The following is a 72,089-nucleotide window of genomic DNA, read 5'->3' on the forward strand; positions in this document are numbered from 1 at the left end:
TCTCTTTGTGTGTAGTCAACAACGATATGTGTGGGGCTCTATTCCCAGTGAGCGCTGAACTCTTCGTCATATTATTTCAGTTCGTCGTGTCATTTAATGTTCATACATATTCTCAACTAGCTGCTCGGGAATAACTTTAATTTTTAATGTCATTTTGTGTTAAATAGTTCAAATGGTTCAAATGGCTCTGAGCACTATGGGACTTAACTTCTAAGGTCATCAGTCCCCTAGAACTTAGAACTACTTAAACCTAACTAACCTAAGGACATCACTCACATCCATGCCCGAGGCAGGATTCGAACCTGCGACCGTAGCGGTCACGCGGTTCCAGACTGAAGCGCCTAGAACCGCACGGCCACACCGGCCGGCCCCCACCATCTGGTATCAATGCATTACCCTATCATCCATTATATATAATCATTTTCATAGTACACTTGATATTATAGATGAGTAGGACACAAGACAGGACATAGATAATATCCGTTTGACGTCAACAGTGTGTAACATTTTACTTTTTTTGAATAGGACAATGTTCCTCTCCAATAATTTTTAGATTAGTTACAATAAGCTTACGCTGCAAGAGAATTCGCTTGTATTTTTCAATATGTGGTCTGTTGTCGGTTTGAAGGCCTTCCATAACATCGGCAACGTAGTGCAACTCCACCGAGGGCTGTCTGGAGTAGGGTGGACATAGCAATGTGAAAGTTGCGAGCTGTCGAAGACGATCTTCATATTCCTAATGCGATTAGGACATCGTATACTCTTGACGACGTTTAGCACCTGTGCAGTCAGTCACCCAATTTCAGAATTCATTTTGAGTAATCCTGCTAAATTCCCAAAATATTGTCTTTTTATATTGATGAGTAATATGGATAGTCGTCACGTTCATGTGCCGTCTACAACGCAAATTTAATGTTACTATCCTAGGAACTAACCTGCAATACGTTTTGTATTTCATAATCGGAACTATCTGCATTAACCGTCATCAGAGCAATGTCAGGGAACAGAATGCAGCAGTGCCTTGCTACCTACTTGAGGACCTGCTTGAGTCGTGTTCTAAGGAAAGGGTAGTTGCTGGTTCACATTATATTACACTAGCGAGAAGTACCGACTTTTCCTTTTCTCTGCAAACATCCAGAACTAAATTCAGTAACTAAATGCTAAGAATATATTTGCATTGTGCCAACTCAAAGATCAATAGATATGGATACAGATATAGATACAGATTTTTATATTTAAAGCCATTCTCGTTCTGCGTTGGAATAAACATCATTCATTATTTGCTTGTTCTTGTTACGATTGTTATTGTCATTCTCTCACTCGCAAGAGTTTTCGCATTCCTATTTGGTATCGATGCACATGAAGAGTGGCTATGAAAGAAGGGAATACTGAATGTTACGTCATGCAGAATACACTCATTTACTTCGGCTCCTCGTGATCTACGCTACAGGAGAAGTGAGATACATAAAGGTGACAGTGTGAGGACAGACCTGGTAGCACAACTGTGCAACTACACAGTGTTACCAGATAAAATGGTGCTGCGGAATCGAAAGTGTAGTACGGACTTTGCCACAGTAGCAGACAGCTGGTAATTTAGGACAATGACCGTGGATTACACTTTGGTCAGTGCTGGTTAGAGTGCTGCAACTGTAAATGGAAGGCTTTGTTTGATAGTCTTATGCTGATGCTGTCTGAATAAATTATGCCATTGGATACAAAGCAGTTTAGTTTTGAGACCTAACCCACGAGGGGGGAAGGCACAGTGGTCTGCTTCAGGAATTCCAAGCAATAAAACACAAAAAACAACCCAGGAAGGGAGACATGCATTTGGAATTTGTTCATCGTTACGGGGTCAAACAAGAGTGTAACATTACTGAAACAATGATCGGGCTACTTAATTTACAATAGAGCATACAGATTTCAAGGAAGAAACGTATGAAGACGCAGACTTCCTCGTTATCAATATGTGCGGCATATCTTTCGTGTTAACGAAAGTAAATTCCCGCTTTACCTCTTCTTACGTGTCAAATGAAATGAATGCCATGAGGAATAGAATATTTGTTGACTGCGTCTCTTCTTGCTTCCATCCTTACCAACATATTTCTTCATTCTCGTGGTAATCATCACATTCTATGTGTATGCTGCATAAGATTGCAAGTGGACAAATTCGACATCGAGGTGCAAAGCGTTATATTCAATTCGAATAAGCTTCCGGTGTATTTTTACTTCGTTTGTATTTTTAGATGATTATGAACGTTACGGAAAATTATCTCACATGCTTTATGTTGACTGAGAAACATTGAATGATCCGTTTTGCTTTCCCTACGTTGAAATGATATAATGTCGGCGTCAACAGCCTTCTTCCACGCCGGAAGCTGAAACTTGTATGATTCTGGATTAATGATAATTGAATGTCTCATATGTATACATAGCCCACAAGGCGACGTCAGAAACCATCAGGGGAGAACGCCGCATAAAAACCAAACGTGCGCGCGCGTCTCCACTCTGAAGAACCGTATCGGAGAATCACGGCAAGCATTTCGCTGAAGAGCTGCCTCGTCAGAGAGCCTAGAAATGGCAGCGTCGTAGCAAGTATTTGTCAACACTCTGATAGTGCATTTATTTCCGGGTGTAGGTCGGCGTTACCTCGCTAAATTCACTTGACATTCGTTTTCCACATCGAAGACTCGTACGATATAATCCACTGCAAGATGACACAATTAGAAAGTATATTTAATTTCTGGACTCCAAGAACGGCGTTCTTCACATAAGTAACACCTGTTTGTGTGTGCATTCGGGAGGACGACGGTGCAATCCCGCGCCCGACCATCCTGATTTAGGTTTTCAATGATTTCCCTAAATCGCTTCAGGCAAATGCCGGGATGGTTCCTTAGGAGGGGCACGGCCGCTTTCCCTCCCCATCCTTCCCTAATCCGAGCTTGTGCTCCGTCTCTAATGACATCGTTGTCGACGGGACGTTAAAACAGTAATCTCCACCTCCTCTGTTCGTGTGTTTAAGGTTGCGTTTTGAGCTCAGGCAACATCGCAGTGACTATATTCCGCCTCTGGCCGCCAGTGTGTCGTTAGCTCAGAGGTTCCCTTGTGCGTTGCAGTGCTTGTACTATAAGACATAGCAGTTCGAATCACGGTAGAAGCCGCTGACTACAACCTTTTATTTTCCATTTTAATTAATGGAGTTGCAAACTGCTAGTAAAAATTTCTTATGCGAAATCTGAAGAATGCCTTTAAACATCAATCTTCGTCCGATTTCGACTTAGTAAATTAAGTTAATATCATGGATTTCTGCTTTGCAAATTCCAAGGTGCTTCACTGTAAAATAGACCCTGAAAAGATTCAAACCGACTGTCAACGATATAAATTTGAGCTTTGTTCGTCATATAGGTCTAACATGTCAGAAGGTTGTTTATGAAGTGCACATGTTCATTAATATAGTTCCCTTCTTCTAAATTTTTGCAATAGCATTTAACTGTAGACGTTTTCTAACACCGGCGTTAGCAATTCCTTTCCGTTCTCTGAAACCTTCAAAACGACAAATTTTCTGGTTTAAATCTGATGACCTTAACTATCACTTCCGATCAACAATAAATACTTCATGAACCCATACATGGAACTCCAAATGTGCAGTGTTCCTGCACTGCTACAGAGCATGCATTGCAAGGTATTCACACAGTTTATCGCATAGACTTACCATAAGGAATGAAACAAGAACTGTAATACACTTTACACCACAGACGCTCACTCTGGCTTGACGAAAACATCCAAACATTGACCAAAAGTTGCACAAATAATTGAGTTTGAAAGGAAAAGAAACGAGGTATGAAGCATTTATAAATTCATCGAATGTAGTGAGGTGGTTTAATTTCGTCCCAGTCTATAAAATTAATTTCGGGCCATACTCAGCTCTTGCCGATTAATGTAATATAATACCCGCCTACTAATCAGGGCGTCTGTCTCCGTTGCTTTTGAGCGTGAATGGAAATTGTAGAAATTTTCTGTGGAGCAACATTTAATAATAAAGCGTTTTAAATCATCAAAAGCGATGAGCGGTAGCAGGCGCTTTCGATAAAGAACGGGGGAGTGCAGCGCCGCTGCTGTCGCCACGGCCGCTGCTAGTAGCCAGCAAATGGATCCCGGAGCTTTGCCGCATACGGCGTCCAGAGGAGGACAGTCTGCAGGAAATCTGCCGCAAAATCGTTACTGGATAAAATTTTGATATCGGTGTGTCACAAAGCGAAATAGATTGAATCTGCGCTACCATTACATTCACGTCTTCAGCATTCAGACAGAAGAGGCTATAAAAAATATTTTATGCCAGCTGCTTTCGATCCACTGACATTATGAACAGAAACAGCGCACGCTACCGCTAGACCACAGGCGTAATCAGCCTACAGTTTCTCTATCATGGGACAAGTTTTCCTCCAGGAAGTGCCGCAGTCTACAGTGTTGCCAGATTGTGCAGATAACCGGACTTAGAGAATTAGCGAGTTGGCCAGTTTTTTTGTCCCATGTCGCGATCGGCGCGGACTTAGCCTCTGAAGCGGCCGGCCGCCGGTCAAGTTTTATGTCAAAGAGTGTACGTAGACGACATTCTTATCGCAGAAGCTAACTGGACTGAACACAATCTGATTTTAGAACAACTGTTGCAAACCTTTCATGCACAAGGACTTACAATTAATCTCAGTAAATCGCATTTTGGCAAAACTTCTATAAAATTTCTTGGACACGTAATTTCAGCAGAAGGCATCGCGCCTGATCCAGAAAAACTTCAAGCTTTACGTGACATTACTGTTCCTACAACGAAGAAGCAAATACGCAGTTTTTTGGGCTTAATTAACTTTTTTCGCAAATTTATTCATCACTCTGCACTAGACACACCTAGATTATGCCAATTAACAGGTAAAAACACTATTTGGTCATGGGATAAGCAAGCACATTCTGAATTCGTGAACCTGAAACATGCTTTGTTGAATGCTCCACTTTTATCGCACCCAGATCTTACTCGAAATTTTTCTATTGCCACCGACAGTTCCAACACAGCTTTAGGCGTACACATTTTTCAGGAAATTGAAGAAGATGGCTCAACAGTAATCAAAAACATCACATTTGCAAGCCGCATTTTGTCACCTGCTGAACGAAATTATTCCGTTACTGAACTAGAAACATTATGTGTTGTATGGGCTTTTACGAGATTTCGGCATTTTCTTTATGGAAGACACACCACCGTTTACACAGACCATAGAGCTATCCAATTCTTACTTTCGGCTAAATTCACTCACGACAGATTAAGCAGATGGAAACTGTATTTGCAGGAATTTAATTTTACGATTGTTTACATTCCCGGCACACAAAATGTAATAGCAGACGCATTATCTCGTTCTCTCAGCAACAATCAGCAAGACGTAGCAACCAACTTCTGCAAAGCAAATTTCAGCGTCATGTACATTCAACAAGTTGCATTTGAAAATTTTATTTCATCGTCATTACAAGACATAGCACGAGAGCAAAGCAAAGACAATGTGTGGAAAGAAATTAAACACCTTTGGCAAGATAAGAATAATGTTACGATTAGGAACCACTACACTGTACGCAATGACATTCTGTTTCGCCGCTCTCATCCAGACAGCAACAATTGGTTATTATGCATTCCTGACGAACTGGTTAACAAATTAATCTGGTACACTCATTTAAGCTACGCACATTACGGAGCCAGAAAATGTTTTCTTATATTGAGACAGAACTGTTATTTTTCAAACATGGAAAAATGTATACGACGAGTTTTAGCGTCATGTAAAATTTGCCAGAAAGCTAAGTCTGACACCACTTCACATATTCCTCCATTATACCCCATTGTACCTGTTAAATTAAGACATATGGCCGCAGTAGACATTTTTGGTCCAATTCCGAGAACTAACAGAGGTTTTTGCTACATCTTTGTCGCTGTTGAACTCACTTCAAAATTTGTTACCTTCACTCCGTTACGCAAAGCTACTGCTAAAACTGTTTCGAAAGCATTTGTAAAACATTTTCTATTTCATGTAGGGCATGTGATGAGAGTAATTTCAGATAATGGATCACAATTTCGTTCTGCTATATGGACACGCATGTTACGAGCTAGAAACATTTCTCCGATCTATATATCCAAGTACCACGCTTCTTCGAACCCTTGTGAACGATTAATGAAAGAAATTGGCAAACTGTGTAGAATATACTGCCACAAAAGACATGTTAATTGGGACACACACATACACTCATTCCAAGATGTAATTAACTCCATTCCAAATGAATCCACTATGCTATCTCCGTCTGTTATACTGAAAAACGTTGAACCACCAAACAAAATCAAAGAGTTAGTAAATTTTCCTAGATCACGTCGACTAAGACACCACGAAATAATTGACATTGCGCTGAACAACATCAAACGTGCCGCAGAGCGCCGGAGAAGACAGCAAAAACAGGTTTGTAGACGCCGAGACTTTCACGTTGGACAGAAGATATTAGTACGTACACACTATTTATCCAGCAAAATAAAAGGTAAGTGCAGTAAATTTGAACTTCTATACGCAGGTCCATATCGGATTCGCAGCATTCCTCATCCCAATGTTGTACACGTAGAAACTTTGAGGACCAGAAAATCGAAAGGCAACCACCATTGGTCAAACATAAAACCGTTTATTGAGTGAACATACTTTACAATTTATCACGCTGTAATGCTAATTGCTAATTTTTATGAACATTTCTGTAACTATATTCACGTGATTACTTACTGATGATTGTATTTTTTCTTGGCAAGTGCCCGGCAAGGTAAGGTTAGCAGGTCGCTTTTCTTGTCGTTACACATCAGACCGTGCACATTTTTTCAGATGAACTTACACATTTTATGACCACTTATGCAATTATATTCACATTACTAATTACTGATGATTATCGTATTTTTTCTTGGCAAGTGCCCGGCAAGGTAAGGTTGGCAGGTCGCTTTTCTTGTCGTTACACATCAGACCGTGCACATTTTCCATTTTTTGTATGTATGATTGTTTTTACGTTTTGTTTGTATGCACTGTGAAATAATGAAGGTATAACACACCAGTTGACTATGACATTTTTGCCCTGTGATATCTCAACATCGTGACTGTTTTACATTTTCTTCTTTTTTTTGCTGCTGCATTGTAATATTCTCTGTACATTTTTGCGTTTGAACACTGTCCATGTTTTTGACATATTACGTTTTCTGTCATGTTATGCTGTATGCTTAATTGTGTCACCATTAACCAGTCATTATTTAGTGGGTATATGATTTAAATGCAAAACATTAATCTTTGTTCATCAATTTCAGAAAGACATGATGCGTAAAGGAAATAAATTTAAACAGAAATGGGAATTTCACCTACGGAATAAACGAAAGAACATGCAATAACTTTATGATGAAGAGTAAATGGATTAAGATTAACAAGCATTAACAAGAATATACTATACACATCGCAGAATAGCAGTCTTAACTATTTTTTTTTTACAGAATACAAGGCGATTGATGCAAGCTGTCAGACAGAACTACACATCTTAGTTTTAAGTGATGAAATATGATAGAAATAAGGAATAGTTATGTAATGAGTAATGAAGTGACTTTTTGCAGATGATAATGAATGCTGATGAAGAATAATGATGAAGAATATGCTACTATGAATAATGAAGTTTTTTCTTTACAGGTGATGATGATAATGATGGAGTTATGATGATATGAATAATGAAGTTTTTTCTTTACAGATGAGGATAATGTTGAAGTTTATGAATTTATGCTATGTAGTTATTTAAGTATTTGTTGCAGTTTGCTTTGACAGCAGGTGTTATATTGCATAGTAGGATGACTGAAGATTTTGGAAAGGACAGCTATGGAACACATTTTTTATACACATTTCACTACTTGTTAATTCGAAGTTCACTACTTTTCAGCATAGTCTACGTTTCTTCTTTCAGCTTAATAATCCATTTTGTATTTTCCAGCAGAAGCTTTTCATGATACTTACTAAACCTGTTACTTATTATACCGTTCTAATACTTGCATTTTTATTTTTACCCATTTGTGTCTATAATTTATAAATGTGATCACATATACTGCCTTGTTTCATAACCTTGCTACAGCTGACTCATGACGAATGACGTTACCTATCCTCATTTGCAGCAATAGGTCAAAAGCAAATATTGTTATGCCTGAGCAATTAATTATCGATCCCAACGCAATGCATTGCTAACAAAAATGTATTACCAGTCCCAAATAATGATAGCAGTTTAAGAGAATTCTGTGTAATGCTGATCAGCTATGAATAATGTCACCTGAAAAAAGAATGCTACTGATTACTGTATTAAAATGACCAATGATTAATAATGCTTTGTATTTAGAAAATGAATGCTATTCATTGTTTTGTAAATAGGAAATGAATGCTACTGATTATGTTTTGTAATGCTACTAATTACGCTTTGTAACAAGTAATTGAATGCTACTGATTATGCTTTGTAATTGGGAAAAGAATGCTACCGATTACTGTATTGAAATGACCAATGATTAATTAATAATGCTTTGTAATTAGGAAATGAATGCTACTGATTACGGTATTGAAATGAGCAATGACAATGTTGTCTGTAAAACAATTAATGAACATTTTTCTGTAATACTACATACATGGTACAGAAATGTTCAATAACTGGGCTATGGATACCGCAAACTACTTATGTAATCACTAATCAAGACTTAGTTAATGTCTTTCACCTGACCTAACTACCTGAAATTATTGTAACATCCATTTGTCTTGTCCATCCTCATTATCATGGAGCACTATATTTGGTTTTAGCACTAATTCTACGTTGGTGTGCCTCTTAAGAGCGTGGTGTTGACACGACATGCTGTCCACCACCGTAAGCGACGAAGACGTTATTATGGTCCCACTGTTTGGTGTACCTGGCATACTGCCAAATGATAGCATGGAATATTACTACGACGTTTCAGTGTCTTGATACGCTGATAAATACTTCTGGGAACGGAACTGCAGATTGTATCACTTAGTGTTGTGATTCTGTGGAAAGATATGGACTTTCAGTGCAGCTGTGTGCAAACTAAAGTGCTACAACCATGATGCAATCCTTTCCTTTCCTATCCTAATAGTGAAAATCATTTTAGCTAACATCATTTATGTTCATGGCCTATACATTTTTTTCGATTTGTTGAACTCCAGTGCGAGTACACTTGTCGACATGATTTTTTGCCATTATGTATATTTCGTGTGAAAATACTAAAGACATTTTCGATTTGTTCTGAAGTGCTGTATCTGTGCACTCTTGTCATCTATATTGTATATACTTTTTGTGATTTGATGGTTTTTCTACCCTTGCGTTTATTTGTTATAAAAATGTTCAAAAGTTTTCAGTGCATGTGCACTTATGTGAATATGTTTTCAACTGAACTCCAGTGCCTGTGCACTCTTCTCAATTTTCGATATGATTTGTGTTCATTCTGTATACTTTTTATGATTTATGTCATTTGTTACTCATTGTATATACATTTCGTCTTTTGCTGATATGTTCTCCACTGCAGTGCATGTGCACTCATGTCCCTTGCCAACATGATTTTGTTCAAAAAAAAAAAAAAAAAAATGCTATAGAATTTTACAGTGCGTGTGCACTTTGTTATCTGTCAAATAATTTGTATATACATTTTTCTGATTTACTAATATGTTTTGTACTTATATTTTGTCTTGTCTGAAGTGTTTTGTACTAGGTGCATGTGCACAACATTTAATTCATGTACTACATCTGAATTTTTTTTTTGTAACATGTAAAAGTTAATTAATTACAGAAAAATTTTGCCGCGATTGGCAAGTCCACATGACTCACCATCGCTGCCAAATTTTTGCCCCCCCAGTGGAGGGTTATGAAACACGTATGTTGTGCGGCGGCGATGGCGAGGCATTGTAGAATCTCTGACCAGAGCTGTTGCGCTCGAGGCACAGTAGTGCTGTTGCAGTAGTAGCGAGCAGTAGTCTGTCGGCAGTTGTAGCCGAGTAGAGTTGCGGTCTAGTTGCAAGAGAGTTCAGTAGTGGTAGGCCAGAGCAGTCGGCGGGCGTCGGCACCGCAATGGTCGAGATTCAGGATGAGGTATATTTTTATTAAATAAGTATTCATGCAGCTCTGCGCTCATCGGATAATCTAATGTACATTCATTGTAATTGACTTTAAAGAATCGCCCCAATAATAATTTTGATTTCAAAACAATTTTTTAACAAAGAAAAAAATCATTTGATTCCCTTGCATTTCCTTAAAGAAAATTTTCAGATAACTTTAAAAAAAAATAATAATTATTGCGATGCATTTCGTGCAAGCTGTGGCGCAGAATAAGAGCAGATATTTCTCATGCAGACATACTGAGGTAAGAGATTAATTCTGATTTTTGCACAGGGCCAAAGACTGACATTCCGGTCTATTTGCATTTTCATTGTCACTGAGATTTTATTATCACTGAATTGACTTTCATTTTGTGAGAAACTTATACTTGGGTCAGATAGCTAATTTTTGTTTAATTGTCTTTGTCATTAATATTTTTGCGGGAAGGTTACGCTTGGCTCCATTTCTATTAAATGTAGTCATTAGAAATTATTGCGGGGAGGTTACAGTGTTAGGTAAGTTGCCTTTAGCAAATTTCCGTTGAGAAGTTGCGAACGGTTGCCATTATTATGCACGAAGCATTAAGTACTTAAAGGTTCATTTCACGTCAGTTGTGAACTGTCTAACATTTGATATGCAAATATATATATAAGTAATAAGAATATGTGTACCACTCTACTCCTACCTATCCACAACCCTAATAGTGTCTAAGCTACACATATCTTCACTGTTGACTACACACAGTGGGACATCAAGAATGAAATATTTTTTCACCTGTGCTATGTTTCAACCTAAAATGGTGTGACGTAATGTCTTACGTCCGAATGGTATTAGAAACTGGCACCAGTTGTTACTATTGACAACGTACAGAGAAACATTAGAAATAAGCATTTCCACCTTTATCGTGGTGTGTGCATGCTGCAGTTTGAGATGACATGACGAAAAGTTTTGCTCAGGATCAGTATTCAGACTCAGACATGTCCCTGAGGAGTTCTATATCTTGGAAAAACAATGTAACAATGGAACTGTATCGTATGTATCGTCTTTAAGGGGCCAAATCGTGCTAAATGGAGGATCTCAGTTTATCTTCAAAATCTCAACTTCCATTACAATAAGAAATCAGTTCCGCGTAGCCTCTCATGACGATTGATTCACTAATAAAATATAATTTCTGCTGAGAAACTTGTTGCTGACAAAGTTTCTAATTGCCTTGACTTTCGCCTGTGTCATAGCCAAACATACACTGACTGTCCTCCAATCAGTAGCAAAGGGACGATTTGTTTAATGTGGATTTTGTATCTCAGTGCAACCCTATGTTGTTCAGCTGCCATTATCAGAGGTGAAGAGTGTGTATTTGCGCTTATTAAAAATGGCTATCTGAAGTGTGAATCACAGTCAGACCGTAAGTGCGAAGATACAGTCATTGAAACAAACTACCAAATTATACATACGGATAGTTCATGATTTTGTCATAATTATAGATGCTCCACACTTGATGACCACTCTCACTCTCTGGACGCTATTTGCAGCCTTTAAAAACATTTATTTCCTTATTCGCCCACATCGTCATTCATCAGCTGCCTCGGTTATCCTAATCAGTGAAAATAAATCACATAAAGGCCATTTCCACGAAATAGCAATGTGGACCGACGTGAAAATATCTGCAAAATGTTTTGCTTTCCTCTTGACCTTCCGTGGTGTTTTAGTGTTCATGTTCTAGTGACATGACTGGCGAAATGTAAACGCAAATCGGATATGCCTTGCACTCTCTCCACTGTATTTATTAAACCTCGTTGCGCCTCACGTAGCTGTGTAAACAGCGGCGCTGTCACCTTTTCTCATGAAACATAGGGAGTGTTGAAGTGCAGCATCTACCAGGGCAAAATTTGTCTGAGAAAAGTAGGTTAGGTCATACGTTATTGGAGGTTTTGCTACAGCAGGTAGCTGTAAGTATATTTATCATTCGATGTTTTTTTTTAATTGAGATTCTAGAATTACTCATGCAGTGACTTATTCAAACGCTGTAAAAGTGTGCACTGCTCTAATACAAATGAATTACACCTTACCACGATAACCAGACGCTGAAAATATACCTTAATAAATAAGATGTATCCCTAATGGAAGCCTGCCCAAATTTCGTGCATAAGATATTTCGTAGTTTTGACCTCGATTTGGTTTCTCTGTATCTGAAATCGTGTGCCGTACCCAGGAAGTAGTTTTGAAGTACCACAAAAGTGTGTAAATCTGAGAGTAAGAGCAGACCAAAGAGTAGCCCAGTTAAATTGTTCAGTGCCACACATAAATTAAGCAAACTGTAGATCCACAACAAACCGAAAATTATGACGGTATAAGGAAAACATATAAGGGGACATTTTGAAATTTCTTACATTTTTCTACTTTAAAAGTAGGGGGTACTAAATTTAGTTTACGAGAAGATTTAAGAAATGGAAGTTGTGATTTCTTTACTGATTTTAGATCTAGAATCTTGTAGCTGAATAAGAGAAGAGGTAAAGTTGTGGCAAAGTTATTGAGGGTATTTTTTGTTCTGTCGTTGCAACTACAAAAATGCGTGGTTTTTTTTACCAGACGTGTTTCGCTTTATTGAGGTAAAGCAACATCAGTGCTCTGTAACTCAGTTATTTACATTTTGATTTGCTTTTAGATCGAAAAACTGTTCGTTAAGAATAAGTTGTTTTGTGCTTACATTGGTAAATGCCGAAAAACTGTCCGTTAAGAGTAATTTAAATGTACGTAGGGTGATTTTCGGTTGATTTCTCACTTACATCGGCAAATGTCGTCCCGATATAACGGAGAAATCGACCAAAAATCACCATGCGTACAAAACAACTTATTCTTAACTAACTGTTTTTCGTTCTAAAAGCAAATGAAAATGTAAATAACTTAATTACAGAGCATAGATGTTGCTTTACCTCAATAAAGCGAAACGCATCTGGTGAAAAAAAATCAGGCATTTTCGTAGTTGCAACGACAGAACAAAAACTTACGCTCAAGAATTATAGAGCAACTACGGACACTATGACCACACAAATGAAAAATTTAATGTGTCAAAGCGTCTATGCTTCCAGCATGATAGGAACCAATAGCTAATGCACTTTCTGCTTCACAAAGGAGCCACATTTCCTCATAGCTAGTGAGCCAGTACAACTACCTGTACACTCTCATAGACTTACTGATTGAGAGCATCGTTAATCTGTAACATATATTATGGGAACAGGTGTAGGTTTTGTGTGGAATTATTTTCCTGGAATCATATCTTAGTTTTTGTGAACCAGTGTTACATCTTAAGTGGAAATCATTAAAATTGTTAGTCGGAAATAATAAGAAAATATGAAGCGAGTTGATCAGGTTATAAGTTAGGGTAACCGGAGGAGTTGGTTTCTGATTATATACAGTACGGTTTAACGTACCGTGCACAGAGCAGTCATTAAAGATGAATCACAAGCTCTCGTTATGACAGGATAGGGAAGGAAATTCGACATTCTCTTTTCAGATGAATCATCCTGGCATTTGCCTGGAGCGATTTAAGGAAATCATGGAAACCCTAAATTTGGATTGCCAGACAGGAATTTGAACCGACGTCCTCCTGATTACGAGTCCAGTGTGCTCACCACTGCGCCATCTCGCTCGTATACACTATACAGGAATTTCTAAATATAAATAAATGATGAATTAAAAATTTACCACTGGACTGCATGTAGCAACATATATTTTTAATCGTGTGTGAAAGAGGGTCTCCATTTGACAAATGTTTCACACCAGAACGTTCATTCTGAATACAGGTATGTATGTATCTAACAATAACGGTGTGCTGGCAGCATGACTCCCCATACCACATCGGATGGCACAATTGGCGGAGGATGCCACGACGGTGACGGCTCTTTAGAACTTCCACAAGCTGCGACATGATCGCGAATAAAACAGTGACCCGAATAGAGAATAAATTTCCTTACTTTACGCCTATGGACACAAATTTTTGCCGTCAGACTATCGGTTTCGGTCTATAATGACCATATTCAGGTATATTTTTTAAAATGTGCTGGGGACAAGATGACTCTTGCATATCCTGTTATATATATATATATATATATATATATATATATATATATATATATATATATATATATATATATATATATATACGAGGGCTATTCCGAAAGTAAGGTCCGATCGGTCACGAAATGGAAACGACTATGAAAATCCGATAAAGCTTTGCACAGATGTGTTGGGTAGTGTCTCTAGTATAACCCCAGTTAGCATCACGTCGCTCTTCTCATTTCTGAGCTCGCAGTGAGTGCGTAAAGATGTCTAGAAAATAGTGTCTGCCGCCAAGTACGGGGGCCTGGTGAGAAATTTCCCCTGAAGCTATGCAGCTAACATTACATAACTGTCGTGCTGTTTCGTCTTCAAGACAATTCTCAGCCGCATTCTGCAGGGGCAATGAAGATGCTCCTGCATCGTTTTCAAATGGAAATGTGAGATTACCCACAATACAGCCCGTAATTGTCTCCCTCTGAGTTTCAGCTCAGGTCACATGAACCGCTGGTTATGAAGACAACATTTCGGCACAAGACAACGAGCCGTAGGCCAGCGTAGAGAATTGGCGGAGAGCACTGGCGGCTGCCTTCTATAGCGAGGGTATGGGAAAGTTGGTACAACGCTACGATACACGTCTAAGTCGGGTCGGCGACTATGGAGATAAGTAGCTGCAGGGTGTATCTAACTGTTGCAAATAAAACATTTTTGATTTTTACCGTGGTTTCCATTTCGCGACCTATCGGACCTTACTTTCGGAATAGCCCTCGTATATGACGATGTTGGTGCTAATTTTGTGTTTAACATTTGACGATCCCACTATGGCTGCAGAACATTAGAAAGTGTTTTTATAAAACAGATCTGAAGATGGTCGTTATAGATCGAAACCGGTAGTCTAATGACAAAAATTTTGTGTCCGTAGACGTAAAGTAACGGCAATTTATTCTTTAGAACTTTGTCACGAAGCCAGTTTTAATCTTCGCTAGAATGAAATACACTCCTGGAAATGGAAAAAAGAACACATTGACACCGGTGTGTCAGACCCACCATACTTGCTCCGGACACTGCGAGAGGGCTGTACAAGCAATGATCACACGCACGGCACAGCGGACACACCAGGAACCGCGGTGTTGGCCGTCGAATGGCGCTAGCTGTGCAGCATTTGTGCACCGCCGCCGTCACTGTCAGCCAGTTTGCCGTGGCATACGAAGCTCCATCGCAGTCTTTAACACTGGTAGCATGCCGCGACAGCGTGGACGTGAACCGTATGTGCAGTTGACGGACTTTGAGCGAGGGCGTATAGTGGGCGTGCTGGAGGCCGAGTGGACGTACCGCCGAATTGCTCAACACGTGGGGCGTGAGGTCTCCACAGTACATCGATGTTGTCGCCAGTGGTCGGCGGAAGGTGCACGTGCCCGTCGACCTGGGACCGGACCGCAGCGACGCACGGATGCACGCCAAGACCGTAGGATCCTACGCAGTGCCGTAGGGGACCGCACCGCCACTTCCCAGCAAATTAGGGACACTGTTGCTCCTGGGGTATCGGCGAGGACCATTCGCAACCGTCTCCATGAAGCTGGGCTACGGTCCCGCACACCGTTAGGCCGTCTTCCGCTCACGCCCCAACATCGTGCAGCCCGCCTCCAGTGGTGTCGCGACAGGCGTGAATGGAGGGACGAATGGAGACGTGTCGTCTTCAGCGATGAGAGTCGCTTCTGCCTTGGTGCCAATGATGGTCGTATGCGTGTTTGGCGCCGTGCAGGTGAGCGCCACAATCAGGACTGCATACGACCGAGGCACACAGGGCCAACACCCGGCATCATGGTGTGGGGAGCGATCTCCTACACTGGCCGTACACCACTGGTGATCGTCGAGGGGACACTGAATAGTGCACGGTACATCCAAACCGTCATCGAACCCATCGTTCTAGCATTCCTAGACCAGCAAGGGAACTTGCTGTTCCAACAGGACAATGCACGTCCGCATGTATCCCGTGCCACCCAACGTGCTCTAGAAGGTGTAAGTCAACTACCCTGGCCAGCAAGATCTCCGGATCTGTCCCCCATTGAGCATGTTTGGGACTGGATGAAGCGTCGTCTCACGCGGTCTGCACGTCCGGCACGAACGCTGGTCCAACTGAGGCGCCAGGTGGAAATGGCATGGCAAGCCGTTCCACAGGACTACATCCAGCATCTCTACGATCGTCTCCATGGGAGAATAGCAGCCTGCATTGCTGCGAAAGGTGGATATACACTGTACTAGTGCCGACATTGTGCATGCTCTGTTGCCTGTGTCTATGTGCCTGTGGTTCTGTCAGTGTGATCATGTGATGTATCTGACCCCAGGAATGTGTCAATAAAGTTTCCCCTTCCTGGGACAATGAATTCACGGTGTTCTTATTTCAATTTCCAGGAGTGTACAAACCCATGCTCGATACTACGGGAAAAGCCCCTTGGCTTAAGCTTTGTAAAGAACACGACAATACGTTTTCAGTAGCCTTTGTCAGTTCTTACATTGCGGGAACTTTAAGAACTGTTCTAAGCTCTCAATATCATCGTTGTGAACAAGAAGTACATGTACACAGTTGACAGGTGCCCAGCGTCCAGCTGGCCAGTTAAGCACTTGTACGTGATACTCGTGGATCATCTTCACTGAGCTAAGACTGCTTGTCACCCTGTTACCCTCTTTTGTCCAGTTTTGGATTTGTCTCTCCACTGCTCTTGGCCTTGTAGTCATCATGGATGCGAATGCATTGAGTAGTTGTCGTTTGGCTGTTTGTACTTATCGTGGTCTGTTGTCTTATCCGCAGTCTGTCTGGCGCATTTCGTTCGCCTAAAGGTAGTTTAGATTACTCTTCCGCAGGTGCACCCCCACCTGGCGGCTTCCTCCGTTTCTCCATTTCTTCCGGAACTCCGATGCACGCACAAACTTCCGGCTGCCCCAGATAAAGCCGGTCGAATACTGTCATGCGGTTCAGTCCATCGTGTTATGATCTCTGTAGCGCAGTACGAAGTACTCTTCGAGATGCATCCTTATCGCCTGCCAGCTCTAGGCCACGCCTTCTTCCAAAGCGCTCAGGACAAACACTATAAGAAAAGACTGTCGGTTCTGAAGACACGAATCATCTTTGTAGTTTGAAGCTTGCCACAACAACTAAATGTGCAGGAATTATTCGAACTTCTTGGAATGTTTTATAGTTTTACCTTTAACTGGTTATTGTCGTTGCGTGTCAGTCTCAACGCATTGCAGGGGCGCCCTCTTCCCGGCTGAAAATGCCAACTGTTTTGTCAGGATGCAGACCGAGGACCAGTATGGCGTCGTTAGACGCAATAAAACAGAATTCAACATTATTCAATTTATTACTCAAATTACAAGCCCAACCGTGTCGTTCTGCGATGGCTGGTGGCTACGTAAGAAGCAGAAGAATCCGTTGAATCCAACAGCGGACTCTAGGCTGCTGTGAAAGCTGCATCAGCTTGAGCTTGGAGTACAGTGGAAGTTGATCACACCCTGGTGAGTCGGTTTACCGTCCGCTGACGAGGTAGGCAAGCTTGGAGATGGCGGTGACAGTGACTTGTGTGGTTGGTTCAATTCCTCCCAGGTCACTGCCTCCGTCGAGTCATTAGATGGACGACCATGTTGGATGTCGTGATGTCACGGTGCTTACTGAACCTGGCCCGCCGGTACGGTATGTCGTCAGGAGCGTGTGTTGATGGAGTTGTAAGTACAGCTTCTGCCCTGGCCTGGAGCCGTCTTGGTAGAATTCCGAACCATCTATTAGCGCTGTTGCTGTGCTGATCTCAGTACTCGATGGTGGACTTCATTATCCATGTCTATTGATCATTGGTCTCCTTGTAAGGCAGTATGTGTAAGACCAACATTGGAAAGTTACCGTACAATAACCATCTCATCGAGTGTAAATGACATAAACACCACAGATACTACTGATCGACAGATCTAGGCTAGTGGGTGTGGAGGATAGGATCCACTCTACGACGTCATTCGCAATGACTGAATCGGTTCTGCTCTTCCCCAGTTATCAGTAGTATTCACTTCTACAACATTTGCTTGTATAATTGGTTAAAGTGTGTGTACAGCTTAGTGAAACCATGCTAGGTGATGCTTCTTGCTTCCTAGTGGCTATTACATAACGTCACAAATTCAGTTCGGTGTGCACTCATTCAACAACTTTCTGATGAGCTCGCTCACAGTCCCGCTCAAGAATGTCAAGGTTGCTGTGTTCCGGATTGTGTTGAAATGTTTACGTTTCTCAACTGGTGGCTACTGATACTTCCACGTACTTGAGTAACACCAACTCTTTGAACCTGTAATCGAAGCAAGAAGGTGAAACTTCGTTCCGGCTATATAACAGTTGGTTCCATTTTCTAATTATCTACTTTGTATTAATTTTACAGTTTTATCTTCTGGTCTACTATATTTCCTGGAAAGAACAAGGTTATACACGATCGTATGTCAATTCGAACCCTCTATAATAGACAAATGGAAACTAGCTCCCTGACACAACTGCTAAGGTCTCCTATTGACATAACAGCCTATGTATCTCTTTGTCCTGACACAAGCAACACTTCATTACTGGCGCTTGTACCGATTCATTGATAATTTTCAATTTGACCAGATACGGATTGATCGTGAGAACATTATTCCATTCTCCAACGGTTGCTTTTAATCAGCTCTGCTTTACATACGTGCAAGAAAATTGTACGTAAGAAAATGTATTCCGGCCTCACCTTCGACACCACTTAGTAGAAACGAATTGCCATGAATCTCCTCGCTCTTCAGGCAGAAAGCATATCTCAGGAGAAACTATAACAAATTTAAAAAGAATTATTAATCTAGGTGACCCAAAAAAAATTAAACGCAGTACACTACTATTTTATCACTTACACCTATATCTAAGCTCATAAGCTACACTGTGTGTTACTCTAGTTTTGTGTGGTAATATCTTTTTCTGTGATGACGGTGCAGGTATCTGCAGCAACGTATTAACTGTACCCTTGGAAACTTTAACCCGACTAACATGTACAACCGACGTCTTTGTCGGTAATTACAACTTGACACTGACTGGTGAAGTCATCTCCACTATATCGTACCGTTGTTGAAGCTTCGTCAAGAATTTCATGGCTTTACTCTTTGAGATATAGAAACTTTCTAGTAACACATTGTCCTAGTCTGTACTAAGGTGATTTACTCATACCATGCCCAGTTCACTCTTGACGCCCTAGTGTCTTTTGTATCTGCACGTTTCACTCATTACCAAACTTCTTTTAAAGTGTTTACGAATTGTTTCATATGCTCGCCCTGTGTTCCCATCTTTGGCTGCACTACATCAAAACGTTTCTAAATGTGGACTGTTCATGGACTTAACATCTTCACTATGCTATGGTACATACGTTCCAGCTTGTGGTTGCTTGTGGGTGGAATGGAGTAGTACACAATTACATTACTTCCAGTAGACAGCATAACTGTTTCACAGGATCTGACATAAACTTTGATCCTTGATCTGTCAGTGCAGTTTCTGGTACACCAACATTATGTATCAAATTGTTATCCAAGGAGTTGCACAGCTTGCTTTTCGGTTTGGTACTGCTATCATTGCAAAGTGTTTTGAAAAATGGTCGATCATCATCAGCGCATACTTATCACTCGCTTAACTTCTATTAAAGTCTCAAAACATCAATTATGTTTGAAAAGGTTTTTCTGATTCTGGTAATCTCTGAAGTCGTATCATTTCGTAACTTAAATCTGTTCGTTGAGTACATGAAATATTTTTTTTATTTTGCTTTATTTATTTATTTATTTATTTTATTTTTTTACATATTGTTTCACATCATCACATCGTGTTCTCCACCAAAACCTTTCTGCGACTCATCTACCCGTAGCTATCCTACCTCAACATCCTGGCAGTACACATTCATGTTCTTCTCATTACACTTCCTTAGTAGTGCTGCTGGAACGATGATGCGAGGTCTGCATTTAGTTGACTTACACGGTGCAATTTCTTGCGTAAGAAACTGCAGTCGTTTACTGTACACATGCCATTCTTTATCTACTGCTTATGTCTTTCATAAAATCCACTAGATTCAGTCCAGATACTTGCATCGCCATTTTCCTACTGAGAATACCCGCATTTGTGTGCTTGACACCATGCTTATGAACTACTTCATATTGTAACTCACTCTGTTTCAGTGACCATCTTGTTAACTGATTTGAAGGGGGTTTTAATCGTAATTACCACTTCAGGGACATGTGATCGTAAAGACTTTAAATTTATAGCCGTATAGGGAGCAACGGAATTACCAAACACTGTACATCAAAGCCAATACCTCCTTTTCTGTAATAAAGTAACTGTGCTGGGCATTATTCAGCTGCCGAGACGCAAAAGCTACCGGATGTTCTTCTCCAAGTATAGTTTGACTTAAAATGACTCCGAAAGCTGTATTGCTCATATCCCTTGTTAATATAAATTATTTAGAAAAATCCGGAATAACTAATGCAGGATCTGAAGTCAATGACCCTTTCAACTTTTGTAAAACTACTTGACATTCTGATACCCGCTGAAATATTACATCTTTTTTCATTAATCCAGACAACGCTTGCACAATTTCTCCAAGGCCTTTGACGAATTTTTGGTAATAATGTGCCAATCTAAGAAATTATAGTAATTGCTTGGTTGTTTGTGGAACTGAAAAATCATTTGCAGCTGAAGTGCCGGCCGAAGTGGCCGCGCGGTTCTAGGCGCGCAGTCCGGAACCGTGCAACTGCTACGGTCGCAGGTTCGAATCCTATAATCATATCAGAATCTACATTTTCTTGTTTGATCCGGTGACTTATTTAGCGTGATTTCTATAGTTCGTGACCGAGGACTGGCACTGTGCTCATTATACCTTCTTTAATCTGGTGATATATAAACTGTCCTATTAATGACAGGAGACGTTTTGCTAATATTGTCGCAGTAGAAGCTGAGTAGCACCGTGGCATGGTGGTTATGATAGCAAACTGTTTCATGGCGGGTTGTGAGTTCAAAACTCACCTGGACTGTACCTTTTTAATTTCTATATTAAGTTCGAGTACATTCTACAAGTATCCACAAATGTCAAGAATCATTGTACTGTTATGTTCTGCAGCTGTATATACACGGCATGTGTTCTGGCCGGAGGCAGTTCACTCCGCGCTCTTGTATGTGCAAGTGCTGAATAAACCTTCGTTAAGAGAAGTTACTGTTCGTCATTCATCTAATTACACCTTCTTCTACGTGACAGTATTTACTGCTTATAGTACATAAATACATAACTACCGGTCGGAATATGACGCTGTGTTATGAGTTTGGTTAATAAGGGACCTTCTGAAATAAACAAATGTATGTAAAGAGTTAACAATGACTTCATAACTGATCGATAATTATCCTTTAAGTAACTGCACTTTTTACATAATACAGACATGTTACTATTTGCTTGACATAGCGCTCTGTCTCCGACCAATCGTCTTGCTTCATCGAGCACCGATAGTGTAGCCCGCCCGGCTAGCCGTGCGGTCTAACACGCTACTTCCCGAAGGGGAAGGCGTGCCGGCCCATGGCACGAATCCGCACGGCATATAATGTCGAGGTCCTGTGTGTCGGCCGGCCTGTAGACGGTTTTTAAGGCGGTTTTCCATCTACCTCGGCGAATGCGGGCTGGTTCCCTTTATTCCGCCTCAGTTACATTATGTCGGCGATTGTTGCTTTACTCTACCACGCAACGTTTATGGTTACACTCGTCTGATATGGGACGTTCCTGTAGGGTGTCCACTGGGGGCCGAACCGCACAATTCGGTGTGGGGCGGCGCTTAGGTGGATGGATTGCTGTGGCCTGTTGTGAGGTTGTGGACCACAGAGGGCTACGGCGGGTCGAGGCCTCTCCGTCGTTTATAGGTCCCCAGTTTAATACACACCTATAGTGTAGGTACCACCAATCCCTTCAGAAGACTTACCTCACTCATTCCAACACTTTCCAATGTTAATGGAAGCAACGTGGCCATTTATTTCCACAGAAACTGCGATACTTCTTCATATAAAACAATGCTGTTTATCTGACATGTCATTGCTTGAGAGATGTTGTATTATATATTAAATCTGTCGTGGAACCTCGACATCTATCGTACTCCATATAAACTTACATGCACCTGATGATACTGTCAAGCGAAACAATCTTTAATATACTTCCACACAGTTTAGTTGGTACTAAGCAATTGATGTACCGTGTAACACTGAACATTTGCAATTGTTGCACGCATCGAAAACTAATTCCAGTTGAGTTCAACTGTAGCCAAAACTTGATTGTATAATGATGCCTAACCAGAAAGTCCAACTCGAGTATTGCAGAAAACCCTGCCACACAGTTGACAACACTTCCATTTGCTCGTTAAACCATGTGTTTCCTATCATCACCTCGAGCTGTGTTGCTCCCACTGAATCTATTTTGGTATCCCCTACTGCGCGCATTCTGAATCTCAGCATTTTCAGTCTCCTCTTGTACACGACATCCAGACTCACACCGATACGTGTGCCCCAGCATCTAGTAAAGACTTATACTTCCTTTTTATCCGAGCTCTCAAGCAACCATCCATGTCTGCGTATGTTTTTGCAGTCGAAATCTTCTGGGAACGCTTCCTGATGGAAGGAGTATTGCCGTCGGCGTTTAATTGTTCATTTTTCGCATTGTGCTTTCCCTGTTTTCTAAATTCACGATCCCGAACCTCTTGCCCGAACTTTTGGCTACTATAGTATTGTGGTTGGCGACAGTGCTCCTTTAAATGCCGCTACTGACAGCGGTGGTGACATTGTTCACTGTATCTGAATAACTTCCTTTCAGTAGGCACCCTAGTTGCACTATCCACTTCCGATTAAACACGAAGTGCTGCAGCAAAATCTTCGGGTTTTCCATTCGCATCCGTCCAGGAAAACCAGGTTAAATCCCTCTGACAAATACGTCCAGCGCTCCATTTCCCGCTTTTTTGAGAAAGACTATGTCCGCATCTGGCTTGTGGGTCAGCTCTTAAGTCTGTGTCCTGATTTTTCGTATTTCTCACAAAATGATTAAACTGTTTCATTTCCCTTCTGTGTTAAACTTTCGAAGTTCTCCCTACAAAACCGCGTACTGTTTTGCTTCCTGTACCTCTGATGCTTACCCTCCACTAACTCACTGACCGAGGATATAAGCGCTTCATGACACGAGGAACAGGTTTTTAAATCGCCGTCGATACGTATCTTGGCCATCCGTAAGCATGTTTCACCTCATGCTAATTCATCGTCCGTAAACACCGGAACGTCATCTGTTGTTTTCCCAGAGAAAGGAGTTATGACTTATGAGATTCGCGGCCGAAGGGTAAACGGATGAAGGGCGAAAATTTACTACAGTTTTAAATATTTCAGACCACATTATGGCAGCTGTTCTGCCCATAAAACATGTAACTGCTGTACATTAAATATTTTTTGTTATTCATTAGCCTCTAAAAACTTGGAAACTTGCTCTGCAAGAGATTCTATCGCCATGGAACGTAACTTCTACTCGTAGTACATGTTGCTGGTACAAATCTATCACGTGGTGCACTATACACCGTTAAATTACAAGTCTTACAAAGTGTCGGAATAAGATGCTCTTGCCGACTACTACCCTTCAACTGCAATAAATCTGCCGGTTTCCTCGATCTATGCAAGGCAAACTTCGAAGTCTAAGATCTAACCTGGACATAGCAAGGCACTGAATATTTTCTTTTGAGAACATATGACAGTGTCTCCTCCTTGTCTCACCCTGTGTGACTTGCTGCTATTGACGTGTCGGATAGTTGCCCTACTCATACGGGAACTGGGCTGTAGCAATTCTGACCATCGATTTGTAGCGGTCGCCCAGTCCCGAGTTGGAAAACCCTACTGTTTAGTCTGGATGCAGGCCGAGGAAACGAAGGAACTGCGAGGCATCATGAGACACAAGAAACAGTATTCAGGATCACTTTAGTTATTACTCAGAATACACATCGTAGCTGTGTCTTCTCTGCCTGCTGGTGGGTACGTAATCCAGAGAGAAATCCGTTGAATCTAATAGCTGGTTCAGGTCTGCCGTGGACGCTGCATCAGCGCTGAGTGCAAGTCGAAGACATCCTGGTTCGGCGGTTTTCAGCTCGCTGGCGGGGCCCGTCTGTAGGTCTATCTTGGAAATGGTGGTGACCGCGACGTATGTGTTTCATTCACAAGCCGTTTCTGGGAGTACTCTATCCCTGCCAGATCCCATGTCCACATTGCCCCTCCAGGTGGACTGCAGTGTCGGATGCCATAATGTCATGCTGAATGCAGAACCTGTCCCGCACGTACGGTAGACTGTCAGACTCTTTCGACTGGAGCCATATTGCTAGAGCCATTGACTAGCCACCAGTGATGGCTGCTGGACTCACTACGGATCGCTGATCTTCCCGCAAGGCAGTAAGAGTAACACCAACGATGGAACGGTGCCACACACAAGAGAAAACATACCATAACGAGGTACTTGAGTTCGAACGCGATAAACGCCATCAATCCTGATAATCGATTTCTCTAAGCTAGTAGAGAAGGATTATTTATCTACTCTAGGACAACATTTATAATGACCGAATCGGTAATGTTCTTCTTAAGTTGTCAGCGGTCTTCAGTTCTTCTGTATTTGCTTGACGAATTTGTTAGTGTCTTTACTGCTTGGTCAAACTGTTGCTTCACGATGTGCCGTCATACCTAAGTGTCTCTTACACAACGTTACACCGAGCGAGGCGGCGCAGTGGTTAAGACATTGGACTAGCATTCGGGAGGGCGACGGTCCAAACCCACGTCCGACTACCTTGATTTAGGTTTTCCATGACTTCCCTGATTTGGTTAAGGAAATTCCGTCATGGTTAGTTTGAAACGGCACCGTCGACTTCCTCCCCCGTCCTTCCATAATCCGATGGGACCGATGACCTTGCTGTTTTGGCTCTTCTCCCCAAACAACCAACCATAATGTTTCGATAGGAGTTTGCTCTCCAAGCGCCATATGATTTTCTGCTAAACTCGCTTGCAGTCTCGGTCGAGAGTGTAAAGGTTGCTGACATTCTGACCGCATTACGGTCGCGAAATGTTTACGGTTCCCGGCTGGCAATTTTATTCTACCTTTCCTTTCTAATTTTTCACGTAACAGAAGTACAACATGGCCGAAATTACTTTTGGTTCTAATGGTTCAAATGGCTCTGAGCACTATAAGACTTAACTTCTGAGGTCATCAGTCCCATAGAACTTAGAACTATTTAAACCTAACTTACCTAACGACATCGCAAACATCCATGCCCGAGGCAGGATTCGAACCTGCGACCGTTGCGGTCGCGCGGTTCCGGACTGTAGCGCCTAGATATTACTTTTGGAATCTAAATGGTAAGTCAGGTATGGAGTACTGGTTTCCTCGTGTCAATTGATGAACATGCTTCCCAATACGGCCACCATTGCCGATTTTTACGCTTGACGATCAGAGAGGGCTAAAGCTTATGATATCGAAAGTAAAATGAAAGGTCACTCTGTAATACAAAACTTACTTCCGCATAATCCTTTATCCGCTCTCCCCACCTCACAGCGGCAATCTTCCTAAACAGAATCAGTGGACACAAAGCTTCCACGATCACTTAACAAAGTGTCTTTCTGCCGACTGATATTATCCAACATGAAACAGCTGTAGATACGCGTGTGTAGTGAGCTGTCCTCGGGCAAATGAGACAGATCAATCGACTTGTGGCTCAGATGCTCTGGATCGCAGTGTTGGTGATGGTCGTACTGTTTCTGTGTAACAAGGAGAGCGAGGAGAGGCGCACTTTGAGGGCCGGGTGAAAAGAGGATTGCACAGAAATCGTATTCCGGCTTGTAACAGGAGAAAGCTTTAAAAATAATTTCGACTAAAATGCGAGAGAGATGAAGTGCGCTCGAGTGAGACCAGCCAGCCAGGGGAACGAGATTAAAGTCTCTTCGGAGGAACGACAAAGGGATAACGACCAGCCAGCCGCCTGCTGGGAGCGGCGCGGCTGGCGCCGCACCCCGCCCCCTGCCAGTCTGACAGTATGCCGCCGACTGGCTGCCAGGCATCGCCACACAGCCGAGCGAATCATGAAAATTGTAGATTTTCGCGGAAACCCCTCAATGGTACGGCTTTCGAGTGTATTTATCAGGACGTCACAATTTTACAAAGCTACAATTACACTGTGCCAAGTAGTCGCTTTAACAATGCATTTACAGGGTTGGATGAATAAGGTGAACGACTGTAGCCCAAACGACGTTGTTAAACACGATACACGTCTGTGCCAAAAACGAAGCGAATATCCCGTCCAAGGTATTTTGAGAATGAACTGAAGTAACTGTCAGTGTAGTACCAAGTCACTTCTGCGAGTTAAAGCAGCCACAATGGCAGAGCTCTGATTTGGGCGAAGACAATACAATAACCATTCAAATTATGGTATCCAATTCTTCTACTCTATTTTAGCCTATCCGACTTATATTTTCCGCTGTTTTTGTAAATATTTCAGTAAAATGTAGATAGTTCTAGTCTGACAGACTAATATTTCTACACAACTGGCCATTAAAATTGCTACACCAAGAAGAAACGCAGATGATAAACGGGTATTCATTGGACGAATATATTATACTAGAACTGACATGTGATTATATTTTCCGCAGTTTGGGTGCATAGATCCTGAGAAATCAGTACCCAGAACAACGACCTCTGGCCGTAATAACGGCCTTGATACGCCTGGCCGTTGAGTCAAAGAGAGCTTGGATGGCGTGTACAGGTACAGCTGCACACAATACCACAGTTCATCAAGAGTAGTGACTGGCGTATTGTGATGAGCCAGTTGCTAGGCCACCATTGACCAGATGTTTTCAATTGCTGAGAGATCTGGAGAATGTGCTGGGCATTTTCTGTATCCAGAAAGGCCCGTACAGGACCTGCACATGCAGTCGTGCATTATCCTGCTGAAATGTAGGGATTCGCAGTGATCGAATGAAGGGTAGAGCCACGGGTCGTAGCACATCTCAAATGTAACGTCCACTGATCAAAGTGCCGTCAGTGTGAACAAGAGGTGACCGAGACGTGTAACCAATGGCACACCATACCATCACACTGGGTGATACGCCAGTATGGCGATGACGAATACACGCTTCCAATGTGCGTTCACCGCGATGTCGCGAAACGCGGATGCGACCATTACGATGCTATCAACAGAACCTGGATTCATCCAAAAAAATTACGTTTTGCCATTCGTGCACCCTGGTTCGTCGTTGAGTACACCATCGCAGGCGCTCTTGTCTGTGATGGAGCGTCAAGGGTAACCGCAGCCATGGTCTTCGAGCTGATAGTCCATGCTGCTGCAAACGTCGTCGAACTGTTCGTGCAGTTGGTTGTTGTCTTGCAAAACGTCCACATCTGTTGACTCAGGGATCGAGACGTGGCTGCACGATCTGTTACAGCCATGTGGATAAGATGCCTTTCATCTCGACTGCTAGTGATACGAGGCCGTTGGGATCCAGCACGGCCTTCCGTATTACCCTCATGAACCCACCGTTTCCGTATTCTGCTAACAGTCATTTTTTTATCAAAGTCGGAAACGCGATGGTACGCATTTCTCCTCCTTATACGAGGCATCACGACAACGTTTCACCAGGCAAAGCCGGTCAACTGCTGTTTGTGTATGAGACTTCGGTTGGAAACTTTCCTCTTGTCAACACGATGTAGGTGTCGCCACCGGCGCCAAACTTGTGTGAATGCTCTGAAAAGCTAATCATTTGCATATCACAGCATCTTCTTCGTGTCTGTTAAATCTCGCCTCTGTAGTACGTCATCTTCGTGGTGAAGCAGTTTTAATGGCCAGTAGTGTATTTATACCCTTAATCTCGCTGATAGACAACACTTAATGGAAATTCTTAAAGTAACATGGAGCATAATACTTGAAGCCTTACGACGTTATTTGGGGTAACATTAGGAAAAACGTTTATTTTATTCCGGATGATGATGATGATGTTTAGTTTGTTGGGCACTCAACTGAGTGGTCATCAGCTCCCGTACAATTTCCCACTCTATACACAGTCCAATTTAATCACTTTCATGAATGATGATGACAACACAAACACCCAATACCAGGTCAGAGAAAATGCCCAACCCGGCTGGGAATCAAACCCGGGGGCCTCGTGATTCAGAGGTAGCAACGCTAGCCACTAGAACACGAGCTGCGAACTAATCCGGATGTGACCAACCACGAGCTTCGTAATTTGTGGTAATATCTGTGGGAGAAAGAATGCTTATTTTTTAATTGCTCTGCCCTTCTTGCTGCTTGGTCAGTGAAAAGGTAAATGACTAATGAACTTACTAAGATTTGCTTTCATCGAAGTTCCACTCATGAGCGCCCACTTGCTTCAGCACGAGCAAAAGAATTAGACAAAGCAAGAAGAACGCTGTTCATAGGACTGCCGAATGCATTGTCGGTTTTCAAAACATTTGCTTCCTCACTGTCCAGAGGCCAGCCCATGCATCCGTTGCTCTTAAACCTACATGAAGAGAGTCACAACTTTATTAAAACTGCAGGCAGGAATTTGCAGTAAAATAACGTTCACTTTTCACAGAAGGATTTTATTCACGAAGCCACAAACGAAATAGCCTTTCATACTATTCACAATAGCTTGTAGTTAAAATAATATTTGTCAGTGGGAGAACCAAATTAGATCGAGAAGCATCGGGTGTTCGCTGAATCATTATCAAAGACACGAAAATTATTCAGAGTGGTTCACCACGCTTCTAAATTGAAGTCCTGTAATTGCGAACTAACTATATATTTAACTGCATATCACCATCAAACTTAACTGCAGAAGAGTTCGTAGATTCAGAATGCAATTTTCGCTCTGCAGCGGAGTGTGCGCTGATATGAAACTTCCTGGCAAATTGAAACTGTGTGCCGGACCGAGACTCGAACTCGCGACTTTTGCCTTCCGGGGCAAGTTCTCGAACTTTTTTTTTAAGGTAGCAGTAACAGAAAGAAATGCAGAAGATTCTGCATCGTAGAGGTGTGTATTGAATAAAATTTGATGCTATATCTGAAAAAAGCTGTTTGGCTCTAACACTCTAACATCGGCGAGTTTGCATATACGTTATCCACAGCAGTACCTCGTCTCACTTCTTTTTTTTTTTTTTTAATATTAGTGGACCGTGGGGCCTCAGGGGGCAAAGTGGGCAGGGGTCGAAACCCGAGGCCTGGCGACAGAGTCCCCCTCACCACCACCGTGCCAGTGGAGCGCAGGATAGAGGGAGACACAGGAATCAACGGAAGTGGAAGGCGTTATGTTGTTTATTTATTTGCATTATGTTTTTGTACTATTCACTATTATTATGAAATTGTATGGAACGTACATCAGTGACAGAGAAAAATATATATATAAATGCTGGGTAAACAAAAAGAAAAGGAAAAGAAAAACGTAATAAAATCCGCGCATCCTACGACACGCTGTCCCATCCGCGGAGGTCTGAGGTAGAATCTGTCATAGGCGGCTTAAACTCAGACACCACCTGGGACGGTGGGGGGTGGGGTTATAGGTTTCCTCACATCCAGGCACCCCCTTCCCCCCCACGCCCAACTTAGTGGAAGTCTAACAAAAGCCCTCGAAGGTAGTTAGTAAATAATGTTCGGTAGCGTGACGTGTTTTCGAGAGCTGCATAGGCTCTTCGTAAATTGGTCCACATATGAGCTACCGAAGCACGACTGACGACACGCCCTCACAACTTTACTTGCGGCAGTACCTTGTCTCCTATGCTCGAAACTTCACAGGAGCTTCCTGCCAAACTTGCAGAAGTTGCACTCCTGTAAGAAAGGATATTGCGGAGACTTGACTTTGCCTGGGGGATGTCACCAGAATGAAATTTTCGCTCTGCAGCGGAGTGTGCGCTGATGTGAAACTTCCTGGCAGATTAAAACCGTGTGCCGGACGGAGACTCAAACTCAGGGCCTTTGCCCTTCGCGGTGAAGTGCTCTACCATCTGAGCTACCCGAGCACGACTTAACGACCCGTCCTGACAGCTTTATTTCCACCAGGTTCGCAGGAGAGCTTCTGTGAAGTTTGAAGGTAGGAGACGAGTTACTGGTTGAAACGCGTATGTATTCAGTACAGCGATGGCGAGGCATGACAGAATCTCTGACCAGAGAGTTATTTATCGTTGCTAGTCTGCGCTTGACCGCGCGAGAGTTTAGTGCAGTTGCGGTCGAGTTGCGAGAGAGTTCAGTTGTACGTAGCGAGTCGCGAGAGCATGTAGTTGCTAGCTGCACTCTGTCAGTGCTAGTAGCGCGCGAGAGACAGTCGGAGTTGTGTGAGGAGTCGGCGGGCGTCGACATGGCCCTCTGGTCAAGATACAGGACGAGGTATATTTTTTAAATAAGGTAATGAAGCAGCATTCCGCACATCTGATAATGTAATGTATCTTAACTGTAATTAATTTGTTCAAGAATCGCCCCAATAATAATTTTGTTTTCAAACCAATTTTTTTAAGAAAACCATTATTTGAATTGAAAGAACATTTCCCATGCATTTCCTTAAAGAAAAGTTTCACTTAAATTCAAAGAATATTTACGATGCATTTGCTCCAAGCTATGGTGAAGAATAAGAGCAGAATTTAGACATGCAGTTTTACTGAGGTAAGAATTCGGGTTTAATTCCTAAGATCGACATTTCGGTCTATTTGCGTTTTCATTGTCACTGAGATTTCATTTTTTATTGAATTGACTTTCATTATTGTGGGGAGCTTACACTTGGTTCAGATTTATAGTTCTCACATTTATTGTCATTAAAATACATTCTTTGCTGGGAGGTTACACTTGGTGACACCCGGTCCAGGATCGTATTTCGTTGAGAATCTTCTGAAAAGTAGTCAGATTTTGCTCTTATTTACCTAATATAATTAGCATTTGGCACAACGCTTTTATTAATTTTATGACTTTCTTTCCTCAGATCATCGGCAATTCGTTGCTCTGTTGTATTTTTGTTTGTTGCTTTTGCATTTGTGCTTATTTCTTTTGTGAACAATTGTGGCTATAGTGAAAATGCCGCGAAAGACTGTGAATAGTGTATCGCGAAGTATAATGAATGCAATTACCGACTTAAGCAACTTCACCAATAGTACTAGTGATACGCAGTGTAATGATGACAATCCTGCGTTCACTGACAATCAGTGCGTTCCAACCACTCGTGATGATTTTTGTCTTAATGATGAACAAAAGAACTCGGTTATGTCCTCTGTTGATTTGACGACAATCGATGACGCGGGGCGTTCTGTTGTAATGAGCGCTGCCCAGCTTAACACACCCGGTTTGGAAAATTTAAGTAAAGTACAGACAATTTTTTTAATGAAAATGGACAGTGTACTGAAAGTACGACGGATACATTTAATTCCGAAATAGTGACCGACAGTGTACATCTGAGTGGCAAACAATTTTGTAAATTACAGAATGACCAAGTGGTCACACAAAACGCGACAATTGCAGATACACCATCAAACAGTACAGAGAATAGAGTAGGTAATGTTACTGAGGATCAAATTATAGCATTATTGCTACAAGTTCTTGAATCGTGCAAACAACGTAATGAAAGTTTCGAACAATTAATTAAAAAACAAGACGACTTACACAAACAACGGAGAGAAATGATAGAAAGTTTCAAACTGATGAACGGAAAACAAGACAACATTAACGAACAGAAAAAACAAGTTAGTGAACAGATTAAAGATGTTACCGTGCAATGTCAGGACACTAAAGAACAATTACGTGAGAATACTAAGGCTTGTGCTAATAACAGTAATGAAGAAGTTGGCACTGTTGCACAAGAATTAAGTGGTACACGTATAGACACAACAGAATCACATAAAGACGAAATTAATGCAGTCACTGAACAATGCCCTAAAAACGCAGTACAGATACGCGACGAGTTTAATTTAGAGTCACTGGAAGTTTCACACACTCTGAATACGGGTGTCAATAATGAAAGTGAACGACACAACAACCAAATTGACGAAGGTATTAAAGTAACAGAATTGAAAACTATTGTCGTCACTAATACGTCACAGAATCCGCCACGTTGCGAGCATTTGTCAGAGTCAAGCAGCGCGTATAATTTGAACAATTTACGGCAACTACGCGACTTAAAATCAGAAAAGCTACGCAACTTGATATCCGAAATGACACAGACAAACAGATTCTCACAGACACCTGAACGTGTTCTCAAATTCAGTGACGAGAACGTAGATTATGAGCAATTTTTATCTGTAAGAAAATCTAAGGAATTTAATAATGACAGAATACAGATACATGATTTACACCGTATACGACAATTTATTTTCGTACTTTCACCGCTATTACCTGTAATGCAGAAACTAGCTTTGAACCCGATAAGACAATTTGCTATTGTATTTTCATCAGCATTGCCTATAATGCAGAAAGTGGAATTAGCAACAATACAGCAATTTGTGTTTGGAATTTTACCGACATTGCCTGGAACGCAAAAGTTAAAACTTATTTGCAGTGCGTAATAGACCTCAGGGGATTCATTACGCTTTAATGAATATGTGCCGTAGCGTGCATAGGGCCCCGAGCTGTAGCAGTGCTGTTTCATCTTTAGTTTTCTGCACTGCTGCCTTCTCTTCTACTATCCTTTATATCTATCGAAACAGCTCTTTAACTTTTGCTCTACCGAGAATTAAGTAAAATATAATGAATACCCGATGTGACAAATTTTTTACCGAAAGTGACAATTTTCATTAGGCACTCCAGAACTACCAGCGTAATTTTAATATCAGATAAAATTTTAATCATCAGTATGTACAAAATTTTCAGCAACAGGAGCCACATTTTGGTAACAATGGATGTTTTTCGCCGCAACAGCATGAGAACCAGTCGGTTAGCATACCTAACCAACAATGTAGTACACAAGGTCAACCTAACTTTAATGCTTCGCCGCGTGGACGTATATTCCCAACTGCAACAAATAGTAACGCACGGCAGCAAAGGAACAACTACATACAGAAAACACAGTATTTCAATTCCTATCGCAATGCACCGTATAGGAATGACTATTACGGCAGACGTAAAAACAATGAGCACGATTATCAGCGTACATTTAATAACAGTCTATCTTATCAGCAGCAAGAACTTTAGCAATAACAAATAATCATAAATGAACCAGACAATAGGTGTCATCTATAGCGTAACACGTCAGTAAGAAATAACAGAGCAGTTTAAATAGTCGAAATGCCACAGCATCCTCCCGTAAATAACAGCACGTACGGCAGAATTTGACCAGACACAGTACAGGCTGCATATTCCAGTAACGTAAGCAATAATTTTGATACGCTGAATCTTGTTCACGAGAATGTTATTTGAAACATTCTTTGTTGAATGCACCACTTTTATCGCACCCAAATCTTACCAGAAATTTTTCCATTGCCACCGACAGTTCTAACACCGCTTTAGGCGTACATATTTTCCAGGAAATTGAAGAAGATGGCTCTACAGTAATCAAAAACATCGCATTTGCAAGCTGCATTTTGTCGCCTGCTGAACGAAATTATTCCGTTACAGAACTGGAAACATTATGTGTTGTATGGGCTTTTACGAGATTTCGGCACTTTCTTTATGAAAGACACCACCACCGTCTACACAGACCATAGAGCTATACAATTCTTACTTTCGGCTAAATTCACACACGACAGATTAAGCAGATGGAAGCTTTATTTACAGGAATTTAATTTTACAATTGTTCACATCCCCGGCACACAAAATGTTATAGCAGACGCACTTTCTCGTTCTCTCAGCAACAATCAGCATGACATCGCAACCAACTTCTGCAAAGCAAATTTCAGCGTTATGTACATTCAGCAAGTTGCATTTTATTTCGTCGTCATTACAGGACATAGCAAAAGAGCACAATAAAGACAACGTGTGGAAAGAAATTAAACACCTTTGGGAAATTAAGAATAATGTTACGATTAGAAACCACTACACTGTACGCAATGACATTCTATTTCGCCGCTCTCATCCTGACAGCAACAATTGGTTATTATGCATTCCTGACGAACTGGTTAACAAATTAATATGGTATACTCATTTAAGTTCTGCACATTACGGAGCCAGAAAATGTTTTCTTATACTGAGACAGAACTGTTATTTTCTCAACATGGAGAAACGTATACGACGAGTTTTAGCGTCATGTAAAATTTGCCAGAAAGCTAAGTCAGACACCACTTCACATATTCCTCCATTATATCCCATTATACCTGTTAAATTAAGACATATCGCCGCAGTAGATATTTTTGGTCCAATTCCGAGAACTAACAGAGGTTTTTGCTACATCTTTGTCGCTGTTGAACTCACTTCAAAATTTGTTACTTTCACTCCGTTACGCAAAGCTACTGCTAAAACCGTTTCGAAAGCATTTGTAAAACATTTTCTATTTCATGTAGGGCATGTGTTGAAAGTAATTTCTGACAATGGATCGCAATTTCGTTCTGCTATATGGACGCACATGTTACGAGCTAGAAACATTTCTCCGATCTATATATCAGGTACCATGCTTCTTCGAACCCTTGTGAACGATTAATGAAAGAAATTGGTAAACTGTGTAGAATATAATGCCTCAAAAGACATATTGACTGGGACACACACATATTCTCATTCCAAAATGTAATTAATTCCATACCAAATGAATCCAGTATGTAATCTCCGTCTGTTATACTGAAAAATGTTGAACCACCTAACAAAATTAAAGAATTAGTAAACTTTCCTACATCTCGTCGATTACGACACCACGAAATAATTAACATTGCGCTGAACAACATCAAACGTGCCGCAGAGCGCCGGAGAAGACCGCAAAAACAGGTTTGTACACGCCGTGACTTTCACATTGGACAGAAGATATTAGTACGTACACACTATTTATCCAGCAGAATAAAAGGTAAGTGCAGTAAATTTGAACTTCTATACTTAGGTCCATATCGGATTCGCAGCATTCCTCACCCCAATGTTGTACACGTCGAAACTTTGAGAACCAGGAAAAGTAAGGGCAACCACCATGTGTCGAACATTAAACCCTTTATTGAATGAAACCACTTTATGATTTAACATGCTATGATGCCATTTACTAATTTTTGTGACCACTTATGCAATTATATTCACATGACTAATTACTGATAATTATCGTATTTTTTCTTGGCAAATGCCCGGTAAGGTAAGGTTAGCAGGTTGCTATTTCTTGTCGTTACACATCAGACTGTGCACATTTTCCATTTTTTATGTATGTACCATTGTTTTCATGTTTTGTTTGTATGCACTGTGAAATAGTTAAGGTATAACACACACCAGTTGACTTTGACATTTTTTGCCCTATGATATCTCAACATCGTGACTGTTTTACATTTTTTTTTTTTTTTTTTTTGCTGCTGCATTGTGATATTCTGTGTACATTTTTACCTTTGAACACTGTCTATGCTTTTGACATATTACGTTTTCTGTCATGGTCTGCTGTATGCTCAAATTATGTTACTATAAACCAGTCATTATTTAATGGGTATATGATGTAAATGGAAGACATTAACCTTTGTTCATCATTTTCTGAAAGAAATAACGTGTAAAGGAAATAAATTAAACAGTATTGGGAATTTCAACTACGGAATAGACGAAAGAAGATACAAAAACCGTATGAGGAAGAGTAAATGGATCAGAATTAACAAGCATTAACAAGAATATACTATACATCGTAGAATAGCAGTCTTAACTAATTTTTTCTTTCACAATACAAAGCGATTGATGCAGGCTGTCAGACAGAACTACACATCTTAGTTTTAGTGATGAAATATGCTAGATATAAAGAATAGTTGCGTAATGAGTAATGAAGTGATTTTTTGCAGATGATAATGAATGCTGATGAAGAGTAATGATGAAGAATATGCTACTATGGATAATGAAGTTTTCTTTACAGGTGATGATAATAATGGAGTTATGATAAGTATGATAATGAAGTGATGGATAATGAAGTTTTTCTTTTTACAGATGAGAATGATGTTGAAGTTTATGTATTTATGCTATGTAGTTATTTAAGTATTTGTTGCGGTTTGTTTTGACAGTATGTTTTATATCGTATGGTATGATGACTGAAGGTTTTGGAAAGGACAGCTATGTAACACATTTTTTATACACATTTCACTACCTGTTAATTCGAAGTTCACTACTTTTCAGCGTAGTATGCGTTTCTTCTTTCAGCTCAATAATCCATTTTGTATTTTTTTTTTCCAGGAGAAGCTTTTCATGATACTTACTAAACCTGTTACTTATTAAACCTGTACTAGTACTTACATTTTTCTTTTTACCCAGTTGTGTCTATCATTTATAAATGTGATCACATATACTTCCTTGTTTGATAACCTTGCTACAGCTCCCGGGTTCGATTCCCGGCGGGGTCAGGGATTTTCTCTGCCTCGTGATGGCTGGGTGTTGTGTGCTGTCCTTAGGTTAGTTAGGTTTAAGTAGTTCTAAGTTCTAGGGGACTTATGACCACAGCAGTTGAGTCCCATAGTGCTCAGAGCCATTTGCTACAGCTGACTCATGATGAATGACATTACACATTTTTCATTTACAGGAACAACCCAGAAGCAAATTTATTTTCTTTTTCTCTTCTTGCTTTCCCTTATAATTACCCAAAGCAATGCATTGCTAACAAAAAAAATGTATCACCAGTTCCAAATAATGCTACCCAATTAAGAGAGTTCTGAATAATACTGAATGATGAACAATGTTTTGTACTATTCAATACTTGCTAGCCAATGAGTGCCAATAATTAGTGTAACTAAATGAATTATGTTAATACTATGCCATTCATTAGCTCCTGTTTTCAATGATGACTTTTGATGTTTTGTAACTGGCCAATGAGTGCCAATAATTAGTATAACTAAATGAATTATGTTAATACTATGCCAATAATTGACTCTCCTTTTCAATGATGACTTCTGATGGTTTATAACCGGCCAATAAGTGCCAATGTTCACTATAATCAGTTAATTTTATGAACATTATTCTGTAATACTAAATACATGGTACAGAAATGTTCAATAACTGGGTTATGAATGCCACAAACTACTAATGTAATTCTCAATGAAGATTACTATGTGACTTAATGTCCTTCACCTTCTGACCTAACTACCTGGAATTACTGTAATATCCATTTGTCCTGTCTATCCTCATCATCATGGAGCACCATATTTGGTTTTTGCACTGATTCTACGTTGGTGTGCCTTGTAAGAGCGTGGTGTTGACACGACATGCTGTCCACCACCGTGAGCGATGGAGACATTATTATGGTCCCACTGTTTGGTGTACCTGATGTACTGCCAAAATGATAACATGGAATATTACTACGACATTTCAGTGTCTTGGCTACGCAGATAAATACTTCTGAGAAAAGAACTTCCGATTGTTTCACTTGATGTACTTCTGTGGAAAGATATGGACTTTCAGTGCAGCTGCGTGCAACCTAAGTGCTACAACCATGACGCAATCCTTCCTATTACTTTCCTAATTCTTGTAAAATGAAAAAGTCATATCAGTGCGTGTGCATTTCCTTTCATTTGTTAATAAGATCAGTTATCCTGAAATTACTAAAGACTTCTATAGTGCATGTGCACTTTATTACACTCCTTGATTTGAATGTATGTCGTAGAAAAATACTAGAGAGCATAACAGTGCGTGTGCACTCTATGCCATTTGTTAATATGATTTGCACTCATTAGGTTTATTTGTCGTAAATATATTAGAGAGTTTTACAGTGTGTGTGCACTTTATGCCATTTGTACTCATTACGTATACATTTTGTGGTTTTCTGATATGTTCTGTACTACAGTGCGTGTGCACTTTTGTCATTTATTAATACATTTTTTGATTTGATGATATATTCTGAACTACAGTGCATGTACATTTTTGTCATTTTGTTAACATGATTTCTACTCATTGTATATATATTTTGTCATTACCTGATATGTTCTGTACTACTGTGCGTGTGTACTTTTGCCAATTGTGAATATGTTTTGTATATATTTTGTCTTTGCCTGATAAGTTCTGTACTCAGTGCATGTGCACCACATTTAATTCATGTTCTAATTAATTAATTAAGAAAAAATTTGTTGCTCATGGCAAGTCCAAATGACTCACCATCGCTGCCAAATTTTTGCCCCCCCCGAGTGGAGGGTTATGAAACGCGTATGTATTCGGTACAGTGATGGCGAGGCATGACAGAATCTCTGACCAGAGAGTTATTTATCGTTGCTAGTCTGCGCTTGACCGCGCGAGAGTTCAGTGCAGTTGCGGTCGAGTTGCGAGAGAGTTCAGTTGTACGTAGCGAGTCGCGAGAGCATGTAGTTGCTAGTTGCACTCGGTCAGTGCTAGTAGCGCGCGAGAGACAGTCGGAGTTGTGTGAGGAGTCGGCGGGCGTCGACATGGCCCTCTGGTCAAGATACAGGACGAGGTATATTTTTTAAATAAGGTAATGAAGCAGCATTCCGCACATCTGATAATGTAATGTATCTTAACTGTAATTAATTTGTTCAAGAATCGCCCCAATAATAATTTTGTTTTCAAACCAATTTTTTTAAGAAAACCATCATTTGAATTGAAAGAACATTTCCCATGCATTTCCTTAAAGAAAAGTTTCACTTAAATTCAAAGAATATTTACGATACATTTGCTCCAAGCTATGGTGAAGAATAAGAGCAGAATTTAGACATGCAGTTTTACTGAGGTAAGAATTCGGGTTTAATTCCTAAGATCGACATTTCGGTTTATTTGCGTTTTCATTGTCACTGAGATTTCATTTTTTATTGAATTGACTTTCATTATTGTGGGGAGCTTACACTTGGTTCAGATTGCTAGTTAACATTTATTGTCATTAAATATATTGCTGGGAGGTTACATGGTGGAAGTAACGCTTTGAGGAGGGGTCGTGAGTCGTGCTTGGGTAGCTCAGTCGGTAGAGCACTTGCACTCGAGAGGCAAAGGTCCCGAGTTCGATTCTCGGTCCGACACACAGTTTTAATCTTCCAGAAAGTTTCAGTTCATAGATGTTTAGAGGAAGTTGCCTAACGTAATATTTCTCAGAGTCTAAGAGCTAAACAATGTTTCAAACTGTTTTCGTTCGAGATTCACGAAATAAGTCGCAATCATTCTTTCAAGATGCTTGAATGTCTTCCAACAAGCTGAAATTATTTCAGAGTTCCTCCTGATCACCACAGGCTTACTTTGAAAATATATCGGTTACACACATGAGGCGACTTCCAATCCGCCCACACGACCTGTCTGTCTGCGAGCACCGCTCCAACTGCCCGTCTAAATCTGCGTCGAGCGAAAATGGCCGTCGCTGCATATGGACTCGCACTGACTGTGAGCCAAACTCAAGTATTTACGACTTTCTAAAGGTATATATACTATACATATAATGTTATAGGAACATATTACACGAATTTAGACATAAAGGTAATCAACTTTTCAGTGTTACTCTTTGGTTTTGTGTAGGTTTAATGGTTTTATCACAAATAGTGTTTTTACTCATGTGGGCGCTGTTTTGCGACATCATATAGTTCATAAATACCAAACAATTAAACTAAAGACAGCAATACGTCCCTGATTAGCTCTGTTTACCAGTGCTGTCATTACGCTTGCTGTTACATGTTTTATTTGCCAGAAAATTCAGTTTTTCACTCACGGAATGTACATTCCAGCCTGAAGTTTGAAATCCTAAATATTCACAGAAAATCTATTAAAAATGTTCGATAGTGTTAGATGAGCCATATCCTTTGACTCTACATTTGGTTGAACAGCTTAAGGTGTTAGTGAGTCATAAATTTTTAAACATCGTTTTATATTCAAAATATTTTGTAGTTAATAACTTTTATTCTAAATCTCCTAGAGAGGGCACGTCTTCACTGGCGCAAACGTCTAATTTTTGACTTTAAAACTATGTAACTGATTTCTCTGTCACTGCTTTTGTTCAGTTCTTAAATAAAGTTTTTTTTATTTCATATTTTCATTTAGCACAATCATGGCAGCTACCTTCTGCAGTCCGTTCATACGGTTGGGATTTCCCACCGCTTGTTGAGGGCGTCAGACTAGCTGACCTGCAGTCCGGATTCCTCATACTTCGAACTTTGACAAATACTGTGCCACCTGTCTACTACGCCACAGAGCTTGTCCGGCGTTACACGGCACACAACTGTCGAACACGCTCTCCTGGCCATCACGCCACCCGCTTACTCGCCTCCGCTGTAACGCGCGCGCCCTGCCGCGTTTGCAGTTCCTGTTTTTCATAGGCATTTTCGGGATATACCGTCTGAGCCTACAACAATTACTGAGCTCAAATACTGTCGAAGTACCTGTTGAAAAATTGTAGATATTGTTGATTCATTGTAAAAATTATGAACACATACAAATTTCCTGTTCAATCTCCCGTAAATAACTGTAGTGGTGAAATTGACGACAACGTTCATGCCATCTAAGAGTATTTCCATCTAGAAAACACGCCGGAGACTGTTTTATAAAAATTAGAAGTCTGTTCTGTTAACTCGGAATTTTAATAGATGAAAAGCGCAAGAAGGTCTAATACTGAAATTTAGAGCCCTAGGAAGTCACTCTTGGCTCCACTTAGCCTGGAAAACATTATGTATCTTTTATGACGAACTTTTGAGCACACTTTGATTCGGTGTGCAGATACGTTCGTAAGTACAGAATTGATGACAGGTGTAGTACAGGGAGTGGCATTTTGTACAGTTTATCACTTCAGAAGGACTGCATTTGGCTTCCTTGAATACATGTTAATTAATAGTATCCATTTTTACTATGCAAAAAGCCAGCCATATAACGAACTATACACAAAGAATATCGATATAATCTAACAAGCACTACATCCGAAGCCGGCCGGAGTGGCCGTGCGGTTCTGGGCGCTACAGTCTGGAACCGAGCGACCGCTACGGTCGCAGGTTCGAATCCTGCCTCAGGCATGGATGTGTGTGATGTCCTTAGATTAGTTAGGTTTAAGTAGTTCTATGTTCTAGGCGACTGATGACCTAAGAAGTTAATTCGCATAGTGCTCAGAGCCATTTGAACGATATGAACTACATCCGAATGGAACTAGGTTTGACAAACTGCGTGGTACATAATTATATGGTAATACAGAATGACTGAGAAAAAAGTACATGTATTTCTGACAATGCACGCGCATTTCTGACGATGAAAAGTAATAGGGATCGTAAACTGGATAGCTGAGTTGGACAATGAGCTCCATTGCCTACAGATAGAATAAATATTTTCATCTTCTTGGCTATGAAAATAACAAAGTTTTCCCTTGGTCCCTTGTCTATTTTGATTAATATTGGTTCTTAATGTGTTCCATTGTAAGGTGTCAGGCAAATCCAATCCCATGTTAAGAGCTAGAGCCCTCCATAAGAACAGTATAGATCTTACGATAACACAAAAAGGGCCACACCACCCGCAAGTTTTAGCGTGTGACTTTTTCGCGTCTCTGTTACGTTAGGACCACCCCCCCGCCCATGTTAAAAGATAGAGCCCTCCAGAAGAACAGTATAGATCTTACGATAACGCTAAAAGACCACACCAGCTGAAAGTTTTAGCGTGAGACTTTTTCGCGTCTCTGTTACGTTGCAAACTTTAAAAACATTGCTGCACAACGAAACGTATAACGTTTCTCATTGGATAGACAGAATTTTTGTAGGCGGAGCTTAAGGTTAACATTGAGACCCTGATTGGTCAGATGAAAACACAGCCAGATAGTTTTATTTTTAAACCAACTTCGGTAAATTGTAGTAAGGAGAAATTAGGACAGAGTTGCTTCCGAGACGGAGAGGTGAGCGGAGCTTTGCTGACCGCCGTCCCCTGACGAACACCGACAAGGTAATGAACGCACGCGATGCCGCATAACAGCGCATAAAGCTTCACTCAGAACTGCAGAAGTCTCATCTGTTACACCCCCTTTTTGCGTAATACTAGTGTCGATCATCAATTAAAGCTCATGGTGTTCACATTTGCCACTTGAAGTAAAAATCTGAATTGCGATTATTTTTCTGTTATATAGTTATTGAGAAGCCACATCAGCCTCTGTAATTTACGACAAGTTAGATAAGTAATTAAAGCTAATTGAGGGTCACTGTAGACCTTTTAATAGTTTTCTCTTCTGTGAAACTTAATTTAAACCTAGATTATAGATGTGATATGGCATAGGTCATCCTTCGATCCATTGTAGAACTTGGAAACCCATTCACATTTTTGTTGAACGCAGTTGGTTTTTACCATCCTGTATTGAAACATTTACTTTTATCAATAGTGCAATTTATAAACAATGTTTTGTGAGTAGAATAAAATTTCCAATGGTAAACTTAACTGCTTTTTCGACGTTATTTTATCAGCTAACTACAAATAGGAAACCCTTGAACCCCTTCCACTAAATTTAGTTAGTATTAAGTTTCTTTTACAGGGAGTGCAGTGGAGCTGACACTGAAATCATTAAGTATTTGGTTATATCATCGCTAGTCTCACTGAACTCTTCTGAATTCTACATGTCATGTGTGGTCTGGCGTCTCCTTACCAGCAACAGGTCCAGGGTTCAAACTAATCAATTCCCTAAAAAACACGCTCAGACCGTCGTTGCGCGAAAGTGGTAGGGAGACACAATATAGAACAAACATTCGCAGAAACCATGCAGAATGTTAGAAATTGAATACAGAAATTTTAGTGTCCTTTTTGCATCTGAACTTGGAAGTTTACGTCACTCTGCAAGGAAACCTTCACTGCTTGGAAATAGGTACAGTATATTTATGCTACTCTCAAGAGAAACTTCTGTTCCAGATAAGAGCTGCATCTTCAGTTCAGAGGGGGTAACTGAACAATAGTCTAGGTAGATCAGCTTTGTTATGAGGCAAGTTGTAATTCATTTACTGTGTGTTAATTGCGACATTCACTAATTTTGGGTGTTAAACTATGTTAACGTACGTTTTTTTATACTAACACATTAACATACGTTACCATACATTATTTTTATTTATTTTATGTTTATGTTGACATATGTTAACATACGTTTCAATCTTTATTTTTATGTTAATGTAATCGTTTAGCTTAACACCCAAAATTAATTTAAAGTTTGTTTCACATTTGTATAATATTTGGTTGCTTTGCTATAATTTCGAATTTAATTGATCTTTGTTCCAAGTTTAATTAATTTATCTTAGTTTAAAGTTTAATTAATTTAGCTTTGTTTCAAGTTTAATTAATTTATTAAGAAGATAAAGCAAATTTCGCTAATATTTTGGTCTCACATAATGCGACCTCAAAATTAGTTTAAAAATTGTTTGACATTTATTTGTTTTACTGCATTTGAAATTTAATTGGTCTTTGCTCTAAGTTTAATTAATTTATCTTTGTCTTAGGGCTACCTAAACTATTGTAAAATAAATAGAAAGTTTGGTAACATTAAAACAGTGCTACATAAAAATATTGTAAAATATATAAAAATTTAAAACCTTCTTCTGTAAATTCGTCCACCATTGTGTCATTTATAAATTCTTTATACGAAAAATCGTCTTTATAATATTTATCGCTATCTTCTTCTTCACATTCTTCATTAGAATCAAAATCGTTTTCTTCCAAATACCAGTTGTTAACTGCTTTAAGAATCTTTTTTATATATTTGTTTCTACTTAGTTTAATTAAATGTTTTATATCTACAAAAGCATCTTTTTGTTTGTTGTAAACTGTAATTTTTACACAACCATCTTTAAGTGAAACTGAATCTAAACATTCTATTTGGTATTCTTCGTCAAACAAACTATTTAATTTTTCTCTTGTGTCTTGGTAATGCATTTTATTCTTAAAAAATAGATCTACAGTTTTAACATTTCTGTCTTCTTCCATTTACTATTATAGATTTTAAATAAGTTGCTGAAAGATTGATTTTAAAATTAAAATGTATAAACTAGATCCATTAATAAATATTGTGTTTTTTCATTGCCTTTTAATACATCCAAATTGGATTGTTTTAAATATTCTAATAATTTTTATCATCTATATCTACATTCTTTGTAATTTTATATGGTTACATAACTAACCTATGTAATTCTGTACAAATATAGTTATTTTTTCATTAAGTTAGACCCGGTAATTTCCTGGGTTTAGATAAATATAGATTAAACAAGAAACACAAGTTTTTCTTTATTCTTAGTTGGTGTTGTTTTAATTTTATCTAGTTTAACTGTAATCTTGTTATTTAGATCCATATTTTTATTTTTAATTTCTTCTTCCAACCAATAATTAGAAAAACAAAAATCTGGAATATTTTCAAATTTAAAAATATATCTATCTTTTCCTCGATATTTTTCGATTTTAATGTTAGAAATAATTAGTTGTAATCCTTCTTCTAGATCTTCTAAACGTTTACAACTTTTTATATTTATATTTCCTAGTATGTGACCCATTTTTATATTTTCAATTACTTCTTTATCTTGTCCTTTATACAATAAATTGTCTTTGTTTTCGAAAATTGGATGTATTTTTAAGTAAATTATTCTGAGAAAAGAATTTACATTATAAGTAGAAAAGCCATCTGTTTTTATTTCCAAAAATGGTTCTTCCTTGGGATGGTAAAAAATTTCCGATTCTTGACGAAGACTACTATATGGAATACAAATAAATCCTTCTTTTTTAAGAATATTATTATTTTTTTTATTTCTATAAATTTATTTTTAATGGGACCTTTCACAAAATATACAGATTTTTTACCATTTTGTTCAGTCAGTACTCCAACATATGTAAACTTGTTTTTATCGTTTACCACAAAACCCTAAATATTAAAAACTCCACTTGTAGGGAAATCTATTCATTGTTGTTTAAATAATTTTTTATTTCTTCTTCTATTTCTCTTTTTTTTTTTTGTTCCTTCTCCAAAGTATTTTTGTATTCTCCCTTTAAAGATTGTTTATCTAAATATTCTAGTTTTCTTTCTTGCATACTTAAATTTTCTAATTCTTGTTCCGTTTTTTATTAGATAGTAAATATGGTGTATTATTTGGTTTTATTTCTTCAATAGGAAATTGTAGCAGTTTATTAGTTGCAGTTATTCTTTTTCAAGATACAAATGGAATAATCTTGTTTGTGTTTATTAATCCCAATACTTAGATATTTATTTCCTTATGTACTGTGCAAAGCAAAGCATTTGATTTCGAAAAATATGTTTCTCCAGATTTTATAAAGCATGTTTGTTTTACAGAATATACATTCTCTGTTTCTTGGAAAATTTCTATACACTTAAGGAGGCAACAAGTTAAAACTGAATGCTGATAAAACAAATTTAACTAATCTTTCTCTTTCTTCTTTATTTTCTGTTTTAATTTTTATTTGTATTCCTGTTAATTTGTTAGTATTCTTGTTACCCCAATATACATATTGCAGACGATCATAAAAAACAATACAACTATTTTGTAGCAACTCTGTAAATTTTTGCTACATTTTAGCTAGTGGAACAGAATAAAACGGAGCTTTTCCTAAATATTTACTATTACTTGCTATTAGTTATAAACAATCTGTTAATGGATCAAATTCTAGTTCTTTTTGGAAATCTGGATTAATGTAATTATAAATTGCTGCTTCTAATCTTGTAATTCGATTTTCTTTAGCTAAACTGGTTGCAAATGTTTCTTTTAATCTTTTACCTGGCAATTTAAAAAATCTGTTATGTGGTTTCCTAGTTGTTTATTTACTCCAGGGCTTGTTAATTGTCAAATAAATTTATTGTAGATTTTAAATCTAGAATTTGACTTACTACATGTTAAACAGTCTTTTCCTACAGAATTATTATTGTTAACTATTACATTAAAAATTTCATTATATTCTCCTTGCACTATAAAATTAAAATTATTTGGTAAGTATTTGATCATTTCTTCCTTGTTAAAAATTCCTGCAAAATCCTGTGTTATGTCTAAATCTAATAATGATGTTCGTTTTTAAGTTCTTCTAAAATTTCTGGTAACTCTCTTAAAAGTGTTTCGAGTATAACATTTGTTGATTCTATTTTGTAAGGAATGACAACAGGATTTTTATACTTTCGTTCTATAATTTTTATACCTTCGTTAAGAATTTGTTTAGTACCTTTAATTATTTGTGTATTAGACTCTAGTAAATATGGAATTTTTGCTTTAACTCCATGTCTTGCTCAATTAAATTTAGATAATCTAGATCTCAAAATACTATTAAAACCACCGCATGCTTCCCTCTTTACAAGAAATTTTCCATTTTTCAGTTTTCCTTCGCAATCTATAAAATCTGTTATTTTATCTACCATTATCGCAAAATGGTTCAGTAATTGGTTCAGATTCTTCTAATTTTTGTTCTTCATTTGTGTATTTATATCACCAATATTTGTAACACGATTATTATTATTTAAATTTTCTGTAAGTAACCATAAGCCAAATCTTTTGTTAGTTGGTTTCACTTTATTTCCCAAAAGTTCTGTTAAAGAATATTACTTTCCTTGTGTAGTTTACATTTTATTTTCAACTTCCATTTATAGAGGAAAACATTTATTAGACTTGCAAAAAAGTAGTCAGAAGTAAAGATGAAAATTATTAAGAAAAAGAAATAAAAGTTAATTGTTTTCGAAAAGTTGTTGAAACCAGACGGTTGAATGTAAAGTGAAGTGATTTTCTTATGTATATGAATTTCATAATATAGAGTTCACAATGTGAAAATTTTTTTAAAATTATTTTTCTAATTAATTTACTTACATTCCAAAAGTAGCTAAAAGTAAAGTAATTTTCATACCTATCTGTTTTAGATTTAAAAAAAAACAGAGTCTAAAAATATATACCCTGAAGTCATATTTACCTCTTCTATACAATCTTATGGCTGCTAAAGCAGAAAGTAAATAATTTTATATACTTATTCTTTAATATAATTTCAAAAAACACGATTTTCACAGAAGTCAAAAATAAGACAATTCTTTGGGCTAAGAAAAAGTTATAAAAATGCCTTTTTAAAAATTTGATTTGTAAATAATTTTAAAAAACGCGTTTTTCGCAGAAGTCAAAAATAGGATAATTTTTGGGGCTTAGGAAATGATGTAAAAATGTCTTTTTAAAAATTGTTTTTAAAATAATACTTAATTCTCTAAATTATTTAATTACATTACATTTACCTATAGGCAGTGTATGTAAAATAAACGATTTTTTATAGTTATAATTATATTATTTTATTATAATATATTGTTATTGGGTAAAAGGGAAAGTAGAATCATTTTGTAGGTTATGGGGGAATAGGAGAATTTTTTAAAAAATAAGAAAATCGTGAGTGACACAGTCACGAGAGATTTTATTATTTTTTATTAAAATTGTCCTAGTGTCTCAGAACCTACAAAATGGTTCTACTTATATACTTAAAATCAGTACATTTAATTTAGTTATGATAATTGCCCTTGTAAGTCAAAAGGCTATAGATGGTACGAAAGAAAAGGTAGTATAAGAGAAAATTTTTACAAAAATTGGTTTCTGTAATGAGTACCACAGCTAAAAATTTATTGAGACAAGAATGAAATTTTACACTTTTTCTGCGTTATTTTTATTTGTTCACAACTAGTTTCAGTCTTCTAGGCCATTCTCGAGTGATTTAGTGACCTTTCATTGGAAAACTATGACTTACATACTGAAATGTTAGCGTCTTTAAATTTGTGTTTGCTGTTGATTCTGGTTAAGAAATGGGATCTTATGACATTTATAAACATATACATTTTCCTCTACTAGAATCATTGGTATCAGGCTTCTGTTCTGAAGAACTGTTAAATACCAGCAGTTCTGACAACAATAAGTTGAGGTTTAATGAAATTAGGCATTTGCTAGTAGTGTACTTCTCTGTTGCAGACGAAACTACTGGTAAAAGGTGACCTGTGAATATACATAATGATTAACTAGCAACCACATCTCCATACGCAAATTTAACAACTAATAGGCGTGGGACGAGGCTCATTGATTTCACTCAAACTAACTGAATAGAAGCAGGTTGATGCACCTTTCTAGTTCTTAGAACATTTCTCCTGAGCGGGCCATAGGGAAAGGTAAACCGTTCTCTAAGGATTCAAACATAGTATATGACAAACCGTGCGATAGGTGTCGGAACGGCTCTGTAGCCAAATAGTTTTTCGAGAGCAAAAACGAACTCTGTAACATGGAAACGCAGCGACGCTGTCCTTCATGTGTTCGGTGATGGTGATCAGACAGTCTTCGATTTTTGGCAGTCTTTAAATGAACGACACTGTGCAACCGTACAGAACTCCAGGTACAGGCAATATTTCTCAGATTTTCTATTGAGCCCATTCCAAAACCCACCACGCTGTTGGATCATCCATGACACTAAAAATGGAATTACGAATCCATTTTGTTATGATTGAACTACCAAAGGCGAACGCATTGCAGCATGAAGCGTCCTAACGTCATAACGATACGGCATCTTTACATTTTCTTCCTGTGTGGCAGTCGACGAGAAATGGCTTTCATTTATCTATTATGAGGCTTACCATAGCACGAGCGTTTGCAGCACATTGGAAATGGCACAAAAATTATTTTCTCCTTTTTCTTGGTGCATTTTAGCCCCTTTAGATCAAATGTTCTTCAGTCTTCCTAATTCTGAGGGGGAGAACGAGACATCGTGGCCAATCCTCGGGTTGCTATCCTTGCCCACTTTGCGCCCGACCCCTGTTTTTCCGACTATAACTTCCTGGGTCTTTCTTATTCATTTAAAAAAATTGTTAAGATTGCGGGCACGGAAATCGACGACATTTCATTTTATGTTTCACAATGTTTAATGAAGAAGTGTAAATTTAAATATATTCGACAATCCAATTTATGCATGTAAAATTAATATATACAGTTTATTTGCGATTACTAGTTTTCTAAGTCAAAAGACTACGAGCGACCACATTGTAGCACACTGGTAAAATTTTGCGTGAGCCACCACCGCGAACAACTCGGTTCCCGCAGCTGCTGCAGTAAATTCGCATGTCAGGTTTTGTCTTGTCAGAAGAGAGACTGTCATTAGCCAGAGAAGCGTTGTGCATAATATTCTTTAAATGCGCAAATAACACCCGTCCCATATTTCTTTACATCATGAGTGACACGACTGATTTTCAACATCATCATTAATACTCTCACACTGTATGAACAGAAGGAGGGAGATGCCCCTTTCTAGCTGTTAGAACATTTCTCCTGAGGGGCCATAGGAAAAGGTAAAACGCTCTCTAGAGATTCAAGCGTAGAGTATGACGAAGTTTCATCGACAGCTGTCGGAGTGGCAAGACTATAATTTTGTGCAGAAAGTGTTGTTTACCGAAGAATCTATGTTTACATATCACGAGATTATAAAACTGGGAAACCTGCAGAGCTGACTATGGAAAAATCTTCATGGACTTGTTCAGGCGTTGAATCAACGACAGTAGGGTGTGACCAAGTTATGTGTCATAGTCACCTTTATTCTGATGATTTTGTACGTTTAACTGGCAGAAGTGCTTACATGGTTTGGAGAACTCGTCAGATAATGTCTATACAAAATACTGGGTGTCCTGCCTATTATTCTCCAGCAGGATGGCATGTATTAATCCGCTTGTTTCGTAACAATCAGGTGGGATGAGCCGCTCCTATTCAGAAGTGACCAACACTATCCCCTAACACTAAGCCGTTACACTCTTTCCACTGGGGTCACGTAAAGCATCCATAGGTTTAATATGCACTGTGGAGGACATAAAAGAGCGAATTACTGCTGCGACTGAAGCGATGACTCCCGGTATGTTGGCTGCTGTAAGTTAATTAATATCGTGGCACAAATGTTCCTGACTTGGAACATACCCTCCAAACACTTCAAGAAGAAAGTTATGATGACACAAAATATTTTAATTGATTTTTGGCCTCCATCTTCTTTTCCATTAAGTTCATGCATTGTTTTAGTCTACGACTTTTTAGCGATGTGCAAATGAGAAATAATGTTTAAAAACGGTTGCTTTAATTTCAAGTATTGAATTTTGTTCAGCGAACTGTGATGAATTTTTCACAAAGGAACGGTCCTTTCTGAGAGTCGGATGTTCTCACAGATACCTGATACTTTGTTACACATCATGAAAGGTTAAAATGTTAATTGTCTCATATTCACGTCGGATGAATTACTTTCCGGAGATACAACAGTTTTCTTCTAAGTTCTAAACCTGTTTAAAGCGTTGTAAAGTTAAAAATTAGCGGTTATCATCACATTGTAACTTAAATGAGTTAATCATGTATCTGAATTATAGCTATTTTCTGGGGAAGACCTTGTAATAACGCACCTGACACAAAATGACTCTGAGACAACAATTAACTTTCGCAACCTCAACCTAAATTAGTTCAACTTTTTCACAAGGAAGTAGATTAGTTAATTAAACATATGAGATTAGCAAAACTAGCAACCTCTTAATGTTAGGAGTTTGATGTTATAAACAAATACTAGCGCAATGCATATGTATTTGCAGTCTGAGGGATAAGAAACAGCACTGAAATGTGAATCACGCACATGAAAACATTAACTTCCAATTACTAATGTGTTTTAAAGAAACTTTCTGTGAGATCTGATCTGGAACTGGAGCTGCCAGTTGAACTGTATTCGACACCTAAATGACACGTAAGTACTTAACCAAAACTTAAAATTTTTTACGAGGTATGAGAATAACAGGTGCATTATGCTGTAGCTGCAGTATTGGTCTAAGTGCAGTTTTTAAATAGGACAAGTAATTGTAACATGACCACTGCAATTCGTAAATACGCATAGTCAAGTGATTCCAGTCCAAACAAAGGAAGATTCAATATAAAAATCTGACGATTGCCGATTCAGTTATAAGAGGAATGTAATCGTCATGATTTCAGATGCAGTACTTGCAGTCGTAGGCATTACAACAAACCATGATACACAACGAATTATCATTTCATTGAGTGAGAAAGGGGTGGAACACCAGGAATGCTCACGGACGTAGCCACTACGTGTGGATATTTCCATCCGTGTGGACAAACGATTTAACTTATCACATAGAAAAACTAAGTTCTGCTTCAACTGGAATATATAGCAAGCATGAAGAATTTGCCCCGCCTACTTATCACTTTAAAAACAAACACATTCTGTAGGAACGCACATGAATACACATGCGAAGCATTGCTTAAGCCAGCGGCACGTGGCGATGTCACCCAAGTGTGAAGTATCATGATGAAACGCCAGCTAGCGTATACGTCGAAAAAGAACAAGAGTCAGCCCCAGGGTGCCCTCTGATTCACGCCACGCTAAGAACCAACCGAAAATTCGTGGTAACCCACCTGACTGGTACGGGCTAGTCGAAGTGCCTGACCGATGCAAGATTGCCACTCATCTGCCATGCAAATATGCGATCGGAGCATGGTAGTGAATCTAAAACAACGGGTCTCTCTAGAGAGGACAGAGGAGTAACAAGTGACGCATAAAGCAAACGAATCGATGTGAATAACAGACGCAGTTCAGAGTCTAGTGTACGAGCGTGACTTTGCACCTTAACTTTGTGGTGTAAGCTTTCTTCGAGAGTGTTTTAAACTTCTGAGTGGCGGCCCATTCAACAATCGCAATAACACAAACATTCATACATTCAATATATTTTTAGTTTTAAATCTAATAAGGACCTGTACCACTGATTTTGTCTCATCGAGGTTTGCTATTTTCGAAGCACAAATTACCACAGTAGCGTTAAAGAAAAGGTTGTGTCCTGTTTCTCAGTTACTGATGAATTCTTGAGAGCGTATTGCTGTTTGTTCCATGAGTCCATGGCAACTTTCCATATGTGTGACAATGGATTACAGATGTAATTTTATGTACTTTTCTTTATCACGTGTGCTTATTTCAGTGCCTCCCATTTGTTAGCGAATAAGTCATGGTTGTCGAATGGTAATGCGTGAATACAATTAAAACATTGAAATTAACAATATTTTCCTTGTGGTACTGAGACTGTCATTATCCTGTGTCAATGAAAAATGTTGAGTCTAAAGGAAATGTTATCAAATTTACAAAGTGTTTTTGGCACTGATTTATCATGATATCTGCGACCTCTGTTTTAGTAAATTGTGAAACACCATATGTTAAATTACGTTACATTTATCCTGAGACTGAACAACTATCGCTCAGTCTTACTAATCCACAAGAGAATATTTGCTCATTAAAAATAGCACTGTTCACAAATAACACTGCTTTCGTGGCCACTTTTTTTCTCTTTACAGATGTTTGATCACCTTTTCTGCATAATAGATGAGGGCGCTTGTAGTATCTCCTTTTTGGTGATCTTCCAGTTTCCGCAGTCTTTGTCTGTTGGCGAGCCTGGCCGTGGTTTGTAGAACTTTCTTTTGGAGGTGTCATTTGTTAACTCTTCATTCCATATGAGAAAAATTCTCCTTTTATCAGATCTGTCTTCTACGTAGGTGGAAAGCTGCTGTGAAAATAACAGGACAGCATTTGCTGCCACGTCTAAGACATTGTCCAGAACATGAAATACCATCTTTTTGAGTTTCCTATTCAAGTGTATGTAAGGGCTTCGTGGATAACAGAATCGATGCGTGATTTAAACTATAGAATCAAACTTTCTCTCACTTGTTTTTGCGTCGTTCATCTGTAGTGGCGCTGTGGTGCAAAGAACTCACAGTATCACAATTTGCTTCTTTTTGACCACATAACGTACAGTTATCAGTTGGTCTTTCAAATCAAACTGATGACAAAATTTGTTTGGGTGGAGAAACCTTCAGTTCTAGAGGAATTTCCTTTTCGTTTTGTTACGCTAAGTCTTACTAGAGCAGGAGGGATTATCTGATATGTGCAGTAGTGACTTACTGCATTAAGTTGCGTCATGACTGATAAGGAAATGAACAATTATTTAGGGTGCATCGTCTTATTCTTCACTGCTTGTTTCATATGGGACGGTAGGAGATGCACTTTCATTATCCTGGGGAGGGGCAATGTACAAATATTGGCTCTGTTCCTGATAAAAGAGGGCTTCATCTTCAAACCATACAGTAATAGTTGATATAAAATTTCAATCGTTGTGGTGACTTCTGATAACGTTTTTCTGTTTCTTAGAGATAATGTGGTTTCCATTTCCAGTGTAAGGATGATAATTATCGAACGTAATTGTTACTTTTCTTAACATAAACGTTTGCTCGTAAGAAATATTTTGGCACTGATAAATACACTTACATTAGTAAGAGTACTCGGTTTTAGCTTTCATAGTACTTATAACCTTTGAACAAAGAATATGACTGTGCGGGACTGAAAATTGTAACCAGTAACTTGTCACTTCTGCGCAACATTCAGAGGACTATTGCTGATATTGCAGGAGACTGCTCCTTTCATAGAACTAGAGTACTACGTCACTCTGTACACTGAAGGTGTGTTTACACCTTGCGCCTTGCTGCTTTTCGCCGTGCGGTTGTAGTTAGTCCCACACGGAAGCACGGGCGTCCAGCGTGAACACAGGTATAGCGTGTCCCACACGGAAGTACAAGCGTCCAGTGCGAACACAGGTGTGAATGGAGTCACTCGCGCCCACATACACACACACACTGAGGAAGAGGCATGCAGCCTACATGCGTGCCTCTACTTGCATTTGGGACAAGCGCAGTCGAACGGCCACCAAGTGCACGACGTATGGGAATAAACGCACGGTAAGTAACGACCTCTTTCATCTTTCAAAGATCGTTACTGTTTAATGTGTTGCTCTTTTCCAGCAGGACGCTTACTTCCCAGTCGATATTAGTGTTCTGGTATTGCCTTAGTTTAACTCTGAAGCCATCTTGCGAACATTTACCCAGCCTCCCAGTAAAACACACGCTTTCGGACGTGACTCGTGGACACAGCAGAAATACGTCCTACGTAACGACGATAAACTATCGTAGTCTCTAAACTGATAACATCGGGTTCCTTGAATAAGATGATGTTTCAGCGTTGGTCGAGGTACGAGGTTGTCCAAATGTGTCTGAACATCTTGCTTTCATTTACATGCATTGTTAAAGTACGGATTTAAGTGTCTGCCTTTCCCATCTCTACAACGTTGTGAGATACACGACTAGTTCTACACCAAACGTCTTGTGCAGCTGTTTCATCAACGTCTTTAGCTATTTGACAGCCAACTTGTTGATAAAGGTCTCTTCCAATTCTCATGAATAACTTTTTTCAGCTATTCGCATAAGGACCCTTCCTTCAGGTTTTCGAATGTCAGTCCCTCTTCTTCCATTGAGCAGACATTTTGGTCTTTTTGAATCATTTGCAGAGCAGCAGAAAACTTCGACGGCCTGCCTACCATCTAATACGTGGGTACTTGTCCACCCTCCGTCCAATTCGTTTCCATCATAAAAAAATCACGTCTTTAATCCCAGCCTGTTTGTTTTCCTGTCTATAATTTTCTACTGTCAGTATCTGATTGATTTTCTCTCTTGTCTCGCTACATAACTCAAAACTGGAAATGCACATCGACTGAATAGCTTACAAAATTCCCAAAATCGCTCCTGGCAAGGTTGTCCATTTTTTCTTAGTATATTTTTCTGTAGACTATAACTGCCCTGAATATAAAAACTCATAAGGTGGTGGGATGACTTATTTGTTACTTTTACTATTTTCTCTTTTATGTATACATTGCAAATTATTTTAGTCACATTATAATTGACTTTAAGGCCTATTTTACAATAAGCCCTATTATGTTCTGAGAGGTTTCTACGACAGACCGACTCAATAACAGTATCTAATCAGATTTTAGTAATGAGTATTCATACATAACTGTATACCAGTCCACGTTCGCAGTGCAAGTAGAGAGAGCTCCCTATTGATCGTAAAGGATTCTTCTCGCTATCGTGTTGCTCAAAGCGGTCACTTTAACAGTGAGTCTATAAGATAGTTGACGGTCGAAATAAATAAGATATGCGACCATAGGCGAAACGGTTTTCCTTGGCCTATGTGGTACTACACGTACCGGAAATGGAAACAAAGGGGCAGCTGGCTAGCACACTCGTGCCTTAGACTGGTCGCGAGATTGAATTTATCGCTACTTTTCCGATTACAGTTGTTCTCTCACATTTTTGGGTCTCATTGTATAAGCTAATTCATGAAATTAGTAACTAGAATCTTTTTTGGGTGGTGCTGCAGGTGGCCCTGAGCCGACAACTTGTCTGCCACGTGATCTTCATTATTCATCACATATATTGTTTGCCTTAAAATTCCGTCACTGTTTTGAAGGCTAATCGAGTCGGGCTCAATGATACACGCTGCAATCGAGTGGAGGCACCACTCGCGTAACAGCATTGACGCAGCAGAAACACAGAGCCACGGTGCCTCCTTCACATCTGAGCCATGGTCCGACGTGGCTTATGAGATGGAGACTGATGCAGTAGGAAAGCAAGGAAGGGCCAAGTCTGTATAAATACTCGTTATTTTGAGTCAAATGTATCGCAGTCTGCCGGCTATCAGTCTCGGGTCTTCATTGTGTGAGTCCATGACTTTACTTCGATGAAGAAGTAACCACCTCTGGATTCTGCCGCTATTAGCAGTGGGCCATGCTCCTTGCGCCAAGTCCGATGTTGTTCAGTGCCCTTCAGCTGAGAGACCATCTGGGGGACTACTACCACTGTCGTTCTATATTGGGGGTGGACTGTACGAGCCCTGGACCAGGCAGCCACTCAGCCGCAGTCGCAAACTCCTCACCGCCAAATCTTTGCTCCTATGGTTGGACAGTGATGCTGCTGTGAGCCATCTCGTCCCCACTGAGACCACAGCGTGATTCGGTACACCTCAGCACATCTCGTCTTCTGCACCCACGCAGCCTTTAGTGATTTAAGTTTAGTCTATAATGGGGGTAGACAGCCTGCTGCTGGGTGCTGCAGTTAGCCTCACTGTGACGTCATTACTCCACCGCCTAAAAGACGATAGTAACAGTCACACTTCTCCACGTGCATCCTGCAACTTATATCTGTGAGTGTTGACTTCTCTGAGCATCATCGTAGCTGCTGTAGTTTTTGAACAATAAATGAATAATCTTCAAGTTAATATGTCGGATGACTAATGACTGCTAGTCATCGACACACGGCTCCACGGCTATCATGCAAAGGGCTGTGGACTGTTGGCTTCCTGGAAACAGAAACACAGTTCGACAACCTACCATAGCTGCCATCCCATCCTGGACATTCCAAGTGGTAACGGAAGTGGACACTTCGGCATGTACGACCACCAAAACTAATTCTACATCTGGATCCAGGACCACTTCTCCAGCCATAGTTAATAACTGTGCGTGGTGCAATGGGTCGTATGCAAGATAGATGAATACTAAGCGGGGCTATCATAGAAACTTAAAAGTGGAGTTTGTGAAGCTGGAGGAACCAGCTTACTTGTCGCCATTCCATGGCAACACTAAAGATAACTATTTGCAGTGAGTCAGGGGCAGACAGTTGACGTGTTAGGCAGTAGCTTACAGGGTGCTGAATCAGCATGAGTGACGTGTCCTATGGTCATTTTTCTGAGCACTGTATGGAGTCTTCGTGGTTCATGATTAAGTATGCAGTTTAGAATAACTATTTCATATCTTGTAACCTCCCCACAAAATAAAAAATAATATGAATAATATACACGTTTGGTGTAACCTCCCAAAGAATAAATTGCGTAACCTATCAATAATACAATGTGATTAACCTCTCAATGAAATTGTCGCTCACTTATAACCTTACAATAATGACTGTGAATTTAAACTGGTGAATTTTGGACGTCAGCAGTGCAGCGTCATGGCCCTGAAAGATCATTCTGAAAAAAGTTGAAAATTCTTACCTCAGTAAGGTCGCCGGATAACGCACGTATATCTGCTCCTATAAGAAATTATTCTGGCACAGCCCTGTGCAGTGCTGGCCGATAGATTTGTCATTTATAAAAGGAAACAACTGATTTTTCTTTTCAATAATCGGGATGACCAAGGATTGGAGAGATTAGTAAATTCTTTAAATTGAAATGAATGATCGCCAAAAGTTACTTTTTATGAGAAAGATTATTATTAAGAGATTTTTTTAGAAACATTTACATGCGACTTGAGATAGCAGTACTACATATGCGCGAGGCTGCTTTTACCTTATACTACAACGCTGAGACTCCGCCATCGCTGCACACGACCGGCCCAGCCAACACGTATAGCGTCCCCAGTCCCATATTACGAAAAGACTCATAAATTTAATAATATATTTTTTTTTCATGTAGCCGTAAAACAATAATTTCTCTGTCGAGAAATGCAAAGAAATGCAATGCAAAGAAATATAACAAAGTGATCTAAAGAGACGACAAGATACGCTCTTTTGTTAATTTTTTAGTCGTCTTGACTTCCTCTTTTGTCTTGAATGTGTATAGAGGGACATCTTGCGAGTGCTGGCAAATGTAAGCATATTTGTATGAGTTAAGCATATAATATACTGATTTAATATTATTGTGCACTTTTAATTTGTAAGAGGTGATCCCGATTTCATGTCCACCTTCCTTGAATTAACCTGCATTCAAGTAATTTACAGTTCAACAATCGCAGCGGCCGATGCAGCCAACAACGCCATTACGTGGCGATATTAACTTATGAAAAATTAGCGGAAGCGGAAAACTCGCCCGCTATTAACATACTATTAATTTTTCCCCACAGCCGCCCGACGTTGCAGAAAATACTTAGCTTTAAGATTCTTATTTTCAGTACCATAGCCGAGACCCAGAGCCAGGACTCTGACTACAATACAATGGTTAACGGAGGTAAGAAAAATACTCTCTCGCGTGTGTGGGCCGCAATTTTAATTAATAACTAAAGATCTTACGCTGTAAAGTGAACTGACTAGCCGAGGAAATTAATATGAAAAGTTTATTACATTGTACAACTTATATGCTCATGTTTTAAGACTCAGCGAGTCTAACATTCATTAATGTAACAAATAATTTAAGATTAATATTGCTAAAATGGAGAACTTCAGGAAAGCATTTAATCGTAAAATCAAAATTAAATGAAATATCATTTTTATTAAGGCCCACCACGTAAGTCGGCAACAATCAAATAATAATAATAACAATAATAATATATATATATTAAATTACGATGGCCGATGGACGCACGATTGGCGCCGCAACTTTGGGGCCCAATTAAAGAAAATACGAAATTTATGAAATCTGACTCTATTGTAATGAATGTAATTATGTATGTGTCTAATTGTTGTAAAATATTAATGCTTGTATGAATTTTTTACATGTACAACAACAAAACCAGACCCTGAGGAGATCTGGAGAGGAAAAAGTGTAGAAAAGAAAAAGGATGGCGAGAAAGAAAAATAAGTAAGGTAAGGCCTATTGTGCAAGTATCCTTTGTAGCTCTGTGCGGAATATCGAACCCATGTGCACATGAGATACCTTCGGTGTTTTGTGTATTTATATGTTTATTTTTGGAGGGGGTAATTATTCGTTTTGTTTATTTATATGTTTATTTTTGGAGGGATAATTAATCATGTGTGTATCAGTGTTAAACATTCGTCAGTGGCTTAAAGTGAATTTAGTATGGGTAAGATAGGACAACCTAAAGCATCCGTACCAGTAGAATAAAAATTCTGTTAATATGGAAAGTGAGGATCATTTGCAATACGTAAACGAATCCCGAGCCACCGCCTCGTATAACATAATTTCCGGAGCGGGGGGCGAGGATCTGTGGACGGTGAATGACGCTCCACAGCAGAATGGCAATAGAGTAACAACTCCACTGCCTGGGGAGGGGGGCCAATCGAGTGCTAGATTAAGCGGGGCACCCGTATGCTCACCGATTGCAGACCCATTTGCAGAATTTCTGCGCAGGTTAGAAGAAAGAGATAGGGAAAGAGATCAGAAACTGGCTCAGATGCTCCATGAGCAAGAGCAACAAAGAGAACAGAAAGAAAGGGAAAAAGAAAGAATGTCAGAACAGAGGGAAAAACAAAGAGACGAAAAACTGGCTCAGATGCTACGTGAGCAAGAGCAGCGCAATGAAGCGAAAATAGATAGGATCCAAAGCGAACTTGCCGAGATGTGGGACGCTTGCAAAGAAATCCCCGAGCTTGTGCAAAGCTTAGCCAGCGAGATGCAGAAATTACAGATATCGCAGGCTAGGCTTGAAGACAATGTCCAGACTTTAACCAACGGCGTGGATAATGTGGAGATAGATGCACAGAAAAGTATTTACGCGTATTTGGAAGTGCAAGCTCGAAAAGTAGAAAAAGAATTAAATGAATGGCTAGAAGTAAAGGATCGCGAGATATATGCAAAGATTGAAAGCGACGTAAAAACAGCTGTAGAACAAGCGACTGCGGCCGCGAGTGTAAATATTGACGCTAGCGCTGCTGCACTACATGCCGAATTAACACAGATCAACTCCCGTGTGACAGCGGAGTTGCCAAATTGGCAACAGGAGGTCGCGCGGAGACTGTCTGCGTTGGAAAGCAATGTAAACAGTGGCGGACAGATCATGAATCCGACTCCGCGTACTGATTACTGTAATAACACTGACGGCATGCAGGGTGCGAGTGCGCAACCGCAACCTAATGCGAATTATGAGCACGAACAACATGCGATACCGTGCAGCGCACATCATGAAGTAATGAATGTCCCAGAATGTAGCAATCAGATATGCAAAAAAGAGGACAATGTAATAAAACACAGGACATTCCAACCCTTCAATAGCGAAAAACGAAATGTCCACCCTGTTGTATTAAGAGCTTCAGGAATGTGTTTCCCAGGACATGGATGGAAAGACAAAGAATACAGTTCGTGGTCTCCTTTATTCAAGGTGACGTGGCACTGTGGGCCACCGACGTGTCCGAAAAATGTCTAACGATGCAACAGTTTGAACGTGCTTTCTTGCAAAAATTCTGGTCCGATAGCGTCCAAGAAAGACTACGAAAGGAGTTGTACAGTCCAGAAATGTACAATCCTAAGATGGGAACGTTACGCAAATATTTCGAAAAGTATATAAACAAAACCAGTTACTGGGACGAGCCAATGTCCGATCGTGACATAATCAGATTGATAAAAATGAAGTTGCCCAGTGAAATTAAAAGATATTTCATCAATGTGCCGGAATACGATATAGAACAATTCATGGAAATAGTGGATTCTGTTGACTTATTGATCGAAGATATGAAAACCAAAAGCAAGTGGAACCATGCAGGCTGTAATCAACAAGAAGCCGATTACAATAGCAGCCACAGTAACGGTAGCAACAACGGGAATAAGCAAGAGCACCGGCAACAGAATCGAGGCACATACAATGGCAATGGTTATAACGGCAACGGTTATAATCGTCAAAATCGAAAGAGACATCATGATGGACGCATGAGTAATGGATATAATGGTAACGGCAATCCGCAATGGCGGAACACCCGAAACCAGTAGCGTGGTTGTAATGAACCAACACCACAGTGGCAACAAAACACAGCGCCACAATGGAACGCCAACCCAGGTCTGTCACAGAACTTGTCAGGGAGTTACAACCGACCACCGCAAAACCAGAGCCATACACAATATCAAATTACACCATCGGGGAGACAGGGTGGCCAACCCAACAGTAGCAACAACAACAACCAGAACCACAATGTGAGGTTAGTGGAAGTGACAGAACTGTCAACCCACTAATACTCATCCGTTAAACTAAAGACAGCCACAATACGCTCTCCGTTGTTGGCTGCAGGAAGGTGTAGTGAGGGCACATTCACGGATGACAGCCATAAACTTTGTATGCTGAGGTACAATGAAGGAACAGAAATAGAAAAGGAACTTGTAGACATACCGCAGAAATGTAACCGAACCGACAAAAGTGTTGTGCAGGCTATATTCCAAGCAGATATGTATGGAGCACCAATACACATAATAGTCGATACCGGTGCGTCAACCAATGTCATGAGTGCAAATTTTTACAAGTACTTGAGTCAAAATAATAGAATACCAGTATTGCCAGTGAAGAATTGTCGTGTAACAGGTGCAATAGGTGCACAATCTCATATCATAAGGCACCAGGTGCAAGTCGAGTTTATGGTAGGAAACGAAGCAATGAAAAGCTCGTTCCTAGTAGTTAAGGAATTAGGTGTTGCTTGCATCCTGGGGATAGAATTTTTACGCCACAGGGACGCAAAAATCGACCTCTTGTGCGGGGAAGTAAGCCTTATGAATGAGGGTACACGTGTAGTTTTGCCGTTGTTGAGGACACGGGAAGTGCACGGTAAATATTGCCGGAGCTTTCAGTCGAGATTCGAAGGAATACAGGTAATGAATTTATATTCTGGCTTAAGTACAAGACAAGTATATTTTAAAGATTTTATTACTGAAGACAAAGAGGAAAAAAGGAAACCGATAGCCATGAAAGTTAGGGAGTCAGAACATTTGACTGAAGCACAACAAAACGAATTGACTCAGCTACTTACAGATTATGAGAATGTGTTTTCAGAAAAACCCGGTGTTATCGAGGGCTACACCTATAACATCGAAGTGGTACCTCACGATACTTACTGTCACGCAAACTACACCATCCCGTGGTCAAAGAAGGAGGCAGTTACGAAGGAAATAAGCAAAATGCTTGATTGGGTGATAATTCAACCATCTCTATCCCCGTACAGCAGTCCGCTCGTGGCCGTAGCGAAAGCGGACGGCAGTATACGTCTCGTGGTTGATGCGCGCGATATTAACAAAATAATTGTACCTGTCAGAACGCGACCAGAAAACCTGGATGAACAGGTACAGAAGTTTTATGGAGTTAAATATCTGACCTCTGTCGATATGCGTTCGTTGTATTGGCAAATCCCACTAATTGAATCATCAAGAAAGTACACTGCCTTTGTGTTTGCCGGCAGAAGTTACCAATTTAAAGTTTTACCATTTGGATTAAATGTTAGTGCAGGTGTCTTCATTGCAGCGCTCGATAAAGTATTAGGACCGGATTTGTTGGACCGAGTAACGTTGTATGTCGATGACTTATTAATAGCTACTCCCGATTGGGAAAGCCACATGGACACGCTGAGATGCGTACTAAAAAGATTTTCTGAGGTAGGCGTAACAGCAAACCTCGCAAAATCCAAATTTGGCAGGGAGAGAATAAAATTTCTTGGTCATGTAATATCACCTACAGGTATTGTGCCCGATCCGAAGAAAATGGCAGCAATTGAGAACTTCCCTCCTCCTAGAACAAAGAAACAGTTAAGGGGCTCCGGAACGCCCTATACTTGCAATGTTAAAATAACGCTTATAAATTACATCTTTCCTCACAAAGTATTTGAGGTAGGAAGTTGAACTTTTTACACATTATTTATTGGAATATGGGCTACAACTTAACACAGGGATTTTACAAAATTTTAGTTCAGTTATTAAAGATGATTTTTTTCGATTGTAATGAAAATTCACAACATTTTTTTTGCATTTTTTTATTTATATATTCAAAAATATACAGTTTTTTGGAAAAAGGCTGTGTTAAATTATGCAGAAGGTACTGTGTAACATTTACTGAAAGTTTGAAACAAATATGTTTGGAAGATCCTTAGAAAACATGTAATTAGTATGAGTAAATAAAAGTTTTGGGAATCGAGCGACAAAGATTGGATTAACTTTTTGGTGCATTCCAGGTCCATAGGATGGATTATCTTCATCCTCTGCAAACTCCTTCTCCAGCTTCCTCTTGTTCCTCCTCCTGTTTACTCTTGCTTGTATTTCTAGACTCTTTACAGCCCTGTCTGCAGCCCGAAGGCGTTCCTTGTCTAAAGCAAGCATCGCTCGTACCATGTTAGAACCTATCTTCATTCCCATATTTCTAAATACCTTGCACCTTACAATGTTGCCATCATTGAAAGTCGCAACAGCATCATACACACCAAAGTGAAGTGTTTCTATTCCAACAAATACAGTCTTGGGGATTCTCGACCGTATAACACTATTTTCACTTTTATTGCGGTTTTGAGTTTTTCCATGAATACACTTTTTCAGCAGTTCAGGTGCTGCTAAGTCTCTAAAAATAAGTTTTATCACCTCCATTATTGCATGAGGCAGACTATGCTTATGAGTGTACACTTCACCAGTTAGCAATCCTTTGTTATATTTACACCAACTGTCTTCTTCTTTGGGACACAAGCTATGTTGGGGATTTTCATCGGTTGAAGAAGTATGAAAAAAAAGAGCCCAAACAGCCATTCCATAATAGTTCTGTATTTTGTCGATTACACTGTCAGTTAACCTTCCCTTCCCATCCAACCCTTTACCAATTCTGAGTTTTTGTTTTTTGTACGAAGCTTTCAGTTGCCGAAGTCTTGTTCCCAATTGCTTCTGTACGTGTCCAATACACTCAAATTTCTGCACTACATCATCACCATAGGGCTTCAGTCCTTGAATATGTTTGAAACTTTTAGAATCACCGTCATCAAGGTAATTAACATATCGCACTTTATCACACGCCTCAGAACGCTAGAATATACTGGCAACACCAGCGACTTCCATTCCTCCACTACTGCCACTACAGTTAGCTTTGCAATTATTTTCATGTGTACCTTTATATTTTTGTGGACATCTACAATACTTTGATATTACTGCTACATCTAAAACTTTCCCTGTATACATACTGGTGGCAGATACTACACCATGAAGAGATGTGTGTCCCCGTTTATGCCAGGTACCATCGAACGCTGCAGTCAAATCTCTGTTACCATTATTTTCCATTACTGCCTCTTCCACAGCGTTCTTCATAGATTCTATACAGACATCTTCTACTTTAGACCCTATTAATTTATTATAGGTCGTAAACTTGGTTGGGGGATTTGGAAGATTCATGATGCCACAGAAAATTGCACCTGCAGTAGCACCCTTACCAACTGAACGCAAGGAATAAACAAATCTAATGTTGTGTTCGTAGATTTTGCTGTTATTTTCTTCAGTTGCAGTTACTGCAACACTGTTCCAAAAGGTGGTCATGTATGAACACTTATCACGTTTCAGTTGTATTTCACTAGCAAGTCCTATGTGCTTTATTATGGAGAGTTCCAGACCAACTTCACTACAATGAATACATCTTACACAGTTTGAAAAAATTCCTTTGAGAACCGACATATCAAATATTTCATTCACATCCGATTCGCCCATAAAACATTCATAGTTTTCACTCATTGAACCAAGCTTCTTCTGTGAAGTATTTTCTTTCCCACTTTGACTGCTATGGGCAGGTGTACTTGAGAGGTTAGGTTCACTCACTTGGTTATCGTCTTTATTGTTTACAGTAATAACAGATACCTTTGGCTTTCCAACATTTCTCCTTTTCTTAAAAGCCTTCAGAGGATTTCTAATAACTTTACTTTTACTCATTATTATACTTCAACAAATCAGAGACTCAAGAAACAGAATTAATTACGAATATTTTCGAGATAACGACAGAGTAAATAAACATGAAACAATCGACAATCACACCAGCGATATATATTGAACCATCACAGGTTAGCCACAACACATACTTTATCTCACATCACTAAAATGTACCTGATGAACACGGACGTTAATAATAACACCATTTGACAGCAGTTTAACAGCGCCACAGTGGGTCACGCCCATGTAGAACACATTTCAAAAAAAATTTAAAAACAGTTGTAGTCTTCGGAATTGAATAAATTATATATCTATTACAAGGTAATAGTCTGCAGATTCAGAAAACGCAAAAAAGTAAAAATTGCACTTTTCATGATTTTGAGCCTTTCCGGAGCCCCTTAAAGGCATTTCTGGGTCCAGTGTCATTTTTCAGACGATTCATACCTGACCAGCTTTTAAATGATAATACCCTGTTAAACTTGTTGAGAAAGAATACACCCTGGATATGGAATGAACTGTGCCAGCAGTCATTTGAGCAAATACGACAAGCCCTTCTAAATGCTAATCTACTGTCACATCCTGACATGTCAAAGGGATTTTGCCTTGCTACAGACGCCTCCACTGTCGGACTAGGCGCTTGTTTATTTCAAATCGACGAGGATGGTGGAAACAAGAACGTAAGAATAATCGGTTTCGCAAGCCGAGTATTGTCAAGTTGTGAACGATCATATACAGTCACCGAACTCGAAACACTAGCAGTAGTATGGGCCATGAAGAAGTTCAGATACTATGTGTACGGAAAAAATGTAAAAATTTCCTGTGATCATCAGGCCTTAAGTTTTTTGCTGACATGCAAGTTAATGCACGACAGGGTGACTAGGTGGGTGCTTGCTCTGCAGGAATATCAATTTCAAATAATGTATGTAAAAGGTTGTGACAACGTAGTACCTGATGCTTTGTCATGGTTGCCGCAAGGTCTGCCTGAGTTAACAACAATACTAGAACAGGCAACAGAGTACAAAATTTTAGTTATGAAAGACCCTACTTGTCGAAAAAAGTTCCTGCAGACGTGCAAGCAACTGACTTGTTTACAGGACGAAGATCCCGCCTTGGGAAAAGTCAAACAAGAACTCCTATCTTCGGGTGGAAATCAGATAGGTAGCCATTATTCTGTGCAAAATGGGATATTATATTACCGGAAGGATGTTAACAAGGACTTGTGGTGTATCTGTGTACCGGAAGTATGTATCAGTGATTTAATCTGGCACGTGCACCTTTCGTGGGGACACGTGGGTATTGAAAAATGTAGAGCACTTCTCGCAAGACAATGTCATTTTAAGAATATGAAAAGAATAATTCAGAATGTTGTAAGGACATGTGTAGTTTGTCAAAGGACGAAACCTACAAATCTGCCCACTGTAAGTGAATTGCATCCTGTTGTTCCTAACAAACCATTACGACTAGTTTCTGTTGACATTCTAGGGCCACTACCCACTGGCAGAGGTGGTGTGAAATATGTATTTGCTGTATATGATGCCTTTTCCAAATTTCTAAAATTGTATCCTGTAAAAGCTTCAACGGCCACACCCCTCATTCAGAAATTACGAACAGATTATGTTGTTAATGTTGGCAAACCACAGATCATATTATCCGATAATGCCACCTATTTTACTGGTCTCAAATGGAAAACGTTTCTACAAGAGCAAGGTGTTAAACACATTTTTGTAGCTTGATTTCACCCGGAGAGCAGTCTTGTAGAGCGTACCTTTAAAGAGTTGAACAGGTCCATGAGAACTTACATTCCGAATCGCCACACCAAGTGGGCAGAGTACGTTTCGACTTTGAGGAACTCCACAATAGATTGCCACATTAAGCCACCGGTTATACTCCACTAGAAGTCATGTTTGGAAAGAATGAAACCGACAGCTGGCTGTCACCATTACCAACTGTACCACGACAAGTTGTACCTCACGAACAAATTATAGCTGAGACTTTGAATAACTTAACGAGGTGCGCGGAGCGCCGAAAGGAGAAGCATGACAAGAAAATAAAGAAGGTAACAGTGTATCAACCAGGTGACTTGGTGCTAATAAGGACTCATCCCAAGTCATCTCTGTTAGCGAAAAAGAATAAAAAATGGCAACTGGTGTATGCCGGGCCCTACAAAATCATAGACATACCACATGGATGTAGCTATTTGTTGGGTGACGTAGAATCGGGAGAGATTAAAGGACTCTATCCATACAAGGACTTAAAGAAGTTCGCTCAGTAGAGCAACGTTTACATTTGTGTGTAGTAGGTTAAGTTTATGGTGTATTTTTTTTCTGTGTGTAAATGTTCAGATTTTAGTGTAACATTTAAAGACAATGAGGCACACAAGATTAGTGCGATTTAATTTTGTAGATGTTAAGGAATAATAGTATTTTTAAACAATTGCATTTTTTTAAAAAAAAGGACGTAGATTTAAGAATATTTTACAAATTTCATGTTGAAAAATGCTTAAAAAAATCAACAGCATGTAATGATGAAAGAATTTTTCATTAGTGTGTCATGAATATGTTTGAACTGTAGTAGTAATGCAACTTATGAAATTCAATATTATAGTGTATATGTCGTGTCATGTATTTATGTCTATACCGATCTTGAAATATGCTCAATCATAATTTACTTAACAATATCAGTGCAGGGTGTACATGACCCAAGGTACCTCATGTGTTGTGGACAAGGTACAAAGCAAATCAGTAAACTCGACTACCGCTAAGCACTGTTAAAATATATTGCCATCTGCTAAGGCAGAGATCTGCACGAATTTGTAGTGTAAACAAAAGTCACAAATCTAAAATTAATCTAGGAACTTGCACGCTAGGCCTAGATTATAAAATGTGTACAGTAATGCGAGAGGCCAAGTTTTGTAAAGTCGAGCCTGGCTCTGGAGGGCAAGTACGCAATGAATGGGCAGACATGACATGGGGACTTACCTCAGATGAGACGGAAATACAATTGTATAGTCAAAAAATCTTAAGGCAAGTACGACTCTAAGTGGAAAATGAAAAGAGATAATCAGTGCGAGAGACTGGTAAAATCCAGCACGAGCCAGAATCCAGTTCAGACTGAATGAAATACATTAGTGTTTGTGAACTAATCGAAACAGTGTGAAAAACTGTGAAGGTGAAACTGTGACATGGACAGTGAAGTGCTAGTATTGAACGCTCAACAGCGGTAAGGACGCCAAACGCCAATATTACGCACGAAAAACTGTGAATTTGCTTATAAATGTGAACTGTTAACGTGAAGTGAACCCACAGTCAATATTTTTTGGGACAGACTGTAGTTTCAGTCAGCACAATAATGTGAGATTGGAATGCGATGCGTGGACTGTTGCAAAACAGCGACCGCAGAAACGGCGAATGTTTGTGCTAAGCTCGTACTGGGACACCCACCAGTGCCTGCGAGGGCGTCGAAAACATAAATAATTGTATCAAGACAAAAACTGACATGTAATGGAAACAGTATTGCATCAAAACTGCATTCACGAGAGAAGGTCCATGTCATGTATTCTGCAAGACAGTGCTGGCTTGACACTCGGAAACTGGCGAAAGCTTAACAACAACTGCCACACTAATAAATGCTTCTTTCCCACTAACGTAACCATCTGCAGTGGGAAACAAATATTACGTTGGTTGTGTGTATGTTTCATATACTACGTCGGAGATGCGTAGCAGAGCTGACTCCTGCCAACAAGAGCGGGAGCGAATATCATTCCACTTCGCCACGCCCGGGCGAGACAGAAGCGCATCGCCAACGGTGCAGCCGATCAGCTGATTCTGACGTTCCGAGACGGCAAGAGACACGCTGGCGTCGAGCGGGCGTTGACATCTCCGCAGCCGCCGCGACCGCCAAGCACCGAACACACCAACCGACGCCGTCGCGAGCTAAACGTCGCAGCGTAGATCATCAACGATACCGCAATCAATTGTTATAATGAGCTCATTTCTTTGCGTAGTGCAACAAAATATTATTTGTAATGTATGCACATCCTGTACTCCAATGACATCCCAGAAACGTTTAAGTGAAAGTGACCCAAGCAGTTAGTATGTCGCTCCGCCGAGGTTTTCCCCAGGTTTCCCTACGGCCGCGCCAAATGGGGAGCGAACAGTTGACACCCCTGGGACTTCAAATATTCCGGACTAACTCGTGATTAAATACCTTTGAACACTGCAAAAGTTCCATACCTAAAAAGAAGCAGCCAAAATGAAATTAATTGTATTGTATGCCCTTTTGTACATGACTGTGTACGTAACCAATTGTATATTATATTGTTATGTAGATAACTTCATCTGTATTACACCTCAGTAATTACTACTGTGTAAATATACGATGTGACATATGTAAACTGTGAAAGAAAAATCTGCGTGTGGACACTGTGGACATGAAAGAGGAAATATTTATGTCAAAAAACACGAAAATTTTTTATGACATAAACATTTCGGGGGGCAATATAGCGTCCCCAGTCCCATATTACGAAAAGACTCATAAATTTAATAATACTTTTTTTTTCATGTAGCCGTAAAACAATAATTTCTCTGTCGAGAAATGCAAAGAAATGCAATGCAAAGAAATATAACAAAGTGATCTAAAGAGACGACAAGATACGCTCTTTTGTTAATTTTTTAGTCGTCTTGACTTCCTCTTTTGTCTTGAATGTGTATAGAGGGACATCTTGCGAGTGCTGGCAAATGTAAGAATATTTGTATGAGTTAAGCATATAATATACTGATTTAATATTATTGTGCACTTTTAATTTGTAAGAGGTGATCCAGATTTCATGTCCACCTTCCTTGAATTAACCTGCATTCAAGTAATTTACAGTTCAACAATCGCAGTGGCCGATGCAGCCAACGACGCCATAATGTGGCGATATTAACTTATGAAAAATTAGCGGAAGCGGAAAACTCGCCCGCTATTAATATATTATTAATTTTTCTCCACAGCCGCCCCAACATTGCAGAAAATACTTAGCTTTAAGATTCTTATTTTCAGTACCACAGCCGAGACCCAAAGCCAGGACTCTGACTTCAATACATTGGTTAACGGAGGTAAGAAAAATACTCTCGCGCGTGTGTGGCCCGCAATTTTAATTAATAACTAAAGATCTTATGCTGTAAAGTGAACTGACTAGCCGAGGAAATTAATATGAAAAGTTTATTACATTGTACAACTTATATGCTCATGTTTTAAGACTCAGCGAGTCTAACATTCATTAACGTAACAAATAATTTAAGATTAATATTGCTAAAATGGAGAACTTCAGGAAAGCATTTAATCGTAAAATCAAAATTAAATGAAATATCATTTTTATTAAGGCCCACCACGTAAGTCGGCAACAATCAAATAATAATAATAACAATAATAATATATATATTAAATTACGACGGCCGACGGACGCGCGATTGGCGCCGCAACTTTGGGGCCCAATTAAAGAAAATACGAAATTTATGAAATCTGACTCTATTGTAATGAATGTAATTATGTATGTGTCTAATTGTTGTAAAATATTAATGCTTGTATGAATTTTTTACATTTACAACAACAAAACCACACCCTGAGGAGATCTGGAGAGGAAAAAATGTAGAAAAGAAAATGGATTGCGAGAAAGAAAAATAAGTAAGGTAAGGCCTATTGTGCAAGCATCCTGTGTAGCTCCGTGCGGAATATCGAACCCATGTGCACATGAGATACCTTCGGTGTTTTGTGTATTTATGTGTTTATTTTTGGAGGGGATAATTATTCGTTTTGTTTATTTATATGTTTATTTTTGGAGGGGATAATTAAACGTGTGTGTAGCAGTGTTAAACATTTGTCAGTGGCTTAAAGTGAATTTAGTATTGGTAAGATATGACAACCTAAAGCATCCGTACCAGAAGAACAAAATTCTGTTAATATGGAAAGTGAGGATCATTTGCAATACGTAAACGAATCCCAAGCCACCGCCTCGTATAACATAATTTCCGGAGCGGGGGGTGAGGATCTGTGGACGGTGAATGACGCTCCACAGCAGAATGGCAATAGAGTAACAACTCCACTGCCTGGGGAGGGGGGCCAATCGAGTGCTAGATTAAGCGGGGCACCCGTATGCTCACCGATTGCAGACCCATTTGCAGAATTTCTGCGCAGGTTAGAAGAAAGAGATAGGGAAAGAGATCAGAAACTGGCTCAGATGCTCCATGAGCAAGAGCAACAAAGAGAACAGAAAGAAAGGGAAAAAGAAAGAATGCCAGACCAGAGGGAAAAACAAAGAGACGAAAAACTGGCTCAGATGCTACGTGAGCAAGAGCAGCGCAATGAAGCGAAAATAGATAGGATCCAAAGCGAACTTGCCGAGATGCGGGACGCTTGCAAAGAAATCCCCGAGCTTGTGCAAAGCTTAGCCGGCGAGATGCAGAAATTACAGATATCGCAGGCTAGGCTTGAAGACAATGTCCAGACTTTAACCAACGGCGTGGATAATGTGGAGATAGATGCACGGAAAAGTATTTACGCATATTTGGAAGTGCAAGCTCAAAAAGTAGAAAAAGAATTAAATGAATGGCTAGAAGTAAAGGATCACGAGATATCTGCAAAGATTGAAAGCGACGTAAAAACAGCTGTAGAACAAGCGACTGCGGCCGCGAGTGTAAATATTGACGCTAGCGCTGCTGCACTACATGCCGAATTAACACAGATCAACTCCCGTGTGACAGCGGAGTTGCCAAATTGGCAACAGGAGGTCGCGCGGAGACTGTCTGCGTTGGAAAGCAATGTAAACAGTGGCGGACAGATCATGAATCCGACTCCGCGTACTGATTACTGTAATAACGCTGACGGTATGCAGGGTGCGAGTGCGCAACCGCAACCAAATGCGAATTATGAGCACGAACAACATGCGATACCGCGCAGCGCACTTCACGAAGTAATGAATGTCCCAGAATGTAGCAATCAGATATGCAAAAAAGAGGACAATGTAATAAAACACAGGACATTCCAACCCTTCAATAGCGAAAAACGAAATGTCCACCCTGTTGTATTAAGAGCTTCAGGAATGTGTTTCCCAGGACATGGACGGAAAGACAAAGAATACAGTTCGTGGTCTCCTTTATTCAAGGTGACGTGGCACTGTGGGCCACCGACGTGTCCGAAAAATGTCTAACGATGCAACAGTTTGAAGGTGCTTTCTTGCAAAAATTCTGGTCCGATAGCGTCCAAGAAAGACTACGAAAGGAGTTGTACAGTCCAGAAATGTACAATCCTAAGATGGGAACGTTACGCAAATATTTCGAAAAGTATATAAACAAAACCAGTTACTGGGACGA

The sequence above is a fragment of the Schistocerca nitens genome, chromosome 6 (assembly GCF_023898315.1).
Source record: "Schistocerca nitens isolate TAMUIC-IGC-003100 chromosome 6, iqSchNite1.1, whole genome shotgun sequence".
Lineage (NCBI taxonomy): Eukaryota > Metazoa > Arthropoda > Insecta > Orthoptera > Acrididae > Schistocerca > Schistocerca nitens.